Source organism: Lemur catta, chromosome 15 (assembly GCF_020740605.2).
Source record: "Lemur catta isolate mLemCat1 chromosome 15, mLemCat1.pri, whole genome shotgun sequence".
Lineage (NCBI taxonomy): Eukaryota > Metazoa > Chordata > Mammalia > Primates > Lemuridae > Lemur > Lemur catta.
Genome location: NC_059142.1, coordinates 8,720,635 through 8,792,141, shown reverse-complemented (window position 1 = coordinate 8,792,141; position 71,507 = coordinate 8,720,635). Strand labels below are relative to the sequence as shown.

The window sequence follows — 71,507 nt, the reverse complement described above, 5'->3', positions numbered from 1 at the left end:
CTCCTAAGAATAAGGACAATCTCCACAATGCCATTTTCTCACCTAATAAAATTAACAATAATTCTATAGCATCTCTTAGGTAGTCCACGTTTAAATTTCTCCAATTCTTCCAACAATTGTATAGCTGAGTTCTCCCCCCACTCCCCCAAATCAGGATTGAAACTAGTTACACTTAGTGGTTATGTCTCTCTAGTTTCTTTTAGTCTAGAACATTCCTCCCATCTTATTTGTTTTTTAGTACCATAGGTGTTATTGGACACTTTATGTGCCAGGCACAGAACCCGACACCCCTGGGGAGATACAGATGCAGAAGTTTCCGTCCCTGCCTTCAAGGGGTGTCCATCTCTAGGGGGAGAAGAGGATGGAACATGGACCCACATGGGCTGTGCAGTACAAGACCGAAAGTGAGGAGTGGACCAGAATGAGGGAGAAAGAAACTCCAGCTGCCCAGGAGGGCAGGGACCCCCAGAGGGAAGAAAAGGGCCATTAGTGTGGGGCCCCGAGAAGCGGGAAGAGTGGTTTGAGCAGCCGAGGTCCCAGGGGGTGTCCTAGAGGACGACGGCAGGGCGCAGGCCTGAGGAGGGGACACGCGGGCAGCTGAGCAAACACAGGGCTCCCGTGGAGTCGCGGTCCGGCCAAGCCAAGTCACGGGCCCAACTTCCTTTCCTCTGGCGGAACCTGGTGGCCAAGGGCACAGAGGACAGGAAGGAGACTTTTGTTTGACTTTTTCTACTTACCTTTTTGTAACTTTTGAACTATGTGCCTGGGATATGTATTGCCTATTCCAAAAATTAACTAATACTTTAAAAAAGATATAGTATGAAAAAAGGTGCCCACACTGCCGGTAAAATAAAAAGGAAAGTCTTGGCTGCTTTCAAGAGGGTTGTGGAGCACGCTGTCCGCACTCACTGTCAACGCAGGGGCAGTGGCTGCCAGCACTGTCCCTCTGTGGGCATTGCTCTAGAGACCTTATGAGCATTAGTTCATCCAGTGCTAACATAAACTCCGTGAGAGAGGCCCTGTAACTAGCTATGTATTGCAGAAGAGGAAACCAAGGCACGGGAGAGGTAAAGAAACTTGCTCGAGGTACGCAGCTAGTGTGTGAGTGGCCAGGATTATAACAGGGTTTGGTTTGATGTCAGAGCCATGCTGTGAACCACTTCACTGGCTATGTGAGAAGAAATCAGGGGATGGATGACGTGAACCGGAAAGTTTGCAAAGTTAATCAGAGCAAACTTCTTGGACACATCAGACCTCCATCTGTAAGGGAACGGGAGAGCTGGTGCTGAAAGGGGGATGGGGAAGGAGATGAGGACACACAGCAGCGGGAAACCTAAGGAGAGGACCGAAGACAAGGGTGAGAGTCATGTCCCAGACACTCGGCTGGCAGAGAGGAGGTCACCTCATACCTGAGGTGGGGCAGCTGGCAGCTGCTGTCACACGTCTGCCTTGGACTCAGATGATGGATGGGGGCCTTGTGGCTGGGAGCATGGAGCAACGTGATTGAAGCAGGGGAGAATGCTTTGAGCAGGACAGCAGGAGCCGGAGTCCAAGGGAAAGGGAGTTGTAAAGAGGCAGGCATGGCCCAGGGTCTTGCCAGGGGATTTAGGGATAGGAATTATAAGTAATGTCTGAACAATGCCATAGACAGGAAGCTGATAAATTTATCCACAGCTACAGGTGGGGCATAGAAGGGAAAGGTCAGAGATCACTGTGAGGTTACCAAAGGGATGAAATGGGAACAAATGGCACTGTGGTAATAGAGAATTTGGAAGAGGGGTGGCTAATTTGCAGTGTTAAGATTTAAGCCACAACATTGAATTTGAAGGATAACACGGAATTTTCATTTAAAGCAGTGGTTTTTAAACTTGGCTATACCTTAGAATCACCTGAGAAGCTGTTAAACAGAAAAAGCTCTGTGTAACCAATTGGAAGATATGACCCAAATGGAAGAAAAGACAGATAGGGTAAAATACTTAAGATAAACTTAACAAGGCATGTATAAAAGCTTAAAGTCCTTGCTGAAAGACACAAAGGTAGATGATCCTTGCTAGTGGATAGGATACTTCACCACCATAATGATATCCATTATCCCCAAGTTAATATATAAATTTAATGAAACCCCAATAAAAATACTAAATTTTTTTCTTATGGATCTAGAAAGTTGATTCTAAATTTCATGCATGTATGGTAAAGAATATCTTGAAAAAAGAAAAGTCTTAGGAGGACATTCTGCCAGATGTTAAAACATACACCATAAAGTCTACGTCATGAAGAGCATCATACTGGTGCAGGAAGGGACAGACCAAAGGAACATCACATAAAGTCCAGAAAGAGATGCAAATGCATATGGAACTTTGATATATGAAGGTGGCATCTCAAGCCAGTGGGGCAAAGATGGACTCTTTAATAAGTGGTGATGGGATGGCCATTTGGAAAAAGGTAAATTTGGATCTATACCTCACACCATACACCAGATTAAATAACAAATATATCAGATCAAAATGTAACTATACAAAATCCCCTATGAAATCATCTTGCCAAAATGTTTAACCTGAATCTAATCAAGCCCTTAGGCACAACTTCACGTTTTCAGGAAACAGAGGAAAGTGATGTCATGAAGAAACAATCAGATGCAGAATGTGGGACATTCTACAAGAAAACTGGCTTAGATAGTTAAAAACGAATCAATATTATTAAAAAAAAAATCTGGAGAGACTGTTTTAGGTTGAAAGAGACCAAAGAGAACCAAATATAATACTACATGATTTCAGGTTAGATCCTAGGTTGAAAAGAAAGAAAGAAGGAAGGGAAGGGAAAGGAAGGAAGGAAGGAAGGAAGGGAGGGAGGGAGGGAAAAAAAGAACAACCTGATAAGGCATTTGGGGGACAAACTGAAGAAATTTGAACATAAACTGGATATTAGATGGTGCTCATGGAATTTTTGTTAATTTTCTTATGTATGAAAATCATATTGTAGTTATGTAAGAAATTGCTTACTTATAGGAGTTTAATACTGAAATATTTGGAAAGATATCACAATTTATATGACAATAGTCAAATGGTTCAACCGAAAACAAAAAAAGAAGAAGAATTTACTTCAGTAACTTACTGACATTTTAATTTTCTTTTCTTCTATTATGAGGGAGGTTGAGCCTCATCTTACATACTTACTGGCTGGTCATTTGTAGTTCTATGAATAGTCTTCATATCCTTTGCCCTTCTTCTCTTGGAATGTTAATATTTTAAGACTTTTCATATATCAGTGATTTTAGTAATCTCTCGTGTATATTGCAAATGTTTTCCCCATTTGTTTCTTATTTCATTTGAGCTTTGTAACAATCCCAGGGGACAGGCAGAGCAGGTGGCATGATCCCCACTTAATTGCGGGGGAAAGCATGACTCAGTGGGGAGTGTCTGCCAGGGCAGCAGGGCTGGCGGGAGACCGTGTGCACCAGGCTGTCCTACTGCTCCCACAGGGACTTGAGCCCTGATGGCATCCTTTAGAATTAGGGGACAAATAATTTTTCCCTTATACAAATCAAAATTGCTTAAATATTTGGGCTTCAATTTCCTCCTCTGGAAGAAAGAAAAGGAATTGAACTAAATGACCTAAGGCCTCTTCAGCTCTGCTATCTTCGGAGTCTGTGATTTAAGGCATAAGAGCCGCTTGAACAAAAGTATTGTCTTTATCCTCCCCCCTCCACCGCCTCCTGAGTAGCTGGGACTACAGGTGTGTGCCACCACCACCAAGAAGAGAAAAGCACTGTATTTATCCGCAAAGTGTCACACATCTCCATGTGACATTCCAGGGTGAACGTCCTTAACAGTGCGTTACCAAGAGCAGTTCCTTCCTAGATTTCCCCTGGCTCAGAGTGAGGAAACTGAGTCCTGTTATGCTTCTGTCCAACCAAAAGCAGTTGAGCACACACTGCAACAATAAACTTCAGCATTTGTGTTTCATGGCTGGAGAGTACTAGATCGAGGTAGCTACTACCTCTTCCCACAGCCCTGCAGGCATTGTCAGTGGATCGTAGCACACAACATCTGAGCCTGGCCACAGCTTCATAATCCCACTTAGCACTGTGTCGTAGGAAGCAACTATGACTTGATTGAAATCAACACGGCGATAAACAATTTGTCTTCCTGGCGCCAGACTATTTTTCCTAATAATGACTCTTTTTTATTACAAAGTTAATATATGTTCATTTAGGCAGGTTTAGAAAATAGATACTTTAAAAATAAAGAAATAGGCTGGGTGCAATGGCTCCCACCTATAATCCTAGGATTCTGGGAGGCTGAGATGGGAGGATTGCTCAAGGCCAGGAGTTCGAGACCAGCCTGAGCAAGAGTGAGACCCTGTCTCTACACAAAATAGAAAAATTAGCCAGGTGTGGTGGCATGTGCCTGTAGTCCCAGCTACTCGGGAGACTGAGGAAGGAGGATCGCTTGAGCCTGGCAGTTTGAGGTGGCAACGAGCTATGATGACACCACTGCACCCTAGCCGGCGCAACAGAGTGAGACTCTGTCTCAAATGAATAAATAAATAAATAAAATAAAGAAATAAAAATCATCATAAACATGTCGCCATTTTTAACAACTGTTAACATTTTGGTATTTTTTGTGTTTATGCAAAAAATTGGATCAAACTTTTGCAGTTTACTCCTTCACTCGAAGTATATATTGAATATCTTTTCATATGTATCATTGAATATTAATCAACAGCTCCATTTTAATGATTCCCTGGCACTCCATTTATGAATGTGCCACTGTTTTATCTGCTGTAGGCGTGTATCTTACAGAACCCCGATAGCTGGACGTGTAGGTTGTTTTCCATCATTTACTCTTTCCATGATCCATTATTACAAAAGTGTTGCAGTAAAACAAATCTTTGTGCATATCTACGGTTCCTTCTGTGAACACATGCGTAAAGGTGGAATAGCTGGCTTGCTACATATTGATAAATTGCCACTGAGAAAGACTGCCACACTTTATTTTCCACCAATTCCATGTTAAGAGCCCATTTCTCCCCATCCTCAATGAGTAACATCCCTCTTTTATGTGTTGTCATCCTGAGACAAAAATTCCACAGTTTGAATTAAATTATTTACTATTTGATGTTCTTCTTTTCTGAAGCTGTTAATGTCTTTTGCCCTGCTTTTTCTTAGGGCGTGCATCTTTAATTTCCTTATGGATTTGTAAACATTGCTTATATATTGGTGGTGGTAACTCTTTGTTATATGTTTTTGATCAAGCCTAGCAGTGACTGACTTTATATTTTCTGCCTTTGGTGTCATGTTTTCAAAAGGTTTCCCTACTTTCTTCGTCTGGCTTTCATGGTTGCAAGAAACAGAGGCTCACTGAGAACCTCCAGAGAAAAGGACGGGGTGGGTGGGGACAATGGGTACCGTAGGACAATGCAGAGTTGATCTAAAACTGGAACACTCAGGAACTCTAAAGCAGTGGTCTCCAAAGTCAGCACACTCAACATTGGAGTGTGGGAAGAAAATATGTATAAAATGTGAAAAAATAGATATAGTTTTTAATTTTTATAGGGCAAACACACATTAGAGTATACACAAATAAGCATTTAGTTTATAGAATGATACATACCCATGTGTCTACCACCCGAGCTAATTTCTCTTATCCTTGCAAACTTTGGCTTTTTGTTTGTATGTGTGCACTGTCCTGGCAACCACTTCTAAATATATTTATGCAGCAGTACATATATATAGTTTATAAATAAATAAATGTACATATATTGAGGATACATGTCAAATTTTTAATTTTTTAAACCATTTTAATAAAAAAATTTGGAGAACTGCTCAAGGAACCTGTCTCTTTTTTAAGGTTCCCACTTATCTCTGTCTATCTGCTTCTTTTGCTGGCAGTGGCTTCCTTGCTTACTGGTCTACACTCATCATTTCAGCTTGCACGAGGCTCCTCATGGCACCTCTGGCCTGTCTCTGGCCCTCTTCATCACAACTTTCTTGCTTCAACTCCCATTGCAGATCAGCCACAGACTTGATCTTTTCTTATTCTTTTGCTTTTTCTATTTTTTTTGAGACTGAGTCTCGCTCTTTCACCCCAGCTAGAGTGCAGTGGCATCATCATAGCTCACTGCAACCTCAAACTCCTGGGCTCAAGGGATCCTCCTGCCTCAGCCTCCCGAGTAGCTGGGACTACAGGCATGTGCCACCACACCCCGTTAATTTTTTCTATTTTTAGTAGAGACTCTTGCTCAGGCTGGTCTTGAACTCCTGAGCTCAAGCGATCTTCCCACCTTGGCCTCCCAGTGTGCTAGGATTAAGGCATGAGTCAGCATGCCTGGCCAGCCACAGTCTTTCTTTGTTCATATTCCAGAGAGAGGGTCTGATTGGTCTAGACTAGGAACCAGCCAACTCTGTGCTGTGGGGGGGTATGATCCTGTGGTATGGTTGGCCCGTTGGCAACAGTTGTGTGTGGGCTGTTTCCTTTAGGAGTGTGGTCAGGGCACCATGACTGACATCGTGGGGAAACTGATCCCCAATATGATCCCCAAATATGATAGTATAACTGTCACATATATTTCCTGCTAGTGCTTTCATGTTATTTTTTTATGCTTAAATTTTTAATCTACCTGGAGTACATTGTAATGGAGGATATATTATACAATAAAAATCTTTTTTCATCTCATTAATCATTGTTCCAATATTCATTTTTAATAATCTTCAGCATTACCTTTGCTATATAGTAAAGTTTTATATAACATAGATCTATTTCCATCCTTTTATTTCTAACTTGATCTTTCTGTTAAATACTATGTAATTACTACACTTTAAAAAATCATTATATTATATGACTTAGTAAAATAAATTCATATTCATAAGGCAGGTCCTTCCTACTTGCTCTTATTTCCACTAACTTCCTTTATCTTCCTATAAGTATTTTTCACATTTATTTTCCTAGAATAATTTCAAAATATTTTTGTTGAGCTCCAAAAAATGCCACTGCAGTTTTTTAAAGTAAGGTTTATTGAGGTATATACATTAAAATTCATCCTTTTTAAGTGTGCAGTTCAGTGAGTTTCAGCAAACGTATGCAGTTAGGCAGCCACTGCTAAAATCAAGACGTAGATCATTTCTACCACTTCCCCAAATTCTCTCATGCCCCTGGCAACCAACCATTTGCCACTGAAATATTATCAAAATGGTGTTGAAGATTTAAGTAGGAGAACATTGACATATTTACATCATTGAGTCTTCTCATCAGGGAACAGACTATGCTTCTTTATTTATTAATATCTTAAAATTTTTTCCAAAATTTTATAATTTCCTTCCTATGGATCCCGAATCATCACATTTATTTTATTTATTATAGATTCTGTATGGTTGCTGTGAATTTAATCATTTTTAAATATAGTAAATGTATTGGTTTTTGCATATTTACAACTGGACGCTGACTAGAGGCATAAAACGATCAAAAGAGAGTTTAATCTTAGCCACACTGGTTGGCAAACTGGTTGGGGCAGAATGTCTAAACACTGTCCTACTCTTTATCTCTTGTGTGGTTATTTGATCTCGGAGGCACTCGGAGGGACTGAGTCTGCTCATATATCCCTGGTACTTAGCCTAATATAGATGCTCAAAAAATGTTGGCTTCATCAGCGAGTGACTGCCTCACGCTGCGACCCCTCACGTTGCACACGGGGCTTTGATTCTACGGGGCTGGTGCCTTCTGCACTCGCGTGGGCAGGGGGCCATGAGAGAGGGGAGCGCCCCGAGGCCAGCACAGGGTAAGGCCAGCCATCCAAAGGCCTGCCCTGGTTTGAACCCTGAGCGCTTGCCTGTCCCCATTGAGAATGGAATCTCTCTTCTGTCACTGAGTTCGTCTTACCAGGGCCTGAGCTGGCCGGGAGACGGGCAGAGTTAGCCTCTCTCAGGTTCACCCGCTTACATCAGCGGTTCTCAGGAGCTTGACCACGCCAGGCCCCACAGAGACCCAGGGGTCCCCGATCTGATTTCTGTTCGGTATTTCAGAACCATTGACCCCTGATCAGGCCTCACAGGCTAACCACACAGCACCTCTCTCCGCTTTGAGACGGAACTGCATCAGCTCAGGGGAGCAGCCCTTGGTACCCTGTGCCCCACAGAAGTTCTGACGGGGAGCGATGACATCTGTGATTAACATTTTGTAAATGGGGCAGTAAAATAATTATCAGAAAATGGAATGCGTTTACTTGAGCAGCTCTTCAAATTAAGTGTTTCATGGAGGCAAAATTAATTAAAGAGCTGCCTGGTCAGGGAAAATTAATTACCTTATTATTCTTTCCGTTTCCCCTTCCCTCTGGGGTGAAAATTAGTTGACTCTGTTGGGGAGGGGATCAGTGTGCGAAACAATCACCCGGGGAACGTGTTACAACACAGATGCCGACAGGGGCGATCTGCAGTGGAGCCTGCGACTCCGTCTATGAGCTCCCGGGTGAGGTGGCGCGGCTGGCCCAGGGGCCACACGAGAGCAGCAGGGCTGGAGAGGAAGTTCTATGCACTGGCAAGCAAGTCCCCTACACAGTGAGGATGCACTAGACAGTCTGTGACACGTCTGATACTGTGAAGGCAGAACCACCTCCAGGTCGTCACGAGAGCCTGGTGCCCAGCAGACGCAGAGGGCGAGGCTGCCGGTACAACCTCTTGGGACTGGGAGGCTCTCGCGTGCACCTACAGGGCTCAGCCCGAGCCCCTTCCCTTTGCGTCATCCTTGAATGGAAAACGGGGAATGGGCTGCCAACTGCGGACCCGCCCAGGAGTACTTCAGACGGCTCAAGTACAAGGGTAGTGTCTCTGGCTAACTCGGTCAAGAGGGAGTAAGAATGACTGGAATGGTCCCATAGCTTGACTGACAATGACCAGCTGCTGCTCACCGCAGTAGCCAGTGAGGAACGTGCAGTGTTGGGGTCCCGGGTCCCCGGATGTCTCCCAAAGCTTCTGAGCAAACTTCTTGGCCTCTCAAAGCTGTCCCAGCGTTAGCTCCTGCCCTCCAGCGTTGGGGTCACTGGGGCTATTGACTTCCTGTCCCTTCAGGTGGGGATGAGAAGAAAGACAATGTCTTCTGGACTTAAGTGCAGCTAGCCTGCTTTGACTGTCCACACCACACCCCAGCCTACTCTTTCTCTGGTTTTGTGAAAGCAAGCTGAGGGTCCACCTTCCGTGCGGTCCCCTTTCAGACCCCCTCTCACCTGGGCAACCTACTGGTGACATCAGCTCGGACTGCTCTGAGCCAGAGCAAGCTGCCGAGTGTTGTCCAACACATTCTGCACATCACAGACCTGTCTTCTTTCAGGCCCACTTTTCACAGGAACTCTTCTTCCTTTTTTTTGTCCTTTGAGTTAAAGGTTGCATGCAATTACATGCACAAAGCTTAAGTTTATAGCTTAATATATTTTTAGCTATGTAAGTTATCACCCAGATCAAGCTACAGAACGTTCCAGAAGCTTCCTTTGTGCCCTCTTCTCAATCAATAACCATTGCAACTCTTGCCAGAGGTGTTGTCCTGACTTCTACCACCCTAGGTTAGTTTTCCCCGTTATCACAGCACTGTGCTTCACCCTAACACAATCGTCCCTGGTCTTTCTAATCTGATCCAACCTGAATACAGCACCGCTATGGCTGAGAATGGGAGGGGAGGTCTCGGGGGAGGGTTGTCTTTCTCTAAAGCCCCCATGTCCTCCTTGAACTGGGTGCAGACATGGACACAGTCACACGCATGACATGGAGAGAACACAACCTCCACAACGAACCGTGTCGTGGCTGCTTGCAATCAAAGGACCAAATTATAAACTTGAGTTCTCACAAACTGGATATTTGACACTAAGCAGAGGAAAAAAAAAACTTTTTGGTGTGTTAATGGAATCATGGTCATGTTTTTAAAAAGACAGAGTTGGTCTCTTTTAGAAATACATGCTGGGAATGGCTGGGTGGGAGTGGGTGGGGGTGTGGGTGAAACCACATCAGCTGTTGTGTTGATGATTACTGAAGCCTGGTGATGGGCACAAGTTCATTAAACTAGTCTACTCTTTCAATGTTTGAAAACTTCCACAATAAAAACGGGAAAAAAAGAAAAAAGAAAACTCACTTTCTTTCAATTAAATATCCACATAAATGTTCTCATGAACTAGTACACAGGGTGAGTGATTTTAAAGACCGCCTATGAGGGTGACATTAGCATCCTCAGTCTTCCACGTGAATCAAAGCAGTCGTCACAGTGGGCCCCTGGGGCTGACGGATCGGGTCAGGCTCTTTCCCAATCCTTCCAGGGCTTTCTCCACACTGACAACAGAACCAAAGTCACTGCAGTGAACCACGGGGCCTGCGGGACGTGGCTCTTGCCTTCACGATCACACTGACACCCACACCCCAGCACTCTCTAAACCCTTACCTTCGTTTACTTTCTTCATAGCACTTACTACTGTCTGACGACTTATGTTTACAGTCTGTCCAGCTCACTGAAAATAAGCTCATAAGGGCAGGGACTTTGTATTGTTCAGTCTGTATCCCCAGGACACACAAGTGTCTGCCACATGGATGCATCATAAATATTTGTTGAGAGGACATGCAGGATGCTGAGCAAAGCTAGTCCCCAGGTTGGTTGTCAGGGGGCCAAGAGAAGGAAAAACTCTCGCTCGCTCATCTACCTTTGTTCTTGAACTCATGGAAGAAAGCTAAGCATCACCTTGTGAGCCTATGAGAATTGACAGAGGGTATAGAATTTAATTATCCACGCACAGAGCAGAAGAAACTAGGCCCCAGGAAACTCTGACCAGTAAGAGACAGCAGCTGGTCTCTTATCTTGAGGTGGGAGTGACACTTCATTGTCAAGGCCACAAATCCTTGGTAGGAATGATTACAGTCTGATAGAGCAGCCAGGCCTATGTCTACTCTGTGAGCCTCCCAATAATCTGACCTGAACGAGGCATTCCATTTGGAACTTTTGAAGATTACACTTTTTGGTTTGAGCCTTATGTTTTATTCCAACAAACATTTCTCTCAATTTTAATGCCATTTAAGAAAGCAGGTGTGACTAGTTCATTAAAGCAAGGTGATAAACAGTTCCAGGTTTAGATATGTGGGAGTTTGGGGGTGGGGAGCCGATGTAGGGGACCACTAGAAGTCAGCGCAGTGGGGGTGGGGGTGGGGGGTAGAAAACACTCTAACCAACAATCAGGAAGCAAACCCACTGTCATCAAAACTTCTGCCAAACAAGCCCCCAAGGGCCACCTGTATTAGGAACAAAGATAACAGCAGCCATCACTTACTGAGCATGTGCTGGTGTTCTACATGGTTTCGTTTAACTCTCACATCAGCCTTGTGCAAACAGTACTATTAACATTCCTAGGTAAGAAAAGTGAGGCTTAGAGAGGTTAACTTAGGCAACGTCGTCAGGATTCAAACCAAGCTGGTTACAGTGCAGTGAATCTCTGAGATGCAAGTGTGAAGCTGGAACGTGCAGGCTGTGTACACACCGCACACCCACCGACACCTGCAGGGGAGACGCTGGTGCCCACCCGTTAAAGAAAGCAGAGGTCACTCCCCAGAGAACTAGAGGTCCCTGCTGACCCTAATGATTCCTGCGTGGTTCTCAGTTCTACAGCACCATTCTTAGAGAATGGTTGAAATTTATACCGACATAACACGACTGAAATGTCACCATCATTTAATAATGGGTGTGTGTGTGTTGGGGGTGAAGAGACAACTGAAACTTACCTTGTAAACTAACTTTTTCTCCAGTTAATCTCGAGCTTTGGCAAGAAAGAAAAAGAAGCTACTTTCGGCTATGTTCAATATGTACCAAATTCAGTAATTACCAAAACTGAGCAGTACTCGGTGTCATGGTAATAACACTCTTTACTTAGTATTCAAAACTTGAGCCTGGAAACACAGCCTGAGTGGATTCTAAATGCTCTGGAAACATATACCCCAAATGCTGAAGAATAGTTACTTCTGAGGAGGGATCTAGGATGGGGTCGGGGAGAAGAGACGAGATAGATCTGTCATGTCCAATTTTTTAAAGGAACAATTTGTGAATTTCTGGAATAAAAGATTCAATTTAAAATGTTGAAGATTAAAAGGAGTATTGTTGTTTGGTAGTGGAGTAATCGTGATTTAAAAATTTCTTTCTTCAACTTTTCAGTATATTTAAAATTTTCTCTACTGAGGATGGTATAATTATGGAAGAACCAACAAACTTTAAAATACACTGAAAAAAACAAAAAATAATTACCTCTTAATTTCTAAAGGTGTTATTAAGGAACACATGGCTAAAGAGGTTATTACTTGCATCTCATTAATGAACAGAAATAACCACCCATATCATTACAGAGTAATACAACTCATCACTACAGGTATAAAAAAATGGATAAAAAATGCTTGCATGGGTGACTGCTCTTTTATTTCGATTTGATTATTTTACTTATTTTTATAGAAACGAGGTCTCAGGCTGGTCTCAAGCAATCCTCCCCCCACTGGCCTCCCAAAGTGCTGGGATTAAAGGCATGAGCCACCATACCTGGCCTATAACTGCTCTTTTAAAGGTAGCTCACCCACATGCACATAAAGATTTAAATTGTGCTATATGCAGGATAAAAACAAAAACAAAGTTGTTTGGGAGATTATAGATGATTTGAAAATTTTAATTTCTTTTAACCTTAAATTTAAAAATGATAAAAGCTATTTTAAAGTATACAGATGCACTTACAATTTCAAATCATTTTACTAGGTTCATGTTAGTCTCTCGACTCCCATGAAAGTTTTACGGTATTCAGTAAATCTCAGCTGTTACACATAAGTTATCAGCTGCCTCATGAACAGCCAGATGCATTAAGTACTTTCGTGCTTACTGCACTGACAGGATTCTTACAATTTTCAAATAAACAAATGGCATTTCTTAAAATACAAATTCTATTGAAGTCTTGTGAAAACACTCTAACCCACCCGGTAAATATCTGCAAGTCATATTCCATTGAAAGGCAGCCTTGATTTTGATTTTCTGATTCACAATTGAAAGGCTGCCCAGTGGCACATGGGACTCCCCAGTTTTGGTTGGATTCATGTGGTCACCATAAGCACACTACAGCAGTGGAACAAGCAGGGACGTAACAAGAAACTGGGACCCGAGTTTTGCACCTTAATTCTCTAGGACTGTCCCCGTCCCCTCGCATGCATAAATAGGGAGACTTGGAAGACATCATTCTGAGTCCCCCGTCCCTGCTTCTAACATCCTGACTTAAATGGAATGAAGAGCAAATAAAAGGTTTCTTCAAAAGCTGCTGTTCCCTTTCTGGATCATTACACAGGCTCTAACCTGTAGCAGCTGAGAATGAAGACCAAATTTTCTCTAAGAGCAAGCCCGCTGCAGAGAGATCCGCACAAATGTTTGGTGGCTTAAAACAGACCATCTTTTTAAATGGTTGGCATTGCAGATACTTAATATCTCTCTTACTAAATAAGACTAGTCTTTTTGTAAGTTCCTCACTTTCTTTCTCTTTTGCAACAGGGGCTCACTCTGTTGCCCAGCTGGAGTGTAGTGGCATGATCATAGCTCACTGAAGCCTTGAATTCCTCCCTTTCTTGACAAGATTCCTAGAAAAGTCATCCCAATTCCAAACCAACTACTTCTGAGTGGTTTATATAAACTGAATCTTGCAGTTGTTTATTAAGGAACAGGCAATTGTATCGATGTACTAGGGCTACTTTAACAAAATACCACAGATTGGGTGGCTTAAACAAGATATTTATTTTCTTCCACAGTTCTGGAGCTTGGAGAGCCAAAATCAAGGTGTCAGGCTGGGTGTGGTGGTTCACACCTGTAGTCCCAGCACTTTGGGAGGCTGAGGTGGGAAGATCGCTTGAGGCCAGGAGCTTCAGAGCAGCCTGGGCAACATAGTGCAATCTCATCTCTACAAAAAATATAAAAAATTAGTCAGGCACGGTGGCGTGTGCCTGTAGTCCCAGCTACGTGGGAGGCTGAGGCAGGAGGATCACTTGGCCCAGGAATTGGAGGTTGCTGTGAGCTATGATGATGCCACTTCACTCTAGCCCGGGTGACAGAGCTTTCAACATCTCAAAAAAAAAAAAAAAACCCAAATTAAAAAGAAACAAAATCAAGGTGTCAGCAGGGTTAGTTTCTTCTGGAGACCTCTCTCCTTGGCTTGCAGATGGCTGTTTTCTGTCTTCATATGGTCCCCTCACTGTGCATATGTGTGTCCTAAACTCCTTTTTTTTTTTTTTAGAACACAAGTCGCATCGGTTTAGGGCCCAGGCTAACAGCTTCATTTTAATTTCATTACCTCTTCAAAGTTTCTATCTCCGAATACACTCACATTCTAAAGTACTGAGATTAGGACTTCAGCATATAAATTTTGGGGAACATGATTCAGCCACTAACAGCTACAGAATTTTTCTTTTTCACATACTGTTACTTCGATATAAATACTTAGGTTAACATAAGTATTGAGAATTTAAAAACCAAAGGCCTACATTATATGCATGTAAAAACGTAACTGATGTATAAAAAGAATCTGTTGTCTGACTAGGCATTATACTTGCTGCATCTTAGGATTTACTGAAAAACTTTCAGAGAAACTTTGCCCCAGGGCAGCAGCTTCAGGTGGAAAAGGTGATATAGTCAAGCCTCGATATCCAGGGCAGTTACATTTAGAAACAAAAGCCAAGATTCATTCTATCACTCAACAATCATTTTTTTTTTTTCTGACACACCAAAAGATGGGTGAAATTATTTCCCCCCAAAACACTCTCAAGGTGTGGTCCCTGGACCACCAGCATCTGAGTTACCTGTGATATCTGTTTTGAATGGAGGTTTCTGCATCCCACTCCAGACTTAGTGAATTTAGCTCTGGGCCTAGGAACCTGCATTTCAACAAGCATCCACCTACCCGCCCACTGGAGTCTGTGGGACTCTGCCCTGAGAGCTGTGTGCTGCCATCTAGGCACCCACTCCACTCCTCACCCCTGAGAAAGGTCATGCTTGTTTGAGTTGCAAGACTCAATCACCTTTATTTTACACGCAGTGCAATCTTGTATATGCAGAAAAGTACTCTGTATCACACTCATGATCAATATCCTCTTACTTCCACTTGGCATGTCATTGAAAACTTGGCACATCATTTAGCTAAAACTCATAACAAAGACCCCTAGAAAAGTTGGACTAAAGGTTTTCTCCAAATAGATACCCTCTTCATTAGTCAAACTGCCACCTGCTGACAGGGCAATCAAAGGCAAACCTGACAGTGATATTCATTAACAAGGAAGACTAAACTTATGCTTTCAAGTGTGAAGATTAACTGTGAATGGTAGAGAACCTAATTAGACTGTTATCAGCGACCAAAGAATTCAAGCGGAAAGCAAAAGTGCCATGGAAATCACTCTTTTCCGCAAAATTCAGTCCCACAACCTGTATGTCAGGGGTTGAAGATGCTGGAGAGCAGAGCTGCTTGGAGGGTCCGTTCACGAGGTGAGACACACTGGCTGTGCCTCTCCCTGCTGCATCCTTCCACCAGGTCCGCTCTTCACTGGCTGCACTTTATCTTGGTCTTCTGGTCTCACCGCAGCTACTTGAAAGACTTCAGGTTGTCATCTTTACATTTCCAAGAACTATTTTGGTTGAACCCAAGGGTAACATCCCATCCAGAATGGAGATGTTCTCGTGGTACACAGGTCATTCTGTAGGTTGCATGTATATATTGGCCCCTAAGGGAGACAAAGCTTCCTTCCTCTTCAGCAAGAGAATACTGCTTCCGGCAGCGTGGCTTTGGCTAGCTCTTCTTCCTGTGTGCCCACATGTGTGCAGCAATTGAACCAGCTATTTCTGCATTCCTCTTGTTCTGGCCAAAATAATCTAGAAACTCACCATCTGGTCCAATCAAGTACATTATTATTGTATGATCCACCTGCAGAGAAAAGGGGGGTGTGTAACAAAAAGATTATTACCAAAATAAACTGCTTATTTTACTGAATAAATGCTGCAGGATAAGAGAACTTTACGTTCATGCTTAAACAACCTTTGTAGCCTCTATTACTTATGGAATGGGCCTAAGCTTATTATAGCACATTTACACTGAAGGGTTGTCTATAATCTTTTGTGTTCTGAAAATTTGCACTGGCTATTACTTATAACATCAGCTAGAACATGGAATTCTTTTGGTTCAATTTTTAATACACTCATCTACACACACTCTCTGAGAAAAAGAATCCATGTTTTAAGACATGGCTGCTGCAGGCCTTCATAAAACAGTCAGTGCTTGTGGAATACAGCAATGCTTATTTGGAAATACTTTCACTTTGAGTAAAATGTCTCATCTGACCCCTTACCCACAGTACAAAGAGATGTCACATGAAATTAAAAGTGTTGATGAAAAATTACTTTCTTTAGCAAGTTGTTAGGAATATTGCTTTATGTTTTAGGAGGAACTGGTTGTCATTCATTACTGCCTAAATTCTGTTTACCATGTTTTATGAGAGGAAACCAGAAAACTAATCACTGGTTTAATTAAATGATCTATAAATTCTAACACAATATTTAGTCCTGATATTAGTAATTAAGCAGAAACAGGAAAAGACATGCTTTTCTCCCCTAGGAAATTTTTATATACACTGCACTGAGCAATCCTATCTGAAGCAAAGCTTGGAAAGCAAATCCTCAGGGGCCATAGTTGCTATATCCCTAAGGAGTCATCTTAAATGCATCATCCATTTTCCTGGCAAAGTTCTTAACTTAAATTTAGATTAGTCATCAATTTCTTTAGTTAGATGCTTCCACAAAATCCAATTTTAAATAAGCAGATTTGTCACTTAAGAGTCCTTGGAATTTATTGCAGGCTTGATTGCTACTTGGCAAGACAAAAAGAAAGACAGGAATGTGATCACACATACCAAACTGGAGCTACTCCCCCAAATATATCCCAACACACATTATATGTGTGTGAGGTTATTATTTTTTATATACACACATTCATGAGAAGCTAGCAAATGGAAAGCGCCACCTGCCTACCCACATAAGGAAAGAATGTACACCAAGAGCCCAAACAGCTGGTGATTTCATGTGTCGTGAAATAACTTACTAGAGGAGCAAGACTAGGGATTTATGTTTCTCCACGCATCTGACACAGAAATCAGAATTAATAAGTCTCCAGTTCTCTCTTGAAGCCTTATGCTACAGCTTACACCGCTCTTTCTCCCTATTTCTTCCTTTTCTCAATTCTTTCTTTTCTGTTTTCTCTCCCCTAAAAGACAGAATTACAGTCTGTGGGACTATCTTCTGAGTGTTCTTAATACAAATTACATTCTAGTACACAATAAAAATATTGATTTCTCTCTGTCAAACTTATTGGTGGCCACATATCAATACTCATTTGGGTTGTGAGCAAAGCAAATTTACATTTATTCTAATACAGAGATCTTCCAAGTTCGAGTACTTCCTAGTATAGAAAAAGAGAAACTAGCATTTATTGACAAATTTTTCATGTGTCATCTTAGCCCATGAGACAGGTATCCTCCTCCTCTACAAATGATACAACAAGCTGGAGAGGGGAAGTTATATAATTAGTAAGTGCCAGACCTAATCTTAAAATCTGGGATCTGTCCAATTTCAAAGTGTTACCACCATGTTGCCACTATCTCTAATTCTACTGGAGGGCAGCAACTCAGTTTTTATAATGTGCAAGGTTTTTCTCGTATAATTTTTTATTTTTTGAGAAGGTAACACATGCACATAAAAAAAAAAAAAAAGAATATCCAGTAAACATATACAAGGAAAGCCTTCCTCCCATTCTGGACTCCCAGATTCCCTCAGTTCTTCTCCTTGGAGGGGGCCACGGCCAACAGTCCCTTCTCTATTCTTCCAGAGAACGTCTCTGCATTCCCTACTGTGTGTATATATCCATCACCACCTACTTCTTTTCATACACAAGTAATAACATACAGTACTTGTTTTCTCATTTAACAACATATTGAACATTTTTATGTATTAATACATACATAATAGTTTTTTTAAAAAATGGCTGGGTGGTTTTCTGTCTTTCCTCTTTACAAACAATGCTGCAGGGTATATAAATTCCAAAAAGTAAAATCTTTGACCTAAAAAGTATTTTACTTTAAATGTTGAGAGAAACTATCAAACTGCCCTCTGAAGAGGGTGTATGTATCAGTTTAATTCCTATTAACAATGCAGGAAAGCACCTGTTCTAAATTCACTCAACAGTGTATTTCCTGTTTTTCCAATTTTGACAATATATTTTCAAACTTTCTGACTATTGCTGAATAGGTAAAAAATTGCATCTTGTTACACAATTCACATTTCTTTTATTATGAATCTGAACATCTTTTCTTAGGTTTGAAAGCCATTTGTATTCTTTTTTCAAAAGTGTTTTCTAACACTTATATAATGCATTATATATAAGGCAATAATGTGCAAATTTAGTTTTCTATGGGATTTCAAATGTTTGGCATGTGCAGTTTATATACATTATCAGTCTGAAGAGTCCATTCAAAAGGCAGAAGCTTACCTTTTGTTACTGCTGTTTGGGATTCAGAAAACCTCAATCCATTACATCTCAAGGGTAACCTTTAAGGCAGTCCCTCACTCCTTGCAGGTCCTTAAATCTTAACAGAAGTTTCCCAAATCATCTTGTGGATGAAAAGCTGTGACCTCAAGGGACAGAAGTCATACTAATGAAAAACCTAAGAAGCTGGAGAGTGTCTCCCCCTATTGGTTGATTTGGCAAATGTACAGCAATGAGTTCCTCATTGATTCTTATCATACGGTCAAATTCTTATGGCAGGAGACCGGTATGTCTCAAAATGGGGCCTAGCATGTATTCTAGACGGTCCAGAAAGTCTCCATAAGAATTGCATATTTGCATTTTAATTTGTAAGATTAAAAAAAATTAATATCTATATTCTGGATTATCTGCATTATGAGTACAAAACTCAGTGCCAAGCCTGTGTTGGGTTTGTTTATGATATCACTAGCTGTACACTGCTGGTTACAGGCAGATAACATGAACATGACACATTCTTGCCAAGTCAACACCAACCCATCAAGGCAGGCTACACAAACGTTTCAAAGTATTTTAAATAGAAAAACACTGAGGGCAGTTGACTATAGCTATGCATCTGATAGCAGTCTGACCCAAATCCCATTCCTGTGGTCAGCAGCACTCTGGTTTCAGCAAAATATACCGTCACTTTAACTGAATGTCTTAAATTTAAGTTTTATAGGCTGTCTGATTTGTAAAATTTCTTTTTAACTTCACAGCTATGAGCTCTAAGCACAAGACTAGGGAGGGTTACCTAGTTTAGGTCTATATACATTTAAATGATTTAATAAAACTCATTTAATGCTGGAAGTCAGACTGATTAGTTTATCATCAGTTAAACTCAAAACCAGTTAATACAACTCTCTATAGAAAAAGGAAAGAAGTCTAGAAAGTTCTTTTTCCATGGCGTCCTCTTGGGCCACTGTGCCCCTCTGCTCTTCCCTCATCCTTCCCATGCTGCTTGTGCAGCAAGAAACCACAGGAGAGTCCCTCTACTTTCTTTAGAGTTAGGGCTTAAGGAAAAATGCTCATTTTTCTCTTGTCATTTTTTCCAATGAATCCAAGTTTCCCTAACTTTGAGGCAGCAGACCTGGAAGATAAGATTGCTGTGTGGGCTTAATTGAGGCAAAGGGGCCAGAAACAGCTTTTACTATGGGCCATAGGCTACAGGGGCACATAGTATGTGCCAGGTTCAAAGGTGACAGAGAAACCACAGTGGGCTGTACAGACAAAGCACCACAGTGAGAGGTCTCCCCCACACATCACACCTGGGACAGGCCACAGGGAGCTGGTGGCTCAGTGATTCAGGGTCCTGTACATCTTTCTTTCCACAAAACTAGCTTTGCAGCTGGAAAGACTCTTATGCTTTGTCCAAACAATATTATAGAAAAACCAGAGTATGACAATTGAGGGAAGAAAACTAAAATCATACTAAGATATAATGTCAACTCTTAATCTGATAGGAGAAAAATGTCTACATTGAGAAGAAACTGGGTGGATAGGGGTGGTCCTTATGCCCTTCGGTGGTGCTTCACTGTGAAACCACTGATAAGAAAAGAAACACAGTCACTTGGGCATTAGCCTAAGGCTTCTGGGGCAGTGCTGATGAACATGAAGATAGCTCTTTAATGTAAGAGCTTCGGAAGTACAACTTAACAGAATTCCTGTTCCTTATCATTAAAAAGAATAAATTAAAAACCTAACTGTGCAAGGCATATAATTGAATGCAAATAAACCTTATAAAATCTTATCTTCCAATAGTTTTTGTCTTTTCTCTTGCTTTTCAGAATTCTCATTCAACCAAAAAGTGCAGTTCCCCATGGCCTAAAACTGTGCCTCAAAAGGAGCAATTTCCTATACCTCCTCACTGGGGACACAGAGAACCAATACAATGTTTTTAAACTAAAATAAGCCTTGCCCCAAAATGATGGTTCCTCTTTATTTCCAACATGGTATCCAAGTATCTAATTTTATATTGCCCTATAATTTTATGTCACTAGAAGAGAAAAACAGGCAATTAAAGAACAGTGAATATAAATTAAAAAAATATGCTTCTATTAGCCTTTCAAATATCCAAAATTCCTAAGGAATCTGCAACAATCTTACGTTTTCTTTCACCTCCGAAGCCAGTCATTTAAAGCTGTATGAAGATCTGGAATCTGGGAGCTGGGTACATGGGTTAAAACCTGAGCATTTACTTACTATATAGTCCTCATCTTCGTCCTTGGGACCAGGGCTATAATACACCCTGTATGCTCGGGCCACTTGATCGATTTCTTCTTTTGTGCCAGTTAAGCCGATCAGTTTGGGAGAAAATTCTAAATAAAAAATGAGAAAAACAGTGAAAATAAGAAGCCAGTCAAACTACCATCTCGACTTCAAAAAACAGTATCAGTCGTAAAGCAGCCCTATTGCCACTTTCTTCCTGTCAGTCCCCAAACATTTCTTTATGATTTAAAGGAAAAGAATTCACACAGAGCAAATGAAAATTCTCTTTTATAACATTTAAGTCAAATCTTTTTATGACTATCTAGTAAAGATGTGGAGGGAATACTTTCTAATTATTTAAAGTCATATTTTTAATTAAAAACTAATTTTTAAGAAATACATGTAGTTCTGAGATACACTAAAGAACCTCCATTCTGTTCTCCATATGGCTGCACTAATTTACATTCACACCAACAGTGTGTAAGGAAGGAATAAGTAGATCAGTGAGATCCATGCCATATTTGTCTTTCTCCGCCTGGCTTATTTCACTTAGCATAATGTCCTCCACATAGAACCATAATTTATAACTTGAGGATTGTAGGGTGGCTATTGTCCACCCTATTTTTGAAGAAGTAGAGAAATCAACACTGTAAACAGAGAAAGAGAAACTAATGAAGCAGACGCACAGGGTGGTATGAGCAACAGATAGAGACAGACTGACTCTAGGCTTCCCTAAGTTTCCAGATATTCCTGCTCTTAGAATTCATCAAATTTCAGTGAATACTTATAATAAATTCCCTTATTTCACCTAAGCTGCTTTGAACTGATTTCTCTTCCTTGCAGCCAAATAACTTTAACTCACACACTGCACTATCTTGCTAAAAAAAAATTTCCAAGGCTCCCTTAGCCTTAGGACACAGCCCCAAAATCTGAAGCTAGACCCAAAGCCCTGATTAACTTTCTAGGCTCCTTTTGGCTTCTCAGCCCTCATTGTGGTTTTGATTTGCATTTCCCTGACTAGGGATTTTGAGTACTTTTTCATATATGTGTTGGTCACTTGTACGTCCTCTTTTGAGAAATGTCTATTCAGATCATTTGCTCATTTTTAATTGGATTATTTGTTCTTTGCTGTTGAGATGTTTGAGTTCCTTACATATTCTGAATACTAATCCCTAGATGAACAGTTTGCAAACATTTTCTCCCATTCTGCAGGTTGCCTCTTCATTCTGTTGTTTCTTTTACTGTGCAAAAGCTTTTTAGTTTTATATGAAACCATCTTGTCTATTTTTGCCTCTGTTATCTGTGCTTTTAAGGCCTTATCCATAAAATCTTTTCTGACCAATGTCCCGAAGCATATCCCCTATGTTTTCTTCTAATAGTCTTATAGTTCAAGTCTTAATCTTTAATGCGTTTTAAACTGACTTTTGTATATTGTGACAGATAAGGGTCTAGTTTCATTCTTCTGCATATGGATATCCAGTTTTCCCAGTACCATTAGTGAAGAGACTGTTCTTTCCCCAGCAAACGTCCTTTGTGCCTCTGTGGAAAATCAGTGAGCTGTAAATATGTCCAATGATGGATGTTTGGGTTTTTCCCACTTACTGGCTGTCACAAAGTTGCTAACAGCATCCACATACAAGTTTCTGTGTGGACACATGCTTTCATTTCTTTTAAGTAAACACCTCGGATTGGAATGGCTAGATCGTATAGTAGGTATATGTTTAACTTTTTAAGATACTGACAAAATGTTTCCCAAAGTGGATGTACATTTTTTGTGTTCCCACCAGCAGAATATCAGAGTTCCAGCTCCTCCCATCCCCACCACACTTGGTACGATCAGCCTTTTTAATTTTGGCCACTCCAGTAGGTATTTAGTAATATCTCATTATAGTTTTAATATGCATTTTCCTAATGACTATTGACGTTAAGCATCTTTTCATGCTCTTATTTGCCATCTGTATGGCTTTAATGAAGTATCCATTCACACCTTTTGCCCATTTTTATAGGGTTCTTTCTTTTTGCATGTATGTATATATATTAATATATTATTTATATTCTAGGTACAAATCAGGTACATGATTTGCAAATGTTTTCTGCCAGTCTATGGCTTGTCATTTCAGTCTCTTGACAGTGCCTTTAAAAGAGCAGTTTTCAATTTTGATGAAGTCCAAATTTGTCAATTTTGTCTTGTTTGGTATGTAAGAAATCTTTGCCTAACCAAAGGTTACAAAGGTTTATATTTTCTTCTTGAAGTTTAGAGGTTTTTATTATATATATTTAAGCAGAATTTACGTCCACAGTTTGCAGGTTTGTCAGAAATTTGGGCAACAGCACAGTCATTTACTAATGAACTCAGTGGATTATACACAATCTTCAATTTAAACATGTGTTATACTGGCAATTATTTTTATCATATATTAACCAAACCATAATATTCCCAAATGAGTAGACATTTGAGTTGTTGTACTGAACTGAAATATCAAAACCTCATGTTAATATTCTTCAACATCACTCACATACAGTGATTGATGATGTAATTATTACTAGCTGCAGTTTGGAGGAATTTGTAAAAAATTTAAGTTGGTATTTAGAAAAATACTGCAATTTCAGCAATTCAGTTCAAAAAAAAGTTTGGATGTGCAGCTATGTCAAGTTTCATTCATCTTCATTTACTCACAGAGTAGAAAAGAAAGACAAGCCATCCTGCCTTTTCAGAACCTGAACAATTTCTCAATTTAGAGTTTACTCAAACAGCACAAATAGGCTTCTACACCTTTGGAAGAAGGAATTGCTGTTAAATGTTGGGCTATCATTTCAGTAGTCTGATGAATCCAGATGTTTTAAGTGACTTCTACTGGCTCAGTTACATAAATTTCAAAAACATAATAGCAAATACAGGCTATGAATTTACCCTTAGCCCTGAACTTTGTTATAACTGCTATTTTGGAATGATAAGTATTGGCTGTCCAGCCCTTTATCAGAAGTTCAGAGTAGAATATCATACCTGTATCAGGATTATTTGCTGGAAAATAAGATACAGATATTTTGACCTGGTATGAACTTAATTGCAAAGCAAATTTTTTTTCTCATATGGTGCAATGAAAAACTATAGTACTTATTTCATAATATTTTTCAAATTTAGTATGTCTCAGAACTACATGTATTTTCTTAAAACTAAATTAAGAATGTGATTTAAATAGTTAGAAAGTATTCTCTCCAGATCTCTACCAAGTCAAATCATAAAGGGATTTGACTTATCTATTATGAAGAATTTTCATTTGTTCTGTTTCTTAATTACATACTGACTAGCCACAGTAACAATTTTGAGCTTCATCTCTTTATTCACCTGTTAAACTGGTGACAACACCATTTGTCCTATTTTACAAGGCATTGTGAGGTTCAAAGGAATTGATGTTTCAAAAACTGTAAGAGCTAAATAGATGTAAAGTATAAGACATACCTTTCACATAATTTGCAATGGTTTCTTTTGTGTCCCTCTCTGGGTCAATGGTGATGAAAAGCGGAGTTAAATTTGGCAGAGATGGAATACCATCTGAAAGAAAGTTCCAGTTATTCAGTATTCGTTCCTTAAGGGAAAAGACAAAGGAAACCAGCAATGACAGGACAGTATAGCAAGTGTGACAGCAAGGTTTTAAGGAAACACAGAGGGAAATCTTAACATTCAAGTGAAGAGTACAGGAAAGGGGGCAGGATGGCTTCTAGGAAGAGCAGATCCATATACAGAAGCATTATCTGTAGTGGAATCAGATACACATCCTATCAAATACCAGTGCATAAGTGTTGTTACCCCAGATCACATCATGTGGCTGTCTCATCTCCTAATTCAATCCAATGTTTGTAATGTTTTCCCTTCCCACCATATGTCAAGGGCAAGGCAAACTATTAATAAGAACTGAATATCCTGAAACAATTCATTTTAAGAAGGAGGCATCCTTTCTTTTTTTTTTTTGACACAGAGTCTTGCTCTGTTGCCGGGGCTAGAGTTTCGTGGCGTCAAGCTCACAGCAATCTCAAACTCCTGGGCTTAAGCAATCCTACTGCCTCAGCCTCCCGAGTTGCTGGGACTACAGGCATGTGCCACCATGCCTGGCCAATTTTTTTCTATATATATTTTTAGCTGTCCAGATAATTTCTTTCTATTTTTAGTGGGGATGGGGTCTCACTCTTGCTCAGGCTGGTCTCGAACTCCTGACCTCGAGCGATCCTCGCACCTCAGCCTACCAGAATGCTGGTAGGCTGAGCCACCACGCCCGGCTGAGCCACAGGCATGAGCCACCACGCCCGGCCCCTTTCTTCTTATTGGTACTAATAAAATGCCACTGACTATAGTACCATTCCACAGATTTCCTAGACTAATCATCACAGTCACTGGGGAAAAGGTGACGGCAGTGTCAGTGATAAAAGGCTATGATACAGGAATGGACACAAAAGCAGAGTTAAGTGAGACCCAGATCACACTGACATTTTTAAGTGATCTAACATTTAGCATCAAATTATATTTCCTTTGGTGGAGAATAAGGTCACAGGAATCAAAACAACAAAGAAGCCAAATGCTGAGAGTGCACGCTCTTGCAAACCACCTAATTACAACACCCCACCTAACAGTAATACAAGAAATGTGAAAAAGGTAGTAACATTAAGTAAACATACACTTTGTATAGTTAGTGATGGCTTTCTTACCTATTTCATCCACGACTTGAATCATTTTTTCTAGTTCTTCTGGACAGATGTCAGGGCAATGAGTGAAACCAAAATAAATCAGTACCCACTGACCCAGGTAGTCCTTGTCAGTTTTAGGTTCTCCAGTATGAGTTGTGAGAGAAAATGGTCCCCCAAGTAAAGGCTTTCCGATGCTTCGCTGCCGTTCCTTTTCTAGCTCTTCAAGAGACACAAACATACACACCAAAAAAATGTTCAGTCTAACCAGATGTACACAAATGCCTGATACACGGTCAGTACCATATAATGACTGTGGAGGCACAAAATGTGGAGAAAATAGTTTCAGTTTTCAAGAAGCTCAAAAAAATCTTTTCAGAAAAATAAGCATAAAACGATAAAATGAAATCAAATTAAATGCTATGGTATGTAGCAAGCACTATAAGAGAGAAAAGAGAAAAGAAGGAGGTAAAAATATTTCTTCCTCTTCCAGAACAATTCAGTCCTAAGCCATGAAGTGTGGACATGCTGGGGATGGGGGTGGGGTCACAGTGGCCTAGAATAGAATGTCTGAACCCAGGGAGGCTAAGGTGGGTAGCCTGGTATGAGGAGTCCAAGCCTGAGCATGCTGAGGACAACAGGTGCATGGGGAGGGAGCAGTGGTGATGGGACCTTAGTTACATATGGGGAATTGATGAAATAAATAAATATATTAAAGATAAGAGAGTAACAAAAAGAAAGTCAATGATGGAGAAGGGGAAAACTAGAATGAATCCTGAAGTACTGGAATGACACTGGAGGTACTAGTGTGAGCTTATGGTTTTATATAGAGAGATACAAAATAAATATAGATGTAAATACATCTATTTCCTATCTCTGTCCACTGAGAAGATCCAGGAGCAGACACACCTCAAGAGCAATGGGCCCAGAACCTGACTTCTAAACATCATTCTCTGCTAAAAAGAAACAGCTTTTTGGAGAAATGGCTAAACACAGGGCCAGAGCAGAGATAGTACAAGATAAGCCTGGGGCCTCTTGCAGCAGAAGGAAAGCAGAACTCAAAGAACATTGGAGATGTCAAAAAGACACCGAAGTTTGCTCAAAGGTGCACCCACTGGTCAATCTGGAACAATTTAAACATCAAAATAAAGAGAATATGGATTAAAATTCAATGAATACACAGGAAACTATGAGTCCAAAGATATAAACAGTTTGATGAGGACAGAATATGTAAATACACATCATAAAATACATATTAATTACACAAAGGAGTAACTTTTCAGTAGAAAAACCTATTAGACACACCAGCTTAATCAAGTGATCAAACTGAACATTATCAGTAATGAGCCAACTGATACTATGTGGCTCCTGACTAGATGGAATGAGAACACAACATCCCTCTCATGATATTTCTGCCAAAGGTGCACCAACTGAATCTAACCTTGGAGAAACATCAAATGCAAACTAAGGGACATTCTACAAAATAACTGGCCTGTAACCTTCAAAGTTATCAAGGTCATTCATGAAAGCCTGGGAGACAGCTACGAATTGAAGGAGACTAAAGAAACAACTAGGTACAAGGTGTGGTTTTGAACTGGATCCTTTTGCTATAAAGAACACCAAGTAGCAAAAGTGGAAGACTGAACTATATTCAAAATTTGACAATTGTCTAAAGACCGAAAAGTAATGACACATCAATATTAATTTTCTGATTTTAATGGTTATATTGTGGTTATGTTGGAGAACCTCCTTGCTGTAGGAAATATATCATAAAGTATTTGGAGATGATGAGGCATCACATCAGCAAACACTCTTAAATTATTTAGTATCACTTTTAAGATTATTTCATAATTTTTTTTAAGAGACAGGGTCTTGCTCTGTCATTCAGGCTGGAGTGCAGTAGCCCAATCATAGCTCACTGCAGCCTCGAATTCCTGGGCTTACATGATCCTCCTGAGTAGCTGGAACTACAGGTTCCACACCTGGTTAATTTTTAAAATTTTTTGTAGAGATGGGGTCTTGCTACATTGCCCAGGCTGGTCTAACTCTTGGCCTCAAGCAATCCTCCCAGCTTGGTCTCCCAAAGCACTGGGAGTATAGTGTGAGCCACCATGCCTGGCCTCATAATAAAATTTTTTAATAAAACAAATGTTAACATTGCATTTGAAATTCCAGACTGAAGTCAAAGAAGCTTATATATTCTAGAATTTTCTCTGTCACTATTTTCTTAGCTTTCCAGTTCTGTTTCTTCATAAAACTAAAGGAACTTATTGCTTATTGGAATATGAAAATCTTATCAATATTGCTTGTCATGTCAATGTCATATATTTCAGCATGGAACTTATATTGCTAAGTTATATTCTAAAGGCTATAAATTCTCACTCCCTGATTTAAACATTACCCTCTGTATAATATCAGGAAAAGAGACTTTACAGTTAATAACAGAAAGATTTAGGCAATACTTTAAAGATTTACCTAAAACTTCTAAACCAAATCTTAAAAGCCCTGAAATATTCACTAAAATATAAAGTTCTTATGAAGAATTTCTAAATGTTTCAAGATTCTAATCCAGAGCACTTCCTGGCATTCTCTGACCAGGCTCTATCTTCCCCTCATCCATGGTCAGCCTCTGGCCTCTACCTCTGCTGATACCTCGTGGTTTGCAGTATCCACTTACACTATTTCTATGATTGATCCCTAGGAAGTCTGCTCAAATCCCAAGATTGGGTCTTCCTTTGGCTCAAAGGGCATCCTAAGCTTCTCTTTGGCCCAGCAGAACCTTATCTACTGAAATCCTTTACATCTGTGTCTTTCCCTGTCGTATGCACCTCAAGGGCTAGACTGCATCTTAGTCATCTTTGTACCCTCCAAACTTCACCTTGTCCACATGCAAATCTGACCACAAAAGTCTTTTAGTATTGTTAGGCAGTGTACACTAGATTGGATATTGAAACTGACAAAAGACGTTGATGGAAAAACAGGTAAAATCCAAATAAACTCTGTAGTTTAGTTAACAGCTTTGTGCTAATTTTAATTTCTTAGTTCTGCTAAATGTGCCATAGTAAAGTAGGAGTTAACATTAGGAGAAGCTGGGTGAAAGGTATATGGGAACTCTCTATGCCATCTTTGCAACTCTTCTATAAATTGAAAATTATTTCAAAATGAAAAGTTTAAGAACAAAAAACATGCTAGTACATAGCCAGGAAGGACTTTATTCAGAGGTGATCAGATGATATCCACTTACTTTCCATCTTTTCTTTCTTGAAGAACTTCATACCAGCCAATAAAGCTCCTCCAATAGCAAATGTGATTGCTAAAGACTTCCAGGAAACAGGCTACTGGGGCAGAGATTTCAAAAATAAAAATCCTAGTAAGATGCAAACATTTAACCATACTAAATTTATTATAGTTTTTAACATATATACACACAGGTGATGATCTTATTAAGTGAGCAAAATGTTTCTGGGATGAGAAAACACTGAAAGTTTCTGTGGATGCCATTAGTTCTGGGATCTGAATACAGACAATTACAAAAGCACTCATTTCCAGGGGAAAGATCCTAAGTCAGTTTTTGTTCATGTGAAAAAACACCCAAAGAAGCTTATTTATTATTATTAATGAATAAATAAATAAATAAAATGGGGAAGGTTAACCTAACTCTGGCTTCCAGAAGCAACAAACTCAAAGTAGAAGAGGCATCTAAAAGTGGGGCTTCTTGCAAATTACATCAATTATTTCTTTGTACTCTTCTGCAAGTTCCCAAAAAGGAAGATTTTGGCCAACTAGGCCTAACTCATTAATCTTACCCAGCTCCGAAAACCCACTTCTCTTACTTATCATTAGAGGGGAGTGGCTCTTAAGTTCTTTTGGGATCAGAACCAAAACTCGAGAGAAACCCAAGAAAAAGGCATATCCGTACGTAACTAACATCCACTTTTCGTTTCAATTTCAACGCATACACGAAATATCTGAACGGGGTTCGAGTGGCAGAAATTATAAAGGTGCTCTGACTTCCCAATCATGGTAAACTTGAGGTTCAGAAAACCTAAAGCTCATTTTATTTTTCTGGTGCAAAAGCTAACATAAAACCCAAGCCTGGGTATCTAATCACGTAGAGAGGGTGTAGGTTCTCAAGTTCTATCCGGAGGACTGGGACTACCCGCAAAGCAGGGGAAACGCAGGATGAGATTCTCTGACCCAGGTAAGCCCGCCGCACTGAGCGCAATTTTAAGCCAGGCCGAGCAGTTTCTAAGGTTATGACCAAGTGGGATAAGAAGGCCAGTGGGCTGGCTGATAGCCGCGACAACCAGGCTCCAGGAGCAGAAGAGCTCCAGGTATACACTCACTCCGGGCTTCGAGGGGTGCGTCGGGTCTCTGTGGCCCTTCTGCTCCGGCCCCGACGACCCCGGGGGCGGTGGCGTCGCCGTGCTGAGAGGCCGGCTTCCCAGGCACCTGCCAGCGAGCCCCACGGCCCGCCACACCTTCTCTTGCCGCACGCAGCATTGCCTCAGCAAGACTCTCGCGGTTCCCTGGGCCGGGCCCCAAAGCCCGTGTCCACGAGGCAAGAGACGCCAAAGTTGGCCACCCGGAGGCCGCAAAATTCGGCCAGGAACTAGTAACAACCCCGCCATGAGCTTCGGAGACCGCGCCTCCTTTGACCCGCCCTGAGATTTCCGGTACTGTTCCGCTTCCTCCGGAAGTCAGGGGAAGCCGCTCTTTCCGCTCCGCTCGTTGGTAGCGCGGTTGCCTAGCGGGTAGTCAGGGAGCTTTTCGCTGGAGGGGCCGGCGCCGCAGGTAGTCCCTTGCGGCTGGAGGCGGGTCGGGCGCGGGCGGGGGCTGCGCACCTCGGCGGGGCGGGGCAGGGCGGGCAGCGCGCGGGGCTGAGGGTCCCCGAGGTCCTGGGGAGGGGACGGCTTCGGGGGTGCAGGCTGCGCGGCTGGGCCGAGGCCGGGCAGCCCTGAGCGTTGGGGGCGCCCAGCTTTGGTCGGGGGCTTTGGCGACCGCAGCTAACTCCTCGCCCCGGGGACACTTCCAGCTTGGACGAGAAAAATCACTGCCTAGAGACTGGCGCGACTGGGCAGCCCCCATCCCCTTCTTGACTGGTCATCCTTGTCCCTCTACTCCTATCAACTGGAGGCCAGCCCGGAAGAACTGCAAGGTTTTTGATCCCTTTGCATCCTTAAAAGTAGAAGCAGACCCATTATGCGCTTGACTCTTTTTAAAAATTGCTAATAGGATAATTTGAGTGGTTAGAGTGACATGGAAGACTTGAAGTATCCGGCGCTTCTAGTTATTCTAACTACACTATAATGTAACCTAATTGATAAAGCATAGCAATGTAGAAGTATATACTGCGTGATATCCCATTCCTTAACTTAGTATCCCTGGCTCCCAGTTCCTTAAAATACTTTCACTGACTCCCCTGTCCCCTTCATTTTAGTAATTGGAAGTTTGTTGATGGATTCCTTATCTGCAACTGCTTGTGTTACTCGAGTACATCCACAAATTATTGAGGTTAAGAGCATTCATAAGTTTATTTTTCGTTTCTTGTGAAAGTTTAACTCGCATTCATTGTGTCTGCCTTTATATTTCAATGTCTGTAATCTTCACCCCTCCTTCCCCCCACCTCCGTGGTAGATTTGCAAAAAACAATAAAAAGGGAAAAAACCACCCCCTCTCTCTCTTGGTTAATTACAGATCCCACTCTTGTGTGGCATTTTTTCGAGGGGCTTCCACTGAGCAGAAGCAGCTCATGCTCTAGTGATTGTTGGACTGGATCATGGTTGGTTTTTGGTTTTGTTTTGTTTTGTTTTGTTTTTCCCTATAGCGGGTAGTATAGTGTTTCTTGATTCTAAGTTGAGCTGGAATTTTCTGAAATTTCTGCTCATAGTTCTTCGGTGTTTGCTCAGCATTTCAAATCATTAATCAAACTAATTTTTCTATATTAAAGTTGCCTGTGGATAAGATTTTTACCCTTTTATTTTTGTGTATTTGTTTGCCCCCCTGGGAGAAGTTTTTCCTGTAATTGACAAAAAGACATAAAAAAACCTGCCTGTTGAGGCAATGAGCATGCAAAATTATTGTTCATTTCTTTAATTGCTCAATTATAGGTCAACTGATCAAACACACATAAATTAAAATTGAATTCAGGCCAGGTGCAGTGGCTCACACCTGTAATCCTAGCACTTCTCAGGAGTTCGAGACCAGCCTAAGCAAGAGCAAGACCCCGTTTCTACTAAAAAAAATAGAAAGAAATTAACTGGACAGCTAAAAATATATATAGAAAAAAATTAGCTGGGCATGGTGGTGCATGCCTGTAGTTCCAGCTACTCGGGAGGCTGAGGCAGGAGGATTACTTGAGCCAAGGAGTTTGAGGTTGCTGTGAGCTAGGCTGACGCCATGGCATTCACTCTAGCCCGGGCAACAGAGTGAGACTCTGTCTCAAGCAACAACAACAAAAAAAATTAAATTCAGTGTTTTCTGCTGATCTATTAAATTTTATTTGCCAAACTGACTTTTAATAGCTTTACCCTTATTTGTTTAGTAAAGCATTTTATATAATTTCATATTAAATTGATTATATTAAATAAAATACTAGCATCTAAAACAGTTCCTGGCTCAAAGTAGGTGTTTTATAACTATATTTTGGATGAATTGCTAATAATACCTCTGAGCCTGATTTCATGGGCCTTTGAAACTTTAGCACTAAAAGGTACCTAAAGAGTATAAGCCTTATCACTTTTATTACTATTAAACCGCCAAGATCACCAAGTGGTTTTGTTTTCCTTCCCAATTTAGATACTTTTCTTGAGATAGACCATGGATTAATATCATGTGATAATTTGCTCTATCAGTTGTAACTAGGCTGATCACATTTTGTGCTTGATATAACTTATAGGCTGGTTTGACGAGGACATGGAGGCCCTAACTTTTTGTGAACTTGCCAGTACTGTAATGTGTTTGCTTCATCTTAGGTCCAGACCCTTGATTCCTGTGCCTAACCACAAACATTTCCTGCCTCAACTTTCCTGTTACTGCAATATTTAACAAAGTCAGTTTTTAAGACACCCTCCCCCCTTTCATCTTTCTGTTGTCTTTGCATATAAAAGTTTTGCTCACCCATCCCTTCCTGAGACATTTTGCTTAGTGTCTCAGGAAGGCTTTGAGCTTCTATCACAATCTTCTGTATTAACAAATTCTCTCCTTATGTCTGGACTTTCCTGTAACAACCCTCTCTCTCTCTTTTTTTTTTCATTGACACTAGAGCAAAGGAAACATTTTTCAGAATATCGTCTTTCACAAGTACATCATAGATGCTTGAGGGCTTTCTACAGGAACTTCAGCTTTCTGCCTGTCTTAAGTATTAAAGAAGGTTTATTAGTATTGAATTGTAGCAAGTTTTCAACAATTAAACATCTCTGGGTATTTCTTCCTATTCTTAAAAATCGTTTATGCCTAAAGTAGTTTTCACAAAATACTGGCTGCTTATCCTGTACTGTGATTTTCTGTAGGAATTTTGAGAGAAAATCTTGTAAAGTTTTCTTTCTTTTTCTTTTTTTTTGCTTTTTAGAGACAGGGTCTTGCTTTGTTGCCCAGGCTGGAGTGCAGTGGCACCATGATCATAGCACACTGTAACCTTGAATTCCTGGGCTCAAGCAATCCTGCTTTAGCCTCTTGAGTAGCTTGGTCTACAGGCATGAGTCACCATACCCAGCTAATTTATTTAATTTTTTTGTAGAGACAGGGTCTCCTTATGTTGTCCAGGTTGGTCTTGAATCCCTGGCCTCAAGCATTTCTCCTGCCTCAGTTCTCAAAGTGCTGGGATTATAGGTGTGAGCCATCATGCCCAGCCAACTTTATTAATTTAATTCCAAATCAAAGAATCTTTGAACCTACCTATAAGCTGTAAGCCCCTTTAAGATTTCCTGTCTTTTCAGCCCAAACCAATGTATACCTTCCATGTATTGATTTATGATTTTACCTGCAATTCCTGTCTTCTTAAATTGAATAAAACCACACTGTAACCCAACCTCCTTGGGCCCGCTTGCTCAAGACTTCTTGGGCGTTTCTCCCCAGGCAATGGTTACACGTTTTTGGCTCAGAATAAATTTCTTTTATAATAATTCTGTAAATTATTTTACAGAGTTTGGGTTTTTTTTCTGATAACAGCTCAAAATTTGTCATTCTCTTTTCTATTCAAAAGCAAAATATTTCCTTGAGTCTTCTACTTTTTCCAGATTCTATTTTCTGTAAATTTTAGAAGATTTTTTTTTAAAAACTTTGTATTATAGACACTTTTAAATATGTATAAAAGTAGTGAATAAATCTCATGTACTCATTGCTAACTTCAAAATTTATTGTCCTCTGCATACGCGTTTTTGTGTGTATGTATTTGGTAGAGGAGGGAGTATTTTGAAAAAGTTCCGTGACATTAGAATGTATATTCTGTTTCCTCACTGTAGGTGGCTTTGGGTTTTTAATCTCTCTACTCACCAGGACCAGTCTTTCTGAGCTCCCTGACATCTCCCTGAACCATAAAATAAAAGGCTAAACTAGCTAGGAGATTCATTCCCTGACTACTTGGTTCTTTTGCCCTTACTCACTTCTGATCCTTATTCTCTACCTGAATATGTTTCTGAAAACCGAAATGCTCCAAAACCCGAAACTTGAGTGCCAACATGACATGCAAAAGGAAATGTTCACTGGAGTGTTTTGGATTTTTGATTTTCAGATTAAGGATGCTCAACTGGTAAATATATTCCAAATCTGAAAAAATTTGAAGTCCAAAACTCTTCTGGTCGTAAGTGTCTTGGATAAAGAATACTCAACCTGTACAAATTTAAGGTTCTGTTTTTCAAAATAGTTTCTTTATTTAATAAAATTGTAAGTTACCTCCTTACCTCTAACCTTGTTTTTAAAAGCTTATGTAGTCAACATTTTAGATCTCTTTTCTACCCTAAAACACAATGCTGTTTTAAAGTGTGTGCCCCTTAGTAGTTCTCTCCACAATGCTTAACTTTCTTTAAAAGGTTGCCAAATCATATATATCTTTGAGTTTCTCTAAACTGAATGGTATTCCAGTGGAAGGTGTATTTGACAGGATTTCAGTATCAAATAACAGAAAATCAACTGGATTTGGCTTTAAGCTCAAAGGGGAATTTATTGGCTGATATATGTAACTAAATGACCAAGAGTATTTCTAGCCAGGACAGGTGGATGCAGGTATTCAACTAATGTTGACAGGAATCTACTTTCTATCATTCAGATTTGCTTCCTATTAACTTTTTCCTGTTAACTGCTTCTCCGTTAACTTTTCTCTAAAAACTCGAGTCTTAGTTTATCAGTTTAGCAGAAGTAGTGGAAGTCGTTTTGTTAATAGTTCCAGCAAATGTCCCAGGGCTGATGCGGATTGACTTAGCTTGAGTTATATCCCTACCCCTAACTGGCCAGAGGAAAACTGGGCTTTTATAGACCAAGCCTGGGTCATGTGTCTGCCATTGCACTTCCCCAGCCGGGGGTGAAGGTCATACAGGAACTGAGAATGGGGAACTGGATAGATGCCTGAAGGTAAATTAGGGTGCTGTTATTAATGCATCAAGAATGCTAGGTAGACAAAAATAACAGCTGTCTACTGGAGAGAAGATCAAATTAATTAGGAATACATCTCCTAAAGGAGATCCATAATAGATATCACCATAAAGTCTCTGAGTTTAAAGATAAAAACAAACAGGCTTATTTGGCAAGGGATAAGAGCATACCCAGAAACAGTTTTCTCTTAAGCTTTCTTAATGTTTTTGTGATATACTTGCTAAATTATCTTCTGATTTGATTCCCCTTTTAATCCTGACCTTGGAATCACAAATGTTTGAAACCTAACAAGGCTAGAGATTTTCAGCTGACTTAGATGGGTTTTCTATTTTTTGTAATTGTGTCAGAATTCACCTTTCAAATCAGATTATCTCTCACTTATATGCCCTGCTTATATATTTACTGACTTGATATCTAGTGATGTTTTCAGATAGGGACTGTGGGAAGAAATGAGCAAATAAAAAGTAAAAATAGCATGAGAACACCAAACCATTTTGAAGGATTTCCGTCTCTTTTTCTCTGGTGTTTTATGTATTTTAGGGCTAGTTATGCCCAACCAGATTAAGGAAGAAAGGAAAGTAGCTGAAGCTCATAATTGGGTGAATTAGACAGAGGGTGTGTCATTAATGACAATTATTTTAGAATGAAAAGAAGCCCTTAACTCTCAAATAAGTCAAATTGAAGTCTGATCCTTATTCCGACTGTGGAGTTGTTGCCTCCATCTCTGATGGAAGCGCTATTACAACAGGAATCTCACATGTCTGTAGAGGATTAAATAGGGACTCTGTAGGTATATTTGGCAAATGACTACAGACTAGGAATCTGAAAGTAATTTTAGAAAGATGAATTTTTAGGTTTTAAGAAATTCAGACACCACAGCAACAGTTTATTACTGTAGTCTTTACAACAGAAGATCTTGGTCTTTGATTTTTGTTTTAATCATTAGTGTTCTTGGCTCTTTTAAGAGATTATAATTTAGATTTTAAACAATCTAATAATGGTTTTTTCAAGTTTAAATCTCTTGTTCTTCTTGGCCACTGAGGCAGGGTAGAGATCATATGTAAGAAAAAAAGATTTCATATTTTCTGTTGTGATTATGGCGGTAGGTTAATAGGATAAAAAACCTGGTTCAAACTGGAATCCAACTATTGAAGAACCAGGAACCACTGCTCACAGAAATGATAATAGTCACATCAACATCATAGTTTTTATGGTGGATTTTTTTTTTGGTTTAAGATTATTTCTCTCCTTTCATATCTTTACTGCTCCCCAAATCCCCTGTCACTTCAGATATAAAATAGGAGAAACTAACTTCAAGTGACCTACCCACCAATGATGGGAACAGAGTCAGTCTGACATGAAATAACCCATAATGGGACCCTTTTATAAAGCACTTAAAATAAATGAGTGTAATATACAAACCACTTTTCAAAAAAAACTTGAAGTTTTGATAGAATTATTTGATGTTTATGGGAAGGTATGTGTGTATGTGTTTTAAAAATGAGTATTTCTCAAAAATTAGAATTATTCCAGATTTGAATTTGACTTTACTAGAATCAGAATGCCGGTTCATTGATATGATAGTACCCTTTTGTAAATTGTTACTCTTCTGAAGGGTAGAGGTTATCATCTATTTTACAGGAGAGAAAACTGAAGCGTTTTAGAGGTTTAGTAATTTAGACCTAAGAGCATTGGACTCTAAAGTCCATGCACTTTTTCCAATATCAAGCTGCCTAGTAAATTAACCAGTAAGTTTTATATTCATTTTGCCATTATCTTCAAATTAGGAAATAAAGATGTTTATAACTTAGTTATCTTTTTTACTTTGTTTAGTTTATTTAGAGACCTGTTTGGAGGTTATGGATGATAAGCCCAATCCTGAAACCCTAAGTGAGAATTCAGAGCGTTTCTTCTCCTTTGGAGTGATTGCAGATATTCAATATGCTGATTTAGAAGATGGCTATAATTTCCATGGAAACAGGCGGCGATACTACAGACACAGTCTTCTTCACTTACAGGGGGCCATTGAAGACTGGAATAATGAAAGCAGCACACTCCGTTGTGTCCTTCAGCTTGGAGATGTCATTGATGGATATAATGCACAGTATAAAACATCAGAAAAGTCCCTAGAAGTTGTTATGAACACATTCAAGAAGCTTAAAGTTCCAGTTCACCATACATGGGGAAATCATGAGTTCTATAACTTCAGTAGAGACTATTTAACAAACTCTGAACTTAACACAAAGTTTCTAGAAGATGAGATCATACATCATCCTGAGACTGTGCCTTCAGAGAATTACTATGCTTACCATTTTGTACCATTCCCTAAATTCCGGTTTATTTTACTCGATGCTTATGACTTGAGTGTCTTGGGCATGGATCAGTCTTCTCCAAAATACCAGCAGTGTATGAAGATACTGAGGGAGCACAATCCAAATACGGAACTGAATAGTCCTCAAGGTGAATTATTCCTTTGAGCTGAGAATCTAATACATTGTCTTTAAATTCTTCAGCTACCTTTTATTCAGCAGGAAGATGGACAATTAAGGTAAAAGTATATTGTCGCTGTTGTTCAGGGTCAGGATTTCTCACAAGCCTGATCTCACATGGATTGGTTACAGTTGATTCCAGATTGATTTACTTAACAGATATTCGAATGCCTATTCTAGGCCAGGCACTTTTTCTAGGGATAACTGTTCAGAGCTGTAAACAATACTGACAATATCACTTTTTTTTATGGGTGGAATGGAGGGAACAAAAGCAGTAGGTGGGCAGGGCAGGTGATAAATGAAACAGAAACAAGATTATTTCCACAGTGATAAGTGCTACCAAGAAAAGAGAGTATGATGTTATAGAAAAGGACTAGGGGTACTGTTTTACATTGGGTGATCAGAGAAAGCCTCTCCAAGGAGAAAAACATCTGAGCCTAGACTTAAATGACAAGAAGGAGTCATCCTTGGAAAGAAGGAGGTTCAGGGATAGCAGACAGAGGGAAAAGCAAACTCAAAGGCATGAACTGGAATAAGACTTTGGTATCATTGAAGAACACAGAAAAGGCCCAGGGGGTACAAGATGACTTTGGAGAGTAAACAGGGGAAAGACTACGTAGTGGCTCGGTGGCCGTAGTAAGAAGTCAGTATTTTGTTTTCAATATAGTGGCAAGCCAGTGAGGTAAGCAGGGGAATGTCAAGACTAGGAGTGAGGTGTGGTGTGGTTTATTTAAATGTTGCTCTGACTTCTTGAGATTTCCTTTTTTAAGTTGATTGCTGCTAATCAAATATTCCTAAAGAAAAGAACAAGTGTACCTTCATTAGCTAAATTTGAATGCCCAAAGGAGGGGAAAAATGATATTTGGTGGGTCTAACTTACTTGGATTTATTTCAGGACTTTCTGAGCCCCAGTTTGTCCAGTTTAATGGAGGATTCAGTCAAGAACAGCTGAACTGGTTGAATGAAGTTCTTACATTCTCTGACACAAACCAAGAAAAGGTGGTGATCGTGAGTAAGTATTTAAATTGTCTATCTGATTACACTAGCATATTAGAGATTGGGAGCAGTTAAACTTTAAAATATACTAACAATATTTATGTTTTGATATCCTTTTTCTATAAAATGGATGCTTAATTTAAAAATTTTTTATTGAGAAACAACCTGTATATAAAATTAATATTTAAGGATGAATCAGGAAAGAATTGTAAAATAAAAAAATCTTGCCATATATTAGAACCTATGAGTTGGCCTTTTGGGTTTCAAAGTAGAATGGGATCCCAAATGGGATCAATTTGTGAGGTTAATTTTATTTTTAATTTTTTTCTTAGAGACAGGGTCTCTCTCTGTCACGAACTCCTGGGCTCAAGCAATCCTCCTGCCTCAGCCTCCCCAGTAGCCAGGACTACAGGTGCGTGCCACCTTGCCCGGCTATTTATTTTTATTTTTCGTAGAGGTGGGGTCTCGTTGTGTTGCCCAGGCTGGCCTCAAGTGATCCACCTGCCTTGGCCTCCCAAAGTGCTAGGATTGCAGGTATGAGCCACCCTGGCCAGTAATTTTTAACTGAGAAATTCAGTTCAGGCCCCACACCAAATCTCAGCCTCATGAGACCTGCTTATTATTGAAGTGGCCACCAAACAGAGGTCACTACTGCCTCGATGAAATAAAGCTGATATAATAGAGGATCCATGTTACAGACTCCACTGGCAGTGAGTACTTTCAGTTCTCTAACTGTGTCTGCTACGTGGTCACAAGGAAGTAAGATGAATATTATTTTCATTTAGAATCATTTTGAACAGACACACAGCCATCAGAGATTGTGGGGATCTGGAGGTGCTTAAAAGACACTCACATGTACGCATGTGCACGTGTGTGTGAGTGCATGCGTGCATACATGAAGAACCGAATTTGGATTTGCAACATGGCTGGTGGACTTGTTTTGGGGGCTGAGATTAGAGCCTTTATTTTAGAATTAGAATCAATATGGGATAATAGGTGAAAAGACTGGACTGAGACCCAGAAGGATCGGGTGCCATTCTGGCTATTGTTTATATGAGCTGTGTAGCCCTGGACAAATGTCGAGCCTACAGACTGCAGTGTTCTCAATAGTGCCCCAAATGAAATTATGAATATGAAAACCCTTTGGAAATGATAAGCTATTTGGATAGTTGATAATATAAAACTATATTTCAATCTGTAAATGTGGTTTTTACTTATTAATCTTCCACTAATGTGGTAAAAACATATAGATGGAGCAGGAGTATTTCTGCTGCTGTTGGAATATCAAGTGTCATTTAAGACTTGGAAAAGATAAAGTACCCTCAGGGACTACTGGGATGATGTGACACCATTTGGCTCTATAATAAGTGGTCTCAAACTAGGATACTTCTTGACTTGTGTCTGCTGCTTAGTTTTCCACTGCTAGGCTGTACCTGTTACTTTTTGAAGCACTGGAGCTGAAAGGGACCTAGAGATCATGTAGCCAAACCCTTTAATTTTAAAGATAAACTGAAGCCCAAAGTGATTAAATTACATAGCAAAATCATACAGCAACTGACAGAACTGAGACTAGAATCCATGTTTTATATCCTAGTCCCTTTTCCCACTCTATCCTGTATCCTTCCCTTTTTTTACTTATGGCAGTATACATACCTACTTAACAGTCTCTTCAATTTCTTCCATCATTTGCCATAAGCTTAGAAACTGGATGCGCAAACCTTTAACAATTGAATTTCTCAGATTTTCTTTAGTAAAGTTTAAAAGTTAAATTTCCCTTTGTTTTTGTTTGCTTTTTAACTTTCATTGTGGCTACTCAGAGGTCATTTTGGCTACTTTTTGAGTTTTGGCCATGCATTTGGAACAGTATTAGCTGAGATGGGGAACAGCAGGGTGAGGGGGTTTGAGTGGGAAGGGCAGGGGCACAGGTTTTTGAAATATTAAGTTTCAGATGCCTCTTGGACATCAGTGGGGATGTTGAGTGGGCAGTGTGGACATACGAGTTGGAGATTCAGAATAGATTTGGGCTAGATATATAAATATGGAAGTGGGAAGAATATAGATGATAGTTAAAGCATGCAAATCACTAAGAGATCACCAGGACATTAGGTGTAGATACAGAAGTGCAAGAACCAAGTATGTAGGCACTCTTGATAAGATGCTGGGGAAAGGAGGAGGAACCAGCAAAGGAGATTGGAAGTTAGTGGCCGTCAAGTTTGGGGAAAAACTAGGAAGACACCATTAGGAAAACTAGTGGTGTCCTGGAAGCCAAGTGTTTCAAGGAGAAGGGAGCAACTGTGTCAAAAGCTGCAGAGACTTGACAGATGAGTCAGTATTTAGGTACTGTCACTAGAAAGCTACACAGCCCCTTTGGACTCTCAGCCCTTAGAGTGGCAGTTAGTGTGTTTGTGCACGTGCACATGCCTGTGCATATGCATTCCTTTCCTGCTTTAGGGATCTGTTAACCTCTCCCTCCCACCCCCTCCCTGCTTTTTTTTTTTCTTTTAACTTGTATTACAAACAAATAGATATTAAACAGAAGCATGTTTAAATTTCAGAATAAAAATGAACAGTAACAGGAAAAAAAAGTAATTTTACAGGAAGAAGCAGAGACCAGTGAGCTATGGTACCCATACTTTAGAATGAAAATTGTGGCTTGATATATGGTATGAACTTATAGATGTGTTGGCCTTGGGGTTTAGAAGTTTTCTTGGCTCTACTTCCGCATGCTTCCCATGGGACCCTAGTAAAAATCTTCCCTGCTTTAACTCAGTTTTCTCATCTGTGAAGTGGGCATGGCTAACTTGATCTCAGGGGGCATTTAAAGTCCCATGAATAAATTCAGATGGAGTGATCCCAACCTTTTCGGCAGGGGAAGTGGAGCTCAGGCGGTGATGCAAGGGGTGGGGAGCCACCGTAAATACAGATGAAGCTTCACTCACTCACCCACCACTCACTCAGTGGTCCACAGCTCACCCACCAGTCCATAGCCTGGAGGTTGGGGGCTGCAGTTCTAAGGCATTGAGTGTTCGTATAAATGACACATAATCCATGGCCCATCCCTAAGCTGTTCTTTTATTTAGTATTATATCTTTCTATGTATATGACATTCATATTTAAGGCATTCAATGAGATTGGATTTCAGTGCAGCACCTGCCTGATTTCTGGGTGCCGTTGCAGACTGCCCTGAACAGGATACAGGATATCTGTCCTCAGTCTTCTTCTGTGTTTGGGCAGCTTGAGACTATGGAGGCCTCAGCGATCTCAGGGTTTTGCCTCTACAGGAGCCTCTCCTACCTCATGTGAACTGTCCCGCCCTTCTTTCTATGGTCCAGAGACTTGGCTGTAGAGATGATCTTGTTCTGTACGTGGGTTCTCTCTGGTTTAGTCAATTTGAATAATGAGGTAGCAATACACAAATTTTTTTTTTCTGAGTACTAGCTTTAGCCATTTGTTTTGATGGAAAAGATATTTCTTAATAGGCTCATAACTCTTCTTTTCTTTAACAGGCCATCTTCCCATTTACCCAGAGTCCTCTGACAGCGTGTGCCTGGCCTGGAACTACAGAGACGCCCTGGCAGTCATTTGGTCCCATGAGTGTGTGGTGTGTTTCTTTGCTGGTCACACTCATGATGGTGGCTACTCTGAAGATCCTTTTGGTGTGCACCATGTCAGTCTAGAAGGAGTTATTGAAACAGCTCCAGACAGCCAAGCGTTCGGCACAGTTCATGTCTATCCTGACAAAATGATGTTGGAAGGGAGAGGCAGAGTTTCAGACAGAATTATGAATTATAAGAAGTAAAAAGGATTCCATTTTTAGTCTGATATATTTTAGTCTGATCTCACAAAGAGAAATGAGCTTTGTGTTTGCGACCCCCAAACAAAAATAAAAATAAAAATCCTCAATCTCATTGTTTGTTATTCTGCTTATATAACAAAATGTATTTATAGCATCAATGTGCTTTAGTTGATAAAATATTCAGAACTGTCATTTTGAATAACTTATCCAGTATAAGTTAGAAACAAATCAGGGAGGAGAATGAAGAAGGGGCATATAGTCTTCATAAAAGATCTTTTTTGTCTTTACCTGAAACTTTTTTACTATTTATAAGAATGTATTCACGTGTTAACTGTGTAACTTAAAATTCATAATTAAAAAAATAATTGTGGCAAACTTTTCTGTTCACACCACTGTATAAATGAGCTTTGGACAATTTTCAATCACAATACCTATGCTTAGACTTTATAGGCTTGTAGTTGCATTTTGTAAACAAAAAAACACCAACAGTTGTTTCACAGGTGAATGTGTAGCACTCCATCTCTGTAAGAAAGGCCTCCAGCGAAGTCACCTGGTCCTCTTGTGATTCTAACCAAAGCCAGGACCAAGTGCCAGTGCCGCTGTGTGCCTGCCAGCTTGGTCTGTTTGGCCACCAGCTAGTGCTGTATGAGACTCCAGCAGGCAAACGGTTTACACTTGACTCTCTTATAGACAAATGGGACACACTGAACTCAGTTGTCATATATGCTAAGGCTTATTTACACAAACACTTACTGGATGGCAAATGGGGACTGTTCGAATGTAAAGAAGTTTGATTTGGGGCCTAAAACAATAAGAGAAATATTAGCATAAGTGTGCCTGTGGAGCATACCTAGCCACTGTGAGGATATAAAGGTGTATTAGTTTTCTATGGCTGCTGTAACAAATTACCACAAACTTGGTGGCTTAAAACAACACATAATTGTTCTCTTACAGTTCTAGGGGTCAGAAGTCTGAAATCATTTTCTCTGGGCTAAAACCACGGCGTGGATATGGCCACGCTCTCTCAGGATCCAGGAGGAATTCCTTGCCTGGCCTTTTCCAGCCTCTGGATTTCTTGGCTCATCTCATGGCCCCTTCCTCCATCTTCAAAGCCAGCAACGTAGCATCTTCAAGTCTCTGCTTTGTTGTCATAGCACTTTCTCTGCCATCTGTGTAGTTGGATCTCCCTCGGCCTCCCTCTCCTAGGGACACTTGTGATTACATTAGGGCCCACCCGGATAGTCCAGGTAACCCCCATCTCAGGATCCTCCATCATATCTGTAAAGTCCATTTTGTGACCTAAGGTAACATGGGTTCCAGGGATTAGGACCTGGATATCTCCGAGGGCCATTACTCAGTCACAGGGGTGACTGTGATGTGCTCCTGCATTCACAGACCTTACCGCAAATGAGAGAGACAGCTCCACAGACATACATGTATGAAATTTGCTGTCATACACACACTAAGAGAGACCATGGAGGTGGAACTTAATTTTGTTTGAAGTCATCAGGGATGACACGAAAAAGGAAGAAAAATGGTTTGAATAAGTGGAGAAGAGTATTTCAAGTAGACTAGCATAAGCAGAGGCATCAAAGGATATGCTGAATTTAGAAGTGGCAGGTCATGCTATGAGGATTTGTCAAAAGGTGCTTGAGGTATGGCAAGAAATAAGCAGGAAAGGGTCAGCTAGAGCTGTGTTGTGAAGAGCCTCAAATGATGAGCCAGGAGTTCTTGGACAGTGAGGAACCCATGATCACTGGGCTGGGAAACACATGATTAGATTCGGGTGGCAGTCTAGGCAGTGAGTAAGGACAGGCTGAGGTAGAGGAGGACCAATGAGAAGGAAAACAATTGTGGGGTTTTGATAATAGAACTAAATTTATTAATACATTCAATTGAAAAAAGATTTCATTAATGAAGACTCTTGAAAAGACAGTACTCCACCAAAAGTGCCTTTTACATGCTTAACTCTGGAGATGCAAAAGGGACTATGAATATTCACAGAATTTGTAGGTAAGATGAAAGAGCATCTTGAACATTACTGTCTTTCAAGCACAGAGGCAAACATGACATGGAGGATGGGTAGGGCCTATATAGAATTTGCAAATGAGTCTGTTTCTTTGTGTGTGACTTTAGTAGTTAATATTAAAGAAGGCATAAATGCCACAGATATCATGTAAGCTAAATGTATACTGGAAAACTCAAATCCTTCACGTGTATTTTATTGACCCTAAAAATAAATTTCACTTTATTTTAATATCAACTAGATTTTTTTTCCCTTTTCCCTCATCCAAATCTTAATCTCAAAGAATTTCTCACTGTTCAGTGGAAACAAAAACAAAACAAAACACACATACCTCCTTTAACAAGTATTCACAGAATTACTTACTATTGTAATAAAGGGAATAAAAGAGAAAAACCACCAGACTCATTTTCACTCTCCTGAAATGTGGAAGGTACTAATTCTTTTTGAGTGAAGGATTTTCTAGATCTCAAAAAACAATATGCTGGCTACAGAGTTTGATGCTAGCACACGTAGAACAGTTGCCAGCCAGATGCCTAGAACAGGACTGTCCAACAAATGCAAGGTGAGCCGCACAAATAATTTAAAATACTCTAGCAGTCACATTTTAAAAAGTAAGTAGACACAGACAAAATCAATTTTAATAGTATATTTTATTTAACCCTATATATCTAAAATATTTCAACATGTAATCAGTATAAAATATTTTACATTCTTTCTGTACTGTATCTTTAAAATCTAGTGTGCATTTGACACTTACAGCCCACTCATTTGGACACTAAGTTTTCATTGGAAATACTTGATCTGTATTTAGAGACAAAATTTTCAGTTGAAAAAGTAGACTCATAGGCCCAAATTGTTCCACACACACGTAAAAGTTTTCTAATAATTCAATATCAGTTTTTAAAATGAAAATGAAAAAAATTAAAATTGACTTTGTCAGCCACTCTAGCTAATTTCAAGAGCTCAGCAGCAGCATGTGGCTAGTGGCAACCACAGTGGAGAGTGTAGCTCTAAACTGCTCTCCTCCCCGGGGTTACTCCGGACATCCATTTAAAAAGAATGTGTATAGATTTTGGCCTTATTTCTCATTTAGAATGTGATTAATCGTCCCTATTTCCTTCCTCATTGGTCTCGAATGCCTTTATTCAACTTCCCTTTCTTTTCAAGACATGCCTTTTCCTTTGGTTCATATATAGTTCTCATTTAGTTCATTTCATTGCACCAGGTCAGCAACTGCTGAGATTAGTTCCAGGCTATTGCCCTCTCTTTACCTCTATTTCATTGTATTACCCAAACCCTGCTCCCCTCTCTTTTAGTCATGTGCAGCCCTTTGTAACCTGTGCAAGCACTTTATATGTTCAGAGTGCTCTTGTATTATCTGGTTTGATCTTTGCAACTGTCTAAGTAGGAGATCTGGTATTAATCCTATTTTATAAATAAGGAAATATCCACAAGGTGGTTTATATATTTCCCCAAGTCACAGAGATGAAGTTGAGTAGAACTCATATTTTTAAACTTTTGCTATGCTTTTCCCATTACACAATACCCTTCATAGAGACTTCCAGAGACTATGAGACCCTGTGTCCTACTCATCCCATCTAATCTTGCATTGCATTGTAGGCATCCTTAAAAGTTCTTAGGATTAAAAAAAAAATCTCTATTATTAGCCCAAATGATCTGAGATAAACTCCTGTGAAACTGGCTAGTTACCCCAATGTTTTAAAAAATTGACTGAAAATACTTATTTTAAAAACAGGAATTTTGAAGTCATTTAAATTACTGTCTTGCAGTGAGTTGGCCAGGAGGACCGCATTTCCTTGTTTACGTATATGTAGACCCATGACATAAATGGGAAAAGAGCAATTACAGTGGCAATAGCCAACTGAATTCTTCCACCAACTGGATTCCTATAAAGACACAAAAATTATTATAAGTAAATCCAATAAAAATTATGGATTGCTTTGGAAACAAGTATAAAGATTGAACTGGTAAAACACATCATTACATTTTAGTTTGCTCTCTTCTCAACTGTTTTATTGAAGTATAACTCACTGATTTGTAGAAATTCTTTACATATATTCTTAATAAAAATCCTTGTTTACATGTGTTGCAAATATCTTGTCCCACTCAGTGATGTGTTTTGAGGAACAGAAGTCATTGTAATTAGACAATGTTAAAACTGATCTTTTCCTAATGATTTTTGTGTTCTGTTTAAGAAAACTTTCCCTCACCAAGATCTTGAAGATATTAAGTTACCTTCTCTAGAAGATTTATTGTTTTGCTTTTTTATGTCAGACCTATGACACACCTGGAATTTATTTTTATGAAAGTTGTGAGGTAGGAGTTGTTTCACTTTTATCCCACATGGATCCTTAATTGAGCCAGTCCTTTCTATTGAAGAGACTGCCTCTCTTTGCTACCCTGCAGGGCCACCTTTGTTGTAAGTCAAAGGTCTACATAGGTATAGATCTGTTTCTATTACAGATTCTACTGTGTTCCATTAGTTTATTTATCCTTTTGCCAGTATAGATTTAGCCCTCTGATAATTTAGGTCTTCTTTAATTTCTCCTATGATGTTTTATGGTTTTGTGTGTAGAGATTTTACATATCTCTACTAGATTTATTCACAGGGAGATGATTTTTTTGATGTTATTATAAAGAGTAACTTTGTTTTTATCACTTTCTGTTACTTGCTGATAGAAATGCAGTTGATTTTTGTATATTTGGTAATCACACAAAACTCACTTATTCTAGTAATTTTTTAGATTCCTTTTTTCCTACATATGTAACTATGTCACCTACAAATAATGAAAATTTTATTTCTTCCCTGGGCCTCTTTTTTCTTTTTTTTTAAAGACAGTCTGCTCCGTCACCCAGGCTGGAATGCAATGGCACAATCATTGCTCACTGCAATCTCAAAAGCCTCTTCCCACCCCTGCCTCCTGAATAGCTGGAACTACAAGTATGCACCACCACACCTGGCTAATTTTTTTTTTTGTAGAGATGGGGTATTACCTAGGCTGGTCTAAAACTCCTCACCTCAAGCAATCCTCCCTCCTCAGCCTCCCAAAGTGCTAGGATTAGAGGCATGAGCCACCATACCTGGTCTCTTTGGGCCTTTTATTTCTTTTTCTTGCCATATTGCACTGGCTAGGAAAATAGGTAGCACAATGTTGAGTATAAGTGCCAAGAGTGGCTAATTTCATCTCATTCCTGATCTCAGAGAGAATGTTTTCAACTGTTCACCATTAAGTATCGTACTTTGGTATAGATACCATTACCTGGTTATGTTCCCTTGTATACTCATTCTCTAAGAGCTTTTATCATGAATGAATGTTGAATTTTATCAAATGCTCATGCTGTATATAGATTGAGAAGATAGTTTATTTTCTTCTTTTATTTCACTAATGTGGTAGAAAACATTGGTTGGTTTTTGAGTGTTAAAGTAACTTTGTATTTCTAGAATAAACCCAACTTGGTGGTTAGGCTATATATTGCAGGATTTAATTTGCTAATCTATGGTCATGAGTGAGATTGCTGTGCAATTTCCTTTTTTTATAATGTTCTTGTCAAGTTTTGATATCAAGGTTATCTGCCCTCATAAAATGAGTTGGAAAGTGCTTATTTTTTTTCTGTTCTCTGGAAGTGGTTGTTGAAAGTTGACATTACTTCTTCCTTAGATGTTAGGTATACTTCTCTAGTTATGCCATCTAGGTCTAGAGTTTTCCTTTAGGAAAAATTTAAATTATTGACTCAATTTCTTTAATAGTTATGGGACTGTTCTGAGTATTTCTTCTTGTGTATGTTTTGGTAAATTGTATTTTTATCAAGGAACTTGTCCATTTAATCTGTATTTTCAAATTTATTAGCATAAAGTTCTTCATATTACTTTATGATTTTTAGAATATTCATTAGATATATATGGTGTTCTCTTTATCATTCTTGATATTATTTGTGCCTCTTCTTGCTTGTTCTTGCTCTTTTATTTTTGCCTTCTTAGTCATAGCAGGGCTCATCAATATTATAAACCATTTTAGAAAATCAATATTTGGCTTTATTAATTCTCTATTTTTATGTCAATTTTTAATTTCATTGGTTTCTACTTTTATGTTTATTTTCTTCTTGTTTCTTTGAGTTTAACTTGATGTTCCTTGTCTAACTTCCTAAACTGGAAAATTTCTAACCTTAAGAGCTTAATTCATTGATTTTCGGCCACTTAAAAATATGTATATATGTACTTAAGACTGTAAGTTTTCCTCTAAGCATGATTTTTAGCTGTATACCACAAATTTTGATATGTAGTGTTCTCCTTATTCAGCTTAAAATACTTTCTAATGTCTACAGTGATTTCTTCTTTGACCCAAATATTATATGAGCATATTTCCTAAGTTCTAATTATACAGTGATTGCCTAATTATCTTTTTGTTAATGATTTCTAGTTTTATTGCACTGTGGTCAAAGAACACAAAGGGATTTCAGTCCTTTGAAATTTGTTGGGACTTATTTCATGGCCTGACATACAGTCTTTCTATAAATACTCAATGTGTACTTGAAAAGAAAGTGGATTCTGCCATTCTTGGTTGCTTGTCATGTGATCAAAATCTTTTATATTTACATTGATATATTTTGTCTGCTTGATCTATTAATAACTGAGGAAAATATGTTAAAATCTCCCAAGATGACTGTGGATTTCTCAATTTTTCTTTTTAGTTTGTCAATTTTTGTTGTATCTTTTATGAGGCTACGTTATTGGGTACGTACAAATTTAGAGTTGTTATATCTTCTTGATGAACTGAACCTTTCGTCATTAAAAAGTGTCTTTCTTCGGCATCTTAAATCCACCTGTAAATAAGGTGGATTGAGGCCAGGTGTGGTGCCTCAGGCCTGTAATCCTAGCACTTTAGGAGGCTGAGGCAGGGGGATCGCTTGAGGCCAGACGTTTGAGACCAGCCTGAACAATAGATTGAGACCCCATCTCTACAAAAAATTAAAAAATTAGCCGGGTGTGGTGGTGTGCACTTGTAGTTCCAGCTGCTCGAGAGGCTTAAGCAGGAGGATCATTTGAGCCCAAGAGTTTGAGGTTGTGAGCTGCTAAGATGCTGCTGCTGGACTCTGGCCTGGGCAACAGAGTAAGACCTGTCTCCAAAAATAAATAAAAGAAATGAGTGGCGTTGAGATAACCACATAGCCATATAAAAATATAAAATTGGACCCATTCTTCATACCATGACACCAATATAAATTCTAAATAGATCAAACATTTAAGCGTAAAAATGTAACCATACATGTGTTAGAAGAAAATTGAGATAAGTTACTTTACAACCTGGGCGTGAGGAAAGTTTTCCTAACTATGCCTCCAAATCCAGAAGTCATAAGGAAAAGGATTGATAAATATGGTTACATTAAAAAGTAACAGTGAAAGACTTTTTCTTAGCAAAGTATACTTTGCACAAGTAAAGTAAAAGGACCATATCAAACTGCAAAACAATATGTTCAGCTTATATCACAGATAAAGAGCTTCTAAAAATAGAGAAGACCAACAACTTTAGTGAGAATCAGGTTAAACTAACATTTCTCAGAGGTGGACCAACATTTTATAGAAAAAACAATACAAAAAATATGCTCGCCTTTGCTCTTAATAAGAGAAATGCAAGTTATTAATAAAACTGCTCCTTTCTTAACTATCTGATTAGTAAAAATTCAGAGTTTTGACTATGTACTCTGTTGGCAAGGCTGTGAGCAAAGAGGCGCTCTTATCTGTTGCTGGAGGGGATACAAAATGCAGCAAGCCATATGGAGGGGAATTTGGGAGTATATCAAAACATTAACTATGCAATTACACTTTGGCCCAGCAATTTCACTTCCAGGAATTCATCTCAAAGACATGCTGATAAAAATATGTTAGATATATACATGGAGCTATTTATTGCCACACTATCTTTAAGAGCAAAAGACTGGATATGGTCCAAATAGTAGAGGACTCGTTGGATAAGCTATGGAGCTATCTACCAGCAGAATAAGGAAAGCTCTTATACACTGTAGAATGAGCTCCAGGATGTAGTAAGTGAAAAAGCAAGTGGAATACAATTGTGTATAATATACTACCACTTATCTAAGACAAGCAGGAATACAAATAAATGCACATATTCACTCCACTGAAAAACCATGGAAGAATAAATCATCAAATTGAAAAAAATTTCACCTTTAGGGAAAGGGAAGATACAGATTTTTTATAATATATCTTATTTTGCAGATTTGCCTTTGGAGCCATATAGGTATTTTACCTAATTATAAAATAATATCAATATATTTGAAATAAAATTATCCCTAGAAATAAATGAACCTAACTGTGTATTCACTTGATAGCAGTAGCATACAGAACAATTATTCCCGGGAATTTGAGTGTACATCCCTTTGTGGGATACACCCTAATGACAAAGACAAAACAGCCCGTTTTCAGTAGTCATATAGTTATTTTGAGATTGTGTTTGTATTGGAGGGTAAATCAAATGAGTTATTATGTTGAGGTCACTGAGACTAGAGATTTTGCCAGGATTAAAAGAAGATACAGGTACAAGATCTCTGATAAGGTTAAATGAAAACTGGAATGCTCAATATGAATAGTTAGAATCAGTATGAACTCATAAGAAATTTTATCTTTAAATATATATGTACATGTATATATGTATATAGCATACACATATATATTTAAGACAGTTATATAAATTCACACACACATACATTGCAAAAGTGGCTGATTTCAGGTCTAGGGCATAAAACATGATCCTGGGTATAACATGAGCCTGGAACATCTTGTCATACCAGAAAGCAAAGAAGCCATCAAAAGTTACTATGGTCATGTCCAAAAGCATTCAGGAGCCAACATGAATAAGTGCCAGAGGCCAAAGATAGGACAGAATAAAAATATAATAATAACTGCCTGGACTGAAACACTTCAAATATGTCTAAAGCCATGACTTTATAATGGTACTAAACAACGAAATAAACAAAACAAAGAGACAAAACTCACTGATCACCTTTGGCGAATGCCCAGATAAGAAACAATTCATTCTGAAAACTGGTAAATAAAGGGGGAGAATCAACTCCTTTTCCTTTCCCTTTCTGCTCATGATATGAACCTCAGTGTAGTCAAGAATTAATAAGTGGAAGTTTCTCTTTATAGATGTTTCTAGCTAATGAACAAGTAATGATATAATCAGAATATCACCATTTTGCAACCCAAATGAGTTAACAGATTTAGGCAATAATCATCAAAGACTATTAATAGCACAGAGAAACAGGTATGTGTTACGTATATTATGATGGAAGTACATAACACTGTCATTTAACTTAAAGAAGTCTACAATAAATAATAATACCAGAATCTGGTCAAACTTCTAGATCTAACCACCAATTTATAGGAAGTATAAGGCACAAAGGGACAAGCATTTATAAGATAATTGGGGAAATCTAAACAGTAACTGGAAAACTCACAATTCTGAAGAGTTATTGCTCTTTTAGCTTTTGTATGAGAGCAGAGTGGTTAGTTTTGCAATGCTTTTCTTTTAGAGATACATTCTGAAATATAGAGGAAACAATATGATGTCTGGAATTTATTTCAAAATAGTCTGGCAGTGTGGAGTGGATAGTGGTTTAGATGAAACAACACTGGACATATTGATAATTATTGAAGCTGGGAAATGGATACATCTGATTCATTCGATTAGCTTCTCTGCTTTTAGATATGTTTGTAAATTTTCAAAATAGAAAACTAAAACAAAAAATAAAAATATTCACAAATGTTGTTTTGCTCCAATAATTGTCTTAAAGTCTACTTTGTTATTAAAATTGCTACACTGGTTTTCATTTGGTTGGTATTTGTATAGTAAATATTTTCCATCTTTTGACTTTAAATCTTTCTGTAGGTGTATATTTAAGGGTTGTCTTTTGTAAACAGTGTAGAGTTGGGTTTTTAATCTTTTCATACACTGGGAACATCTTTGACTCTTAACTGGAATATTCGATACATTTGCATTTAGTATAATTTCTGATCTCTTTGTCTTTAAATCTCTTTCTTAACATGTGCTTCCCCTTTGTTCCATTTTTTCTGTTTTTTGTCCATCTCTTTTCCTGCCTTCTATAATCATTTTTTATTCTTTTAGTGGTCACCCTAAGGATTACAACATGAATCCTTGACTTATCAAAGTTTAACATAAATTGGTACTTTTATCTCTTCCCAGACAATTAAAAGACCTGAGAACACATTAACTCCATTTATTCCCTTCCAGCTTACATGCTACTATTGTCATGTATTTTTATCCGATATATGTTTAAACCCACAAAACATCAATATTATTGTTCTATAAGTTAGTATTCACATATATGTCCTCACACATTGATATTTCCTTTCCTCTTTTTTTCTTTTCTCAGTCTTCGAGCTTCCTCTGTGATCATTTTCCTTCACCCTGAAGAACACCTTTCAGGCTGGCAACTGCCCATGACCTTACTGGACCACATAGAAAACTATGGTATTCATGAAAATGAGTGATCATGAAACTTTGAATCAACTATTATTAGCTTCCCTTAGGAAAAGGAAAGATTTCTTTCAAAAAATTCCTGTTTTTACTTGTGTGTCAATATTTTCACTTACTACCTGATTTTATCACCCTTGAAGACATCTGATTTTAACTGATTCCTTAAATACTTACTTTGATGAAGTGCGGCACAGGCTCATCCATGCTGTGATAATCACCAGACCAGAGAGCTCCCTAGAACAGAGCACACATTTCATATTTTTGGAGTGGCTGCAAGTGAGATGCATAGCGTGGCATTCTCTCTATGACTACCTGATAGTACATTCTGATTGAGTGACTTTCCCCCAAGATATACAACATCTATAGAATATTTTCAAGTCTAGCCGTGATTCATAAATTACTTTTCTCAGACAGTTTAAAGGCTTATATGAAAATACATTCCATCTTAAGAGGCAGATATGAGGTCCATGACTGTTCCTCAACTTATAAGTGGACCTTCCCCAAAATTAAATAAATATTTAAAAACCCACACAGACACATCACTTATTGGAGGTCACTGGGAGGTATAGTGCAACCAAGAAAACAATTTCAGATTTGATCAGTCATTATTTTCACATTTTTTTAGAGGCCTCAGTATTAGGCAGGATGAGATTAAACCAATACATAATTTGAGCACATATTGCAGGAGATTGGGTCACTTCTTAGGGGAGAGGAATGATTTGTGGTATGAATCAGACTATAATTCTGGGGTGGGTATATTCTTCTAGATACATGTATTACAACAGAATAGAAAAAATCACATTCCACCATAGTTCCACTGAAAGCCCCACCTTGAGTGCTCCATGGCTCACAGGCTTCACGCTGGAGGTGACTCAACCCAATTGGTTGACATCCCACCTGCAGACCCACCCTGATTTGCTCTCCGGGTTTCTAAAGATTAGGGACTGCAACAAAGCCGGACCTTTTCAGAGATGCAGAACTTACAGTCTCTGACCCTTGGTGCTGGCAGCTGGCAGCAGTGGCATAGAGAAGGGAAAGGGCTTATGAATGAGGCCAAGGAGGTCAAGGGTGGCAGGAAGCAAAGGACGAGGTGATAAAACAGGAGCAAATAAATGGTTGTCACAGAGGGCGGAGATGACATGAGACATACCACGCAAGTCTAACAGAGGCTGACTTCAAACCCTGACCTCTGAAGTAGCTGATTACACCTGTAGATGAGATTCTGGCTTAAACCAGAACTGGATCAGAACGCTGACAGCGCTGTGGGTAACCGGACTGAGTATTACTGTATGGCGCCGCTGCCAGTCACGGGAGGCCAAAGTCCCACTGCCTGACAGTGATATAATGTAACACGTAATGTAACAGCTGTGTGCAGTAGGAATGATGGGGTTTGAATCCTGACTCCACCTTTCCCTCCGTTCCTTCAGCTTATGAGGGAGATAACACCTTCCCTGCTCCGCACGGTCTGGCCGGGGGAAGCCAATCACCGCTGTGCACAGATAAGGTCTGATAAAGGAAGACACGATTCCTCAGTTCTACCCCACCCCTCCAAAGGACAAAAGTCACTGCTCACCTGCCTTCTTCCTCATGCAAGATGCTCTGCTGCCCATGAAGCAAGAGGGAGTACGCCAGGCCGGCAGCCCAGGCCACGCAGAGGAGCGTGTGGACCGCAGAGACACTCCTCCAGATGATGTTTCCTAGAACAGACGTCCTGACGCTGTTGGTAATGGAATCACACCCCACAGAAAACGATCTCTGTACCTGCTTTGCTGTAGTCTGCTTTCAGAAAAGGCTTTCGGAAAAACTTTTTTTTTTTTTTTTGAGGGACAACACAGAGGTCATAGCACCAATTATAAACGTAACCTCCCCTTCCTGGGATGACTACCCTCATTTTCTTTGGGAATCCACCCTGCCCACCCCTAGTCTGTGTGTCCCAGCAAACTGGACCATAGCCAGGTCCCTCAACACATTCGTCCCCTCAGACACAGCGATGTGGCTCAGGACAAACAGACAATGAATCAGGGCCAACAACTCGATTCTGACTTCAGTAGAGTGCACAAACAGAGTCTAAATCCTGCTGGACTCAGCATGGAGAAGATGTGAACTGGGAGCGCAAGAGCTGCCGTGGGGAGCCCGGGGGTGAAGTTCAGGGACCACCAGTGCCCGAAGCCAGCACCACCCAGCCCTTCCAGTAAACCGCACCAACATGTTTGCTTCTTAGCAAATTTTTTGGAGTTGAGATTTTCTTCTAGCTTATAACTAAAGTAGCCCTAACTGATCCACCTTAAAGATGGAGACAGAGTTCTAGGGGCCTATGTAAGGCACCCGGGCATCTGGGGAGCTAGAACTTTCCCCACCTAGGTAGGAATCATTATTCTTTATTCTAAGGCCCCTGAGAACTTCCAAGCTCACTACTATAAGCTATTTTAAAGAAACTGAAAAATAATCTGTCAGGACTAATAGTTTTCAATAATAAGAAAACTAATATAAATGTATTTTTTTCTGTTATAAGACACTGTTTTATAGTATAAAACTGTCTAACATAAGGTTGGTTGAAAGATTTTTAGTGCCATAAAAAGTGAAGGAGCTATGTTTGCCCAGCATTGAGCTAGGTAGCCTGTGAGCTATACAAACTAGATATTTTAAGTGGATTTTTTTCACATGTACACCCACCTGGGATGTCCATGTAAGGTGTCCAAGAAGCAGGTTACAGAATGAATATACAGTAATCCTGTTTTACAGCCATTCACTCCTCTGACCAGCAGTAAGTACCTACCACATGCCTGGCCATGTTGTTGTGGACTGAATATTTGTGTCCCCCCAAAATTCATATGTTGAAATCCTAACCCCCCCAAAGTGATAGATAGTATTGGGAGGTGTGGCCTTTGGGAGGTAGGTAGTTCATGAGGGTGGATCCCTCACAAATGGGATTGGTGTCCTTAAAAAAGAGGCCTGAGAAAGTTCCCTTGGCCCTTCCACCCTGTGAGGACACAGAGAGCAGGCCACACCTATGAACAGGAGTGGGCCCTCACCACACACTGCATCTGCCAGCACCTTGATCTTGGACTTTCCAACCTCTAGCACTGGGAGAAATAAATTTCTGTTGTTTATAAGCCACCTAGTCTATGATATTGTTGTTATAGCAGCCCTAATGGCCTAGGCACATATAGGTAGGCTAAGCTTATGCAAAGATGCATAAAACATGATCCTGCTTTTAAGGGGCTTACACAGCCTGGTAGGGAAAACATATATAAAATCATGCAATACATTGCTGTAGGTACCATGACAGTGTGTAAGGAGATTAGGAAGAGCAACATATATTAACAAAAAATCTAGATATTTGCTATAGACATTATAAACAATTCTATATTTGAGTGCTGGTTCATATACAGAGGTATTGAATAAATTCAAAATAAGAAAATGATTAATGGGAGTGGTGTTACTCTAAGAAAAATGTGTAAAAAAATGAGTTGAACGGGGTTGTGAGGAGAAAATATATGCTAGACATTGATTGCCACTGAGTATGGGGACACAAGATTAGCACTTAGATTGTTGCCTACTTTACGTTAGTTTGGTGGCTTAAGAAATCAGTGCAGTGACCAAAACCCTTCTCTCTCGTGGGCTGAACTGCATAACCAGGATTCCACAACAGCATCAGGGGTCTTGGGTCCAAGTTGCTAAAGAAGGGCTTAGCACAGCAGATCCTCATAATGTTTTCCAGAAGATGGGTAAGAACAATCTAGATGAGAATTATCTCCTCTTATTACCAGAAATGAGAAGAAAGGCCTAGGGAGCCCTGTTTTTCTCCTGAGAGTCAGGCAGATAGACCTCATTATTACAAGGAAATCTGATTCGCTGTATCTCCCTTCAGAATGCAAGGTCTATACCTGTGACAAGAGGGTTAAATCCAACAAGCAGAGTCAACACTGCAGGTATCGCATACACCACCTGTTAGCAAAAAGAGAGGAAATTATGTGGCTTAAGAAGTGTGCCCAGGCCAGGCGTGAGGTGGCTCACGCCTGTAATCCTAGGATTTTGGGAGGCCGAGGCAAGAGGATCGCTCGAGGTCAGGAGTTTGAGACCAGCCTGAGCAAGAGCGAGACCCCGTCTCTACTAAAAATAGAAAGAAATTATATGGACAACTAAAAATATATATAGAAAAATTAGCCGGGCATGGTGGCGCATGCCTGTAGTCTCAGCTACTCGGGAGGCTGAGGCAAAAGGATTGCTTAAGCCCAGGAGTTGGAGGTTGCTGTGAGCTAGGCTGACGCCACAGCACTCTAGCCTGGGCAAAAGAGCGAGACTCTTTCTCCAAAAAAAAAAAAAAAAAAAGTGTGCCCAATACCTGAGATGTTCAGATGTCCGGGAAGTAAAGAAAGACGAGACAGTGGCTGTTTTGCTGCAACACAGCCTCTGGGTTTCAGCAACGGCTGAGGAAGCGGTAGCCTCTGCTTTCATGGCACTTGACACTTGTGGTTGCAATTTATCTACCTTCCTCCTAGACTGTAGGCTATTCCAGGAAAGGCTCGTTCATCTTTGAGCTCCAGCATTGAGCATAGAGTTTGAGTCTTAAGACACACTGACCGCCCAGTCTCTCCCAAGCAAATTCCATGCCCAAATGACCTTCCCCCACTGGCACACAAGAAAATGTTCTTTGAAAAGTAGGGCAGGAGCAGCCATGATTAGCCAGATGGCCTTGCTGGGTTTGACCCACTGGACTATCCGGCCCAATATTCCAACCCTGTGAGACCACAGAAAGTTTCCTAACAATGTACGGATCCCCTGTCCCAATAATAAGGCTGGGCTCTTCCTTTTGGAAGCTGCTGAGAAGTTGGTTTCGAAGTGGGAAGGCTTGTCCTCAAGAGGCCCTACTCCTAAGCCTCGTTCATAGCAAACAGGCTCTAGACAAACTTAACTAGTGTGTGTGTGTGTGTGTGTGTGTGTGTGTGTGTGTGTGTGTGTTGCAGAGGGAGGGTTGGTTTATAAGACACAAGGGGACTTTTTGAGAAATGTAGCAGTTTAACCACATCAGTTGCTATGCTTATGTCAGAAACCTCTTGTTTATTTGGAAGCTGTCAGAGCTGTACGTTTAAGCTATTTGTTTTCAGTATAAAAACATGTCTGTCTTGCCCCTGGGGAGAGGGAGCATTGGATTAGAGACTCTGTCTTCATCTTTCCCACTCCATCCCTCATGAATATTGGAATAATGGCCCATACTGACATTTGAAAGTCAAGGTGGACAGTCATGCGACTGACAGTTAGACCAGTGCCAACTTTAATGTGCACACCAGTCGCCTGGGATCGTGTTAGAACGCAGAGTATGATTCCAGAGGTCTGGGCTAGGCCACAAGATTCTGACTTTCTAACAATGTCCCAGGGGCCACTGCTGCTGCTGTTCCAAGGCCTGCAGTAAGAGACTACTTTTCTAGTGAAAAACTACATGCCTTAGCCACCGAGAGAGAGAGAGAGAGAGAAAGGTAAGTTAAAGACACACACACATCCATTATACAATACTTAATTGTGCTCTCTGTAAGAAATGTTTGGCAGAGATTTTGAAGATGTGCATCCAAATGTATGAGATATCTGTCATTAATAGACTAAAGGGTTTCTAAACCTTCTTAGTTCAGTATATTGTAAACATATGAAGGAAATAATCAACTAAGTAATAGTTTCCCATGGCAGCTGTGACCTGTTAATCTTTATTTAAATACTTTTCTCTGTCTTGAATGAGGTTTAAAAAATTTGAGGTCAGAGGAACTGAAAATAACTGTTTCTAGTGCACAAGTTAAAACAATGCACAGTATAAACACTCAATAACGAACTCAGTCTTTTATATTTCATATTTTTGTTGGTGGATTTTCAAAAAATCTAAGGGTGGTTGTGTTATGCATTTATAGTATTTAGCTTACTGAAAACACAGTCGTTGAATACTGTGGTATCATGCCTAATATCACTCTCCTTTCTCCACCTATTTGTTTTCTCGGCCTCTTTCGCAGGTAGAGGTGGTCATGTTCCAGCAATGAAACGTAAGAAGTCTTTTAGAGGCAAGGCTGATGCTCAAAGCATTAGCAGCCAATATGCCTGGGTGCTGACCAGTCAGTCTGGAGCCCTGACAACGTGCCATGCTGGTACACACACACTGAACAGCAGCCCTGCCCAACGGGCTTCTGGGGAAACATTTGTCTCTCTCACATAAGAAAAGAAAACACAGGAGGAAAATTTATTTTTCTTCTGTCTTGCTTCTTCCTACTTGGGGTGCTCTTTTCTGGGGATGAGATGTATGGAGCTGCAGCAGTCATTCTGTGAACATGAGAGGAGATATCACCCACATATTGAGGATGGCTGAGAAGAAAGACAGAAAGCTCAGGTTCTTGATGACACTGTTGACTATTAAACAGCTACCTCTGGATATGTTAAGTGAAATATTCTGTATTTTTATAACCTGATGCTAGTCAGATTTTCCATTATTAGCTGCTGTATGCATACAAATGTCCTCCATGAGCAAGGTGAAGCAGGGACATGGAAATGAGTTTGGCATAGACCAGCCCCCAAGGCTCAGTGACCTAGTAGGTGTTCATCCATTCATTCAGGAAGGATTTCCATCAGGGAGGCTCTACGTTAGGTTGCCTAAAGGCTATCAAGAAATGGGAAGATTGGTCCTTGTCCTCGTGGGAGCTGGCAGAAACAGAGACAATGCTAATGCAAAGCCAAATGTGTTAGTGCTACAAAAAGGTTCAAAGGAAGACTGGCTGGAAACTGTAGGAAAGAAGCAGAGAGATATTCCCGGTGAGACAGCATTTGAGATAGTCCTCGAAGCTTGGGTAGAGTATGACACACAGGAATTCTAGGGGTGAGGCACATTAACTATTATTGCTGGACTAGGCTTCGACAACCTGGTTGTTGAAGGTGGGCTGGGGCCATATTGTGGTGGGCCTTGAATCCAAGTTGGGAGTTTCAACTTAAGAGATCTTGGGAAGTAACAAAAGTTTTTGAAGCAGACGTTCACATACAGGAAGTGTTCTACGAACAGAAGAGATGCAAGGCGGACAGAAGAATTGGGAAGCTGTTCCAGGGGTCCATGTGGGAGCTAACAGAGGGCTGAACTGGGAATGAGAGAGGATGTCCGTGGGGACGTGGGGTCTACTCTTCACATTATATCATCTGAGCATGTAGTTAATGGTATAATGTGCAGGTACCATACAGATAAGCAATTAAACCTAGATTGTTGTTTAATCGATTACTTAATTAATTTTGTAAAGACAGGGTCTTGCTATGTTGCCCAGGCTGGCCTCAAACTCCCAGACTCAAGTGATCCTTCTGCCTGAGCCTCCTGAGTAGCCGGGAATACAGTTGTGTGCCATTCTGCCCGGGTCAAACTTACTTTGTCTTTTGAGGGGATCTCAAAGGCAGTGGTAAGGGACAGAGAAATGTCAAAGATGACTGAGGTTTTGAGAGAGGATTACTCCGAGAATGATTCTACTGATGATAGAAATGCCAAGTCAGGAAGAGGAGTGGGTTTTGCAGGGAAAGATGCTAGGTAGGACCTTGGGCATATCTGAGGAGCAGTGTGACGTATGGGTGGATATATCCAGCAGTCTTTTGGAAATTCAACATTAACCTGGATGTTTGAGACTTGTCTATGGGTAAATGATATTTGGAACACAAGATGTGAAATCAGAGTGCCAAGAAAATGCAATTTGATTTGATTCGGGGACATATGAATCTGGATAATAAGCAATACCAGAATGAGGTTTTACTGTACTAAAAAAATGGACTAGATGTTTGCATTATAATTCTATTAATAAATGCTTTCATGCATGTTACTCACATGGTCAACATTATTCTAAAGGCTAAGAATCAACTCCTCAGTGATATTGTACAGTCTTGTGTTTCTGTATTGAAAGAAACTGGGCAAAATTCAAATATTTCAGAAAATGTATGGGGCACACATTTCTCCTCTAATGGTTCAAATCAGAGCACTGGTTAACACATTGACTGCCACGATAGAAAAAAAAATTTTTTTCCTTGGGGCCACAGTGTTTTTTTATGCAAATAGAATAAAAACTTTGAAAACAAAACAATCCTTTTTAATTTACTGAAAAATTTGTTATTTTTTTATTGTTTTCTGTGTGTGAGTTATATGCAACTAGAAAAATAGCTCATAAGGATAAAGGTAAACAGACGTGTGAGTTCCATATGCTTCACAGGGCCCTGGGCTCAAAACTAGCATGAGTTAAATACAACTCACATGGCAGTTAATATGTGAAATGAACACTGTAGGTTTAACGGGCTTTAATGACTTTTATCAACGTAACTCCCTAAATCAGCAGCACCACAGAACTTAGGCCTGTCATTTCCCTACCAAAGGCCTGCTGCAGTTTTTGCCTAGAAACGCAGAAGGAATGGTTCCATCACTCCTGCGAGGTCTCCGGGTCCTCAGCTGGGCCCTCTATTCCAAGGGAATACCGTGGAAAGACCTCTGTCTCTAGAAAGTTTGGAATTTACACACACACACATTACATTGTCACTCCGATCCCCCTACTAATATTTTAGGAAAAAGAGCTTACAAAGGGTTTGGCTTCTAAGTTTTTAAGTAAACAAAGCAGGGAGGAGAGGTAAACAGAAGACTGCCGTTTTGTGCTAGTCCACAATTCTTTCAAATGGAGGGCAGTGTCATAGCGGCTCATACTCACCACCCACAGTTCCGCATCAGGATCATTTACCTGGAATGCCAAAACACGCAGGCGTCAGCAGACATGCCGTCCTGTGCCCCCTATCTTTGGTCTGCCTTTTTATCCGTGTGTTCCGTGCCACACGGCGGAGCCAAAGCCAAAGTCTGCGTCAGACAGTCTCGCAGATGAGGATGGCTGGAAGGCATTTCTGGCTGAGCACGACAGATGGTGTGTGTGCAGCCACACGTTTCTGAACAGAACCGCACGGGAGCTCTGAAGAGGACGCGCCAACCCTAGAATGGGGATTTTAAGGAGCCTCCAGTCTCGAGAAATGGGGGAAATTATTGTGGAGGGGCTCCAAAGCAGACCTGGAAGGATAATGATGCTATAAAGGGGTTTGCTCCGCTTCCTGCCCAGACCCTGACTTGTGTGCAGTCTCAGGCACAGGCTGAATGTTCGGAAAGGTGCCGGGGCTGCCTCTGTTTGGGTCCCCTTCAAAGGGACACGCGCTGAACCGGCTCCTTCCTGCACTTGAGCACAGGACTGCGCGCAAGGGAGGCCTGAGGGTCAGGGTCGCAGGCGTGTGGCTTGCGCATCCGAACGCATCTATGTCTGAGTAGGGGAGAGCCTGGGGTCCCCCAAGCATAAGCCCCACTTCTCGTCCTCCTCATAAACTTTCCGCCCCTGCGACTCTGCGGGCTCGTCAGTCTACGCCGCGCGCCCGGGCTGGGGGAGGAGCCCGAGCCCGGCGGGTCCCCTGTCCCTCGCCCGCCCCCGCCCCAGCCGCCCGGCGCCGCGGCCCGCTGACCTGCACGAAGGCCGCCAGCGCGAAGAAGGCGGCCATGAGCCCGTTGCAGCCCCGCCACAGGGCCCGCGCCCAGGGCCGCGCGGCCGGCGCCATCGGTGGGAGCGCGCGGGGCGGAGCGCGCGGGGGCCGGCCCCTTCCTCCCGGCGACGCCCGCCCCGGCCCGGTCCCCAAGGCCCTCCAGTGGCCGCGGGTAGGCGCGCGCCGGGGGCGGGGAGGTGGGGAGCAGCGTGGCTTGGGCCCTTCCTGCCGTCGCCCTAGGTCCTTGGCAAAGCATCCCCATTTCACAGATGGGGAAAGTGAGTCCCAGGGGGACTGGATGGCTTGCCCAAGGTCGCACAGCTCATCGGCCGTGGAAGGAAGTTGAACCAAGTTCAACTCCAAAGCCTTCTTTCACTAAGGCTACCTGCCTAACATTAAAAAAAAAAAAAAAAAGAAAGGAACAAGGAAAAAAAAAAAACAAAAAAGAGGGGTGTATGCGTATGTGTGTGTGTGTGTGTGTGTGTGTGTGTGTGTTTTCTGGTTAGTATTTATGCATGTCTTTCCAAAGCTCAGGAACTTTCAAATCCCTGTAAGCATTATGGTAATTTCTAGAGTGACGACAGTTATATTAACATCTGATACGGCTCACAGCTTTTCTGCAGACAGCCTCGTTTATCTTCATGGGCTCTTATTATAAAAGGTATTTACATATTATACATATTTACAATTCTCTCCCACCACCAAAACCAACAAAATTTCCAAAATTGCTCATGAATTTCTTATGAACAAAACACACTGAAATATGCACTGTTCTCCCCGCGCTTGTGGCCGTCTTTTTCTGTTTGGTAATTTACCCTTCTGATGAGTTCTTCCCGGGCTCATTTACACATCCATAGGCTTCATCATTTCTGCTGTTCTGAAGAGTCTTTATCACTTCAAATCATGAGCTTGTGTGCCCGTCCTCCTTTCATTTTAGCTAAATCTCTGAAAACTGTTTAGGAGGGGTTTTTTTTTTTCAGTTTCATTCCTTTCAAGAAATACTTATTATAAGAACGACGTCTGCCCGTCTGCCCGTCTGCCCCGTGCTGGGTGCCAGGACCCTGAAGGTAGATTTGCTGTACCCCCCCCCAGAAGGGAGCCTGGTGGCTGCAGGGGTGGGTACACGTTTTGGCAGGGGTGTGGTGAAGGCAGCAGGACCTGCCGCTGGTTGGAGTTCCAGGACTGAATCAGCCCTGGGATTGGAAATAAGCTATGACCACCCTCGCTGTCCTGTTCCTCAAATGAAAAGAAAAAAGAGAGAGAGCAAGTGATCTCGGCTGAACTGTGTCCCCCTCAAAACTCGTACGTTGAAGCCCTAACCCCCAGTACCTCAGAATGAGACCATATTTGGAGATAGGCTCTTTAAAGAGGTGATTAAGTTAAAATGAGATTATTAGGGTGGGCCTTAATCCAATATGAGTGTTGTCCCTATAAGAAGAGGTGATTAGGACACAGACAGTTAGGGAGGGCTATGCAGGGACACAAGGAGAAGACGGCCATCAGCAGGCCAAGGAGAGAGGCCGCAGGGGAAACCAACCCTGCCGACCCCTTGAATGTGGACTCCCAGCCTCCAGAACTGTGAGAGAATAAATTTCTGTTGTTTAAGCCACCCAGTCTGTGGTTCTTGGTTATGGCAGCCCTAGCAATGGAACACAGGGGATGACAGTAATCCCTACAGGGGACAGAGTGGCATGCAAACACTGTTAAGCTCCTATGTGCCGTACAGCCACCGAGAAGTTGCATCACTTCCATTGTTGTCTGGTGCCTTCAAAGTCACTGTAGTGGTCGTCTGCTGTTTTTGCCCGTGCAGGGCTCGTTCCCCTTTCTTCCACAGTCAGCATCTCGATTACTGTGGGGACCCATCTCCCAAGATCGGCACTTGTGTACTTTGGGGCCGACCATACCCCTCCCCCCATCCCAAGGGTAGGCAGGTGACCCTGGCCTGCCTGCTGATGGATCCCGTTCTCACTGTGGCTGGGTCTGGGATGGGTACTGGATCCAAATGGCCCAGATTCAATCCCAGAACCTGTACTGGACTTAGGGTTGCCAGATAGAATATGGGATGCTTACTTAAATTTGAACTCCAGATCACCAATGAATAATTTTTTAATATAAGTGTGTCCCAAATATTTGCTAAATCTGGTAAGCCTACATGGACTTTTTTAATTATTATTTTAATGGAGACAGGGTCTCTCTGTTGCCCAGGATAGAGTGCAGTGGCCTACATGGACTTTTAAAGAGAAGCTTTCTTTGTGTTGAATGTGTTGAGCTGGTAGAATGTGAGCCTAGAGCTGTCAGGAAAAAGCCTTACAGGGAGAACAGCTCCCTGAGGGCGAATTCTCTGCAGAGGAAGCAGAGCTGAGAGACAAAGGCAGGTACCTGGCAGCATCGCTGGAGGCTCTGGATCCAGCCATACCTGAAGCTGGGAGCTACCTCTCAACCCTTCTGTTTTGTTTGCCGACAAACTCTCTTCTTTATATAAGCCCTTGTGAATTGGGCTTCTGTCATTTGCAACAAAGAATGGTGGCTTTTAAAGTTATGATTCAAAGAGTTAAGCCAATGTGCGAAATCCTCTAAAACCTCCTGCTGTAGGTTTGTGCAGGCTTTGCATAGAGAGGGAAGGGAAGGGAAGGCTTAGTCCAAGAGGTAATGAGAAAGGCAGTGCTACACTGCTGCAGAGAGGATGAGGTTCTGAAAGGAGTAGGGGCCTGTCAGAGCCAGCTTCCCTCTGCAGTAAGGACCCTGCGTCCCGCCAGGCACTCCCTGCTGTCAGTGACAGGGTCACAAAAGCAATCCAAGACACAGGTGTGAAGCAAGCCAGACTTGCTTCTCTGCTGGAACTCAACAGTGGTCGGCAGAATGTGGACACCTGTCCTTGAGAACTTGGAAACAGAGGTGTTTGCTTGTTCTATGCCAGGGAGATTATAAACGCAATACTAAGAGATGGAACAGAGACATAAGCTCATATAAAGACACAGGTGGAGATCTTGGCTTCCAACCCAGCCGGCCTACAGAGTGGAGAACGGGCTCATCTGCTGGCAACAATGGTCAATGCGCCCAGTGTATTTCGAAGTCTATGTTGATAGAATGCCAATCCTCTTGTGTAGGCTTGTTTGCCTTGTAGCAGTCTCCCTTGTCTATCCTGCTTGCAGTGTGGTCAGCTACTCTGGAATATGGGGTGGGGGAAGGAGGCTGGACAAAGTCTGAAGCAGGGTCATCATTGGTGAGTGCACCCTCTCCCAGCAGCGTGTCCAGAGAGCGCTAAGAACTGAGGATGTGGCCGTGAACACGAGAGACACAGTCTTTGCCCTTGTAGAGCTTGCAGACTAAACCACAATGACACGAATAGGCGGGCCCTGACAGCCGCCCCTCGTGGTGGGTGCTGTAAAACACAAGTGGGGGCTGCTCTGGGAGCATGTGAAGCCAGGGGATCTGGCCTCTTCCAAGGGGTTCCAGAAACTTCCTGCGAAGGTGGATTTAAGATGAACGGGTGAGGGCAGGTGAAGACGTGGACCAGTGCGTAAGGCCATGAGAGAAGTGCCTGTGAGACGGCCCTGGCTCTGCAGGTCTGCAGGGCGTGGCAGGAAGCAAGGGGCATGAGTCGGGTTTCATCCTGGGTGCGCTGAGGAGCCCCTGGAGCACCAAGCAGGGAGCCCAAGAGGGAGGTGCACTTGGGCTGCCACGTGGGGGACGCGCTGGGGAGAGCCCAGAGAAGGAGCAGCGACTGGCTGTGGGGAGCTTGCAGCAGACCAGGAGAGAGGTGACGCTGGGGCTAGCAGGGCAGCAGTGGCCCCGGAGGGTAAGAAGCATGAATGAGCACCACGGAGGAGATAAAACCGACAGGGCTGTGTGTGGGGAATGAAAAATGAGTCCACTCTCCATCTCATGACAAAATCAAGTTTTTGAGCTGCATGGTTGAGGTCAGGCTGCAGGAGGTAGCTGAGCTCTCCAACGAAGTGGTGGACCCTTCCCCTCTTCCCCACGTGGCCTTTGCTTCACACAATGTCCCCAGAGTCGGGCTTTGCAAGTAGTTTACCTGGCCTCAGTTGGACTTCCTTCATTTCCTCAGGTGGGAACGAGAATGCTCTTTTCCTGCTTCTCCTTATACTTTTGCTTTTTCCCCTTTTATTGCACTTAGTTTTTACTTTACACTAATTGTTCCACATGTACATATATTGTTCATGCTTCTGCACTATGCCACAAATTGCAGGAGATGAGGACTATCACTCATATTTTTATTTCTTTCCTGTAGACCCAGGCATACCTGGATATCAACTGTGAGTGGGAACACATTTAAACACTGTCAGAATGTTGGGTTTGATGGTGGAGGACGTAATAGTTAATGTCTTGAGTTTACTGGGTTAGGCAGAATTCTGATCTGTCCACAACGGATCTATTAGGTAGATAATACTATTATCTCCATTTTATGGATAGAGAAACTGAGGACTGAGGGATAGACTAGTTTTTTTTTTTTTTTTGTAGAGATTGAGGGGGGGATCTCGCTCTTGCTCAGGCTAGTCTCGAACTCCTGACCTCCTGTGATCCTCTTGCCTCGCTCGGCCTCCCAGAGTGCTAGGATTACAGGTGTGAGCCACCATGCCCGGCCCAAAACTAGCTTTTAAATACACTGGTTGAGAAATGAGTGAGCCAGAAATTAGACTTCTTTAACCTCGTGAAGAGGCCCCCTGTTTATGAGGGAGCCAGTGGAGTAGGCTGTCTCTCCCAGGAGCGAAGAAGCATTTCACCAAACAGCTGCTGTCCTTTCACGCACTGGAGAGGGAGGAAGGGATCTGCAGACCAGTCGAAATTCCCCAAAGGCGGAAGGGGCAATCCTTCAGGCCTGTTTTGACACCATCCTACTTGGCCCTTAGCGATTTTGAAGACCATAAAGATTCTCCGGCCATGTCATTGATTGTTAGAGCCAATTAGATGAAGCTATATTTGGAAGTAGGAGGACAGGTTAAGTGACTTTGAAGCCACCTCCCCTCCGATTTTGACTTCCTGACTCAGGACTAGGCTGTTAGAACTGTGCGTGTCCACAAGATGGCAGACTTCTCCTGCGAATGGAGCCAGGTGGGTGCGGAAGGATGGAGGGGAGGAGGGCAAAGTGGGCTTGGACCCCCCCCCCCCCCCAGCTCTCCAGAAGGTTGTGATGTAGACTTTCTGGGTGGGTATGGAGTTGGTATCAGCCTGAGGTAAACAGGTACAAATAGAACTTTGCACCTGATTTTAGTCCAAAGGCCCAGAAGCAATTCAAATAGAACTTTGTACCAGGAAACAGTTATGCCCAAACAGGGTGTTAGGTCCAAAGGGAAGAGGTAAGCTTTGCTGCTGGCAGAACTTACACCTGTTTGCTGTTCCAGGATTCTAGGAAAACCAGATATGCTTCTGAGGAGCAATCACTTCTTCTAAGATAGGATTATCCCAAAAGAAAATAATGATAATAGCTATCGATTGTTGAGTATTTACTGTAAGCCCGGCTGCTGCCCTTCCGTCTCCTGGCATCTTAAAGCCACCCCAAATCCTACCTTTCTAGATCTAAACTCTCCTCTTCCTCCTATTCCACAAGACCTGAGCCCTCCAGTCCCCCCGTCCACGAGTGACACTACTACCCAGTTAGTGGCTCTTTGTGTTAGTTGTCTGGGGCTGCCTCAGCAAATGGTCACAAACCTTTTGGCTCAAAACTAGGGACACTTACTCTTTCACAGCTCTGGAGGCCGGAAATCCAAAGTCAAGGTGTCAGCAGGGCTGTGTGTCCTCTGAAGGATCTAGGGTGGAATCCTTTCTTGCCACATTGCTCCAATTTCTTTCTCTCCCTTCACATTGCCTTTCTGGGTCTGTGCCTTCTCCTCTTTTGTCTTTTATAAGGAGATTTATTGTTAGATTTAAGACCCACTTGGATGATCTAGGATGATCTCATCTTGAGATCCTCAATATAATTACATTTGGAATACCCTTTTTCCAAATAAGGTCACATTCACAGGTTTTAGGGGTTAGGATGTGGACATATCTTTTGTGGGGGCCAATACACTCTTTATAAAAACCTGAGAGTTATCCTTGACACTTCTTCCTTCCTGCTGTCGCCCCAGGCAGCCCACCATGGATGCCGGTAGGATTTTCTGCTCAGTGTCCCTCCATCTTCATTGCTAACACCTTGTCCAGGCCATCAGCATTTCTCCCCTCGGCTGCAGCAACCTCCTAACTGGTTTCCCTGCATCCATCCTGTGTTAGGGACTGAATTGTGTGATTAGTTGTTTGGTGTCTGTGTAGCCCACAAGCCCCAGGAGGACAATGCCTACGTCTGCTTTTGCTTCCTGTTGCTTTCCCAGGCTTAGCACAGTTGGAACACAGCAGGTGCTCATTAGCTATTGTTGCAGGATGGAGCCAAGGGATACATGAATTATTCTGATTCTAATAAGCATCTCACATCCCTTAGATATTTTTTATTCCCAGTTTATAGATGTAAAAATTAAGGAGCAGAGTGGTGCAGTAACTGGCCCAAGGTTACCCAGTTAGTAACAGTTGTAACTGAAATGAGAATCCAGAGCTTTCTGATGTCAAGACTAGCCTCCGGACGACCATGACTCAGACCCAGTTTGCTGTAGATGATGAGAGAATTCTTAACAGAAAGTCAGGAGCATCCTAACTAGAAATTCATTAAAGAATAATCTTTTAAAATAAAATAATTATTGCAATCAGCAGGAGAATGGATAAACAAAATTGATATAATCATATAGTGGAATACTACTAGCAAATAAAGCAAACTGCTAATAACACACTGTTGCCTCCATGAAATGCAAAAACATTTTGCTGAGCCGAAGAAGCCAGACACAGAAGAGTAGAAGAGTACATGCTCTGTGATTCTATTTATGTGAAATTCTAGAACAAGCAAAAACTATGGATGGTGAAAACCATTAGCTCAGTGGTTGCCTTTGGGGTGAGGGTAGGGACTGACTAGGACAGAGCATGAGGGAATTTTCTGGCATGATGATAATGTTCTGTATCTTGATGGAGGGTTCATTTACCCACATGTATGTATGTTTGTCCAAACTCAGCACCTGTACTCATGAGAGTTGTTAATTTCTCTGTTTGCAAACTTTATCTAAAAAATAAAACCCCTTAAACAAATATTGAACTCTAGTTAAAGACATGCATGCTGACGTGTTTAAAGGTGAAGTGCACTGATGTATGCAGCTTAGAAATGCATCCAAAATAAGATGGATTGATCTATTTTGTCTATTTTGTTCCATTTTTGGTAGACATGGGGTCTCGCTCTTGCTCAGGCTGGTCTTGAACTCCTGACCTCAAGGGATCCTCCAGCCTTGGCCTCCCAGAGTGCTAGGATTCCAGGTGTGAGCCGCCGCACCCAACTATATTTGCTCATTTAAAAAATTATCTGTCCCTTCCTACCTGAATGTGAGCCCCACGACAACAGGGATTTAAACTATTTTCCTCATTACTGTACCCCCAATGCCTAGAACAGAGCCTGGCACCCAGCAGCATGCCAATAAAGATTTGTAGGATGGATGAATTAGTGCAAAAACACCTAGCTCGGTGCCTGGCCCAGAAAATGCACCCGCAAAATGATTATCGTTACCATAATAATGGTCCATTATGGAGAAAATGGGCAGAATTAGAAGGAGAAGACCGATTCTGGTCTTGACATTAGATCCTGAATGGAAAAATACTTAATTCCTGGGGCAGTTTCATCGTGGGTGTGAGTCAGATGTTGCTTTTCTGACCTGGAAGCTAGAGTGTCACATGACCCAGAAGTGACTGCCCCCAGGACTATGCTGGCCAATGGTCTGGTTCTGCTGCCTAAATTCCTTCCTCCTCTGACCCCTAATGCCCTGTGTCAGCCCGGGGTGCATTTCTCTGAACCGACTCTAAGCACAACACCCCCCAGCAGTTCCACCCCTGGAGCACACAGCTTTCCGGTGGCTGCGAGACAAGTGCCATTACACATTTCAACAGTCGGTCAAGACGTTTATCAGAAGTCTGCTGGGCATGCTCTAAAATTAGTTCTGCTCGGATATTCGCCTTCTTATCTCTGCAGACAAATAGATGCGGCCCGTGTGCCACCGGCAGGAAGGGCGCCTTTGATCTCCGTGGGGAGACCTGCTTTATAGCTCTTTAAAAAATTGAATTACGTTCTCTGTAAATGTTTTTATAAGACATCATGGTCTGTGGCAAGAAGTAGGATTCCTTTATCAGAAAGGAGATTGTGGGTTCCGCCATCCATCATGGAGTAAATACACAGTGTCCGCTGGGCGGATGGGACAGGGGCTGTGTCTGATGAAGTTCAAACACCCGAGAGAAAGGAGCAGGGCAGAGAGCACGAGACTGAGACACACACTCTCACACACTCACACTCACACACTCTCACACTCTCTCTCACACACACACACACTCACACTCTCTCTCTCACACACACACTCTCACACTCTCACACTCACACACACTCTCACACACACACTCACACACACTCTCACACTCACACACATTCACACACACACTCTCACACTCACACACACACTCACACACACACACTCACATACGCTCACACACACTCACACTCACACTCTCACACACACTCACATACACTCACACACTCACACTCACACACACACACTCTCACACACATACACACACTCACACTCTCTCACACATACACACACACTCACACACGCTCTCACACACACTCTCACATGCACTCACACACTCACAAACACACTTTCTCACACACACACAATCTCACATGCACACACTCACAGTCTCACACACATGCTCTCTCACACACTCTCACACACACGCACACTCACACACACACACACACTCAAACACAAACTGTCTCACACACTCACAACTTACACACACACAAACACATTCTCTCCCACACACACTCTCACACACATTCACACTCACACTCACACACAGATGAGTGGGGTTGGGGAAGAGAGAGAGAAAGAGAGGGAAGGGGAGAGACAAAATAACCCTTCAAAGTTGAGGAAGAGAGGTGGGAAGGGTTGAAGCCAGAATCCTTTACAGAAAAGGATTCAGTCAAAAGGCCGCACTTAAGGACGGGGAAGGTCACAGGTCCCCCACCCGGG

The 71,507-nt window shown here is 41.2% G+C and overlaps 3 protein-coding genes across 5 annotated transcripts; 1 reads left to right on the top strand and 2 right to left on the bottom strand.

Moving 5' to 3' along the window:
- Nucleotides 1-15,026: 15,026 nt before the first annotated feature.
- On the bottom strand, nt 15,027-30,141 carry LOC123650627 (protein SCO1 homolog, mitochondrial). Its single transcript, XM_045569534.1, has 6 exons — nt 29,817-30,141; nt 28,715-28,805; nt 25,495-25,692; nt 24,254-24,346; nt 20,788-20,903; nt 15,027-15,939 (listed from the first exon to the last, which is right to left on the bottom strand). Exons 1-6 carry the CDS (start codon nt 30,099-30,101, stop codon nt 15,805-15,807), a joined length of 918 nt encoding a protein of 305 aa, XP_045425490.1. The 5' UTR covers nt 30,102-30,141; the 3' UTR covers nt 15,027-15,804.
- Nucleotides 30,142-30,197: 56 nt separating this feature from the next.
- On the top strand, nt 30,198-42,457 carry ADPRM (ADP-ribose/CDP-alcohol diphosphatase, manganese dependent). Of its 2 annotated transcripts, XM_045569531.1 has the most exons (5): nt 30,201-30,264; nt 30,506-30,628; nt 36,892-37,518; nt 38,443-38,559; nt 42,050-42,457. In XM_045569531.1, the coding sequence occupies exons 3-5, from the start codon at nt 36,918-36,920 to the stop codon at nt 42,340-42,342; spliced, it is 1,011 nt and encodes a 336-aa protein (XP_045425487.1). In that variant the 5' UTR covers nt 30,201-30,264; nt 30,506-30,628; nt 36,892-36,917; the 3' UTR covers nt 42,343-42,457. The 2 variants fall into 2 exon arrangements, with proteins under 2 accessions (XP_045425488.1, XP_045425487.1); XM_045569532.1 differs by lacking the exon at nt 30,506-30,628 and having other exon boundaries at nt 30,198-30,264.
- A 3,651-nt stretch (nt 42,458-46,108) lies between these two features.
- Nucleotides 46,109-62,484, bottom strand: TMEM220 (transmembrane protein 220). 2 transcript variants are annotated; one of them, XM_045525256.1, is made up of 6 exons: nt 62,380-62,484; nt 61,593-61,622; nt 56,787-56,847; nt 54,473-54,596; nt 53,074-53,133; nt 46,109-46,272 (listed from the first exon to the last, which is right to left on the bottom strand). In XM_045525256.1, the coding sequence occupies exons 1-6, from the start codon at nt 62,470-62,472 to the stop codon at nt 46,137-46,139; spliced, it is 504 nt and encodes a 167-aa protein (XP_045381212.1). In that variant the 5' UTR covers nt 62,473-62,484; the 3' UTR covers nt 46,109-46,136. The 2 variants fall into 2 exon arrangements, with proteins under 2 accessions (XP_045381212.1, XP_045381213.1); XM_045525257.1 differs by lacking the exon at nt 61,593-61,622.
- Nucleotides 62,485-71,507: the final 9,023 nt, after the last annotated feature.

Bases quoted from the DNA above. Each gene is read 5' to 3' on its own strand.
- LOC123650627 (XM_045569534.1), bottom strand. From the start codon at position 30,101: ATGGCGGGGTTGTTACTAGTTCCTGGCCGAATTTTGCGGCCTCCGGGT. The intron at 24,347-25,494 runs GTAAGAAAGCCA...ACTTTCTTTCAG, and splicing joins TCAAGTCGTGGATGAAATAG to ATGGTATTCCATCTCTGCCA. The intron at 15,940-20,787 runs GTAAGTAAATGC...TTTTCTCTGCAG, and splicing joins ACGAAGATGAGGACTATATA to GTGGATCATACAATAATAAT.
- ADPRM (XM_045569532.1), top strand. From the start codon at position 36,918: ATGGATGATAAGCCCAATCCTGAAACCCTAAGTGAGAATTCAGAGCGT. The intron at 37,519-38,442 runs GTGAATTATTCC...GATTTATTTCAG, and splicing joins GGAACTGAATAGTCCTCAAG to GACTTTCTGAGCCCCAGTTT. The intron at 38,560-42,049 runs GTAAGTATTTAA...TTTCTTTAACAG, and splicing joins AGAAAAGGTGGTGATCGTGA to GCCATCTTCCCATTTACCCA.
- TMEM220 (XM_045525256.1), bottom strand. From the start codon at position 62,472: ATGGCGCCGGCCGCGCGGCCCTGGGCGCGGGCCCTGTGGCGGGGCTGC. The intron at 61,623-62,379 runs GTCAGCGGGCCG...TTGGCATTCCAG, and splicing joins CGCTGGCGGCCTTCGTGCAG to GTAAATGATCCTGATGCGGA. The intron at 56,848-61,592 runs GTGAGTATGAGC...TTTTGCTAACAG, and splicing joins CTGATGCGGAACTGTGGGTG to GTGGTGTATGCGATACCTGC.